The 72,089-nt window shown below is 45.5% G+C and overlaps 2 protein-coding genes across 2 annotated transcripts; both read right to left on the bottom strand.

Moving 5' to 3' along the window:
* Positions 1–49,094: 49,094 nt before the first annotated feature.
* LOC136610281 (transmembrane 4 L6 family member 5-like) lies at positions 49,095–50,659 on the bottom strand. Its single transcript, XM_066589514.1, has 4 exons — positions 50,477–50,659; positions 50,317–50,382; positions 49,672–49,841; positions 49,095–49,287 (listed from the first exon to the last, which is right to left on the bottom strand). The coding sequence occupies exons 1-4, from the start codon at positions 50,657–50,659 to the stop codon at positions 49,095–49,097; spliced, it is 612 nt and encodes a 203-aa protein (XP_066445611.1).
* An 11,315-nt stretch (positions 50,660–61,974) lies between these two features.
* LOC136612996 (transmembrane 4 L6 family member 5-like) lies at positions 61,975–66,874 on the bottom strand. The gene is made up of 5 exons (XM_066593777.1): positions 66,692–66,874; positions 64,964–65,029; positions 64,207–64,385; positions 63,314–63,509; positions 61,975–62,234 (listed from the first exon to the last, which is right to left on the bottom strand). The coding sequence occupies exons 1-4, from the start codon at positions 66,872–66,874 to the stop codon at positions 63,317–63,319; spliced, it is 621 nt and encodes a 206-aa protein (XP_066449874.1). The 3' UTR covers positions 61,975–62,234; positions 63,314–63,316.
* Between the last annotated feature and the right edge of the window lie 5,215 nt (positions 66,875–72,089).

Raw genomic sequence — 72,089 nt, 5'->3', positions numbered from 1 at the left:
GCTCAGTCCTTTGCCCCCTCCTTTTCTCTATCTACACAGCCCCTATTGGACAAACCATCAGGAGATTTGGCCTCCAATACCACCTGTATGATGACGACACCCAGCTATACACCTCTGCCCATGACATCTCTGCACCTTTACTCCAAAACATCACTAACTGTCTGTCCGCTGTCTCTAACACCATGTCCTCTCTACCTAAAACTAAACCTCTCTAAAACTGACTTACTGGTATTTCCGCCCTCCACTAACAGACCTCATCCTGACATCTCCATCTCAGTGTGTGGCGCCATCATAACTCCTAGACAACATGCCCGCTGCCTTGGGGTCATGTTCGACTCTGATCTCTCATTTACCCTCTACATCCAATCTCTGGCCCGAACAGGTCAGCTGCACCTCAGGAACATCGCAAGAATCCGCTCTTTTCTCACGGTGGATATGCTAAAAACGCTTACTATTGCACTCATCCACTCCCGGCTCGATTATTGCAACTGGCTGCTGATTGGCCTCCCCTGCACCAGACTCTACCCTCTCCAATCCATCCTGAATGCGGCAGCCAGGCTCATCTTCCTGTCCAGCCGCTACTCGGACGCCTCTGCCCTGCGCCGGTTACTGCACTGGCTGCCCGTTAAATACAGAATTCAATTTAAACTCGCTACCTTCATCCACAAAGCCCTCCACAGCGCAGCACCACCCTATATTGTATCCCTCATCCACAGTGCAGCGCCCCCCTATATCGCCTCCCTCATCTCAATCCATCACCCAGCCCGGGCTCTTCGCTCTGCTTACGAAATCAGACTAAGTCCCCGTTTAATTCGAACTTCTCATTCCCGCCTCCAGGACCTCTCCAGAGCAGCACCGATCCTCTGGAATGCACTACCAAAGGCTACCCGGGCAATCCAGGACTCACAGAACTTCAGGCGTGCTCTAAAAACGCACCTCTTCAGGGAGGCATACCGCATTCCCTAAACAAAGCCCTCTGTACTCCGCCTGATAACATGCTCCCTGACCTACTGACTGCAATCCCTGCTAGCCATCATAAACCGCTCCTGCAGTCATACCGTTTCTGCCGTCACACGGCTAAATGTCTGACCATTGTCTATGTGTATAACATCCCTCACTCTCCACCCCACCATACCTGCACACCTCCAGCCCTTTACCTTCTGTATCAGCCCACTATTCGTAGTATGTAAGCTCGTTGGAGCAGGACCCTCACCCCTACTGTATCAATCAACTGATTACTATGTAACCGTGGTTCTGTAATGTTTGTATTTTGTCTTTCTGTATCCCCCTGTCTATGTAAGCGCTGCGGAATATGTTGGCGCTATACAAATAAAGACTATTATTATTATTATTATTATTATTACAACCCCCTACTCTACTCTTACCCCTGCTACTACTGTAGTCCCCTATTACCAGACAGCATCAGGCTGTTACTACTTGTATCCAGTATGGAAAATAAAGAAAGCCATAAAATTGTAACAATTGTTTCATCTATTTGGAAGAGCAAACAAACAGATCCAGAGAGTTAAAAGATGATGTATCGAGTGTGTGCGCCACCTAGTGGTCAGAAAACGGGGATTTCCAATGATTGATTCTGAAATAGAGAATTCCAGCAGGATGTGAACCAGTGTTAGTCCATGTTGTGGGGATGTCTATACCTATATGGTTAATGACTGTAAGTCTTGCCATAAAATTGATAGAGTCCTATAGCAAAGACCAAAATGGGCCTGTTATTACAGTGCTGGACTTTGACATCGAGGACAGAAAGGTCTGGCATCTGTTTTCCCCTCCACTCTCCTTTGATGAACCTTAAAGTGAATTCCTGAGGTGTCCTCTGGGGGAGTCACTGCGCACACGGCCACTTTGTCTATTTTAGAAGGCTTTGCATGTATGTGCATTCCCATTAATCTCTATGAGAGTTTGTGGCCATCGCTGCATTCAATCTGATGTGACTGCGGGTGGGAGACGCATCCCCACAGTGACAGAAGAGGGGGATGTGGGACCCCTAGTTCTCCAGAATTGTGGTGGTCTCAGTGATGAGACCCCCATCGATCAGACTTCTATCACCTATCTTAAAGGGGTTGTCCCGCGGCAGCAAGTGGGTCTATACACTTCTGTATGGCCATATTAATGCACTTTGTAATGTACATTGTGCATTAATTATGAGCCATACAGAAGTTATAAGAAGTTTTTCACTTACCTGCTCCGTTGCTGGCGTCCTCGTTTCCATGGAGCCCGTCTAATTTTCGGCGTCTAATGGCCAAATTAGACGCGCTTGCGCAGTCCGGGTCTTCTTCTTTTCTCAATGGGGCCGCTGGTGCCGGATGCCGGCTCCGTGTAGCTCCGCCCCCGTCACTTGCCGATTCCAGCCAATCAGGAGGCTGGAATCGGCAATGGACCGCACAGAAGCCCTGCGGTCCACCGAGGGAGACGATCCCGGCGGCCATCTTCAGCAGGTAAGTAAGAAGTCACCGGAGCGCGGGGATTCAGGTAAGCGCTGTGCGGTGTTCTTTTTTAACCCCTGCATCGGGGTTGTCTCGCGCCGAACGGGGGGGGGGGGGTTGAAAAAAAAAAAAACCCGTTTCGGCACGGGACAACCCCTTTAATAGTCTCTCTTGGCACAATCCCTTTAATCTAACTAGATTCCAACTTTAAAGGGGTATTCTGGTCAGAAAACACTTTTCGCTGTGAGATATGTAGGTTTAAGCCAAACAACTTACTAAAATAGTCGCTTATTTAAGGATCTTTGTAAGACCTTTATCTCACTCACCCCTAGCCAAACGTCCTGCAGTTTCTCCTTTTCCGCAGGGTGTCATCCCAGTACTCCATCCTCCCTTTGGGGATACTACTTCATATTTCACTGTCATGTTTGTATTATTGCCCTCCAGATCTGCAGTCGTCTGATCGAGAACCACAATAACCAAGTGTTGTTATGTTCTGGAGACATTAAGACCAAACTCAATGCAAGAAACCAAAGTTTTCAGACTGAAATGGAAAAGAGGAAGCCGATGATCATAAGAGAAGCCTGAAGAGGTCACGGACAAAGCTGGTCCATCTCAGGGGCAAAGTTGGTGTAACCCCCAGGGCTTGGCTGGCGTCAGCACCTGGCTAACCCGGACAGGTGCTGGGACCCACTGACTCTGGGGAGCACTCAAGGGTGGGATTGATCCTGTCTTTATTCTTTTAAAGTAATTGTAGCCACGTCTTTAAGACACAGATACAATTCACTATGCAAGCAGCACTACAATAAGCCAAGCACTTCCTATTCTGCTGCTCGGTGTATTCTTCATCACACCGGGTTCGAAGATTTCATCATGCAGCCTGTGGCATTCCACCTCAGCTTGGACAAAAGAGGCCCAGGCAAATGATGGGGGATGCCGTAGGATAGTGATGGGGGTGCGTGGGCCTATAAATAACTTGGGGGGCACAATGACGCCTTATTAATGACTGAGAGGGTACAATGGGGCCTTATTATTGACTCAGGCTACAGAATGGGGTCTAAAAATTGCTAAGGTGGCCCACTGAGACTTTGTTGCCCACAGGCCCATGTAAACCTAGAGCAGGCCCTGACCAAGGGTCTGGTTCACTCCTTCCTTGTGCACTCATAGGGTCTGGTTCACTCCTTCCTTGTGCACTCATAGGGTCTGGTTCTCTCCTTCCTTGTGCACTCATAGGGTCTGGTTCTCTCCTTCCTTGTGCACTCATAGGGTCTTGTTCACTCCTTCCTTGTGCACTCATAGGGTCTGGTTCTCTTCTTCCTTGAGCACTCATAGGGACTGGTTCTCTCCTTCCTTGTGCACTCATAGGGTCTGGTTCTCTCCTTCCTTGAGCACTCATAGGGTCTGGTTCTCTCCTTCCTTGAGCACTCATAGGGTCTGGTTCACTCCTTCCTTGTGCACTCATAGGGTCTGGTTCTCTCCTTCCTTGTGCACTCATAGGGTCTGGTTCTCTCCTTCCTTGTGCACTCATAGGGTCTTGTTCACTCCTTCCTTGTGCACTCATAGGGTCTGGTTCTCTCCTTCCTTGTGCACTCATAGGGTCTTGTTCACTCCTTCCTTGTGCACTCATAGGGTCTGGTTCTCTCCTTCCTTGTGCACTCATAGGGTCTGGTTCACTCCTTCCTTGTGCACTCATAGGGTCTGGTTCTCTCCTTCCTTGTGCACTCATAGGGTCTGGTTCTCTCCTTCCTTGTGCACTCATAGGGTCTGGTTCTCTCCTTCCTTGAGCACTCATAGGGTCTGGTTCTCTCCTTCCTTGTGCACTCATATGGTCTGGTTCACTCCTTCCTTGTGCACTCATAGGGTCTTGTTCTCTCCTTCCTTGTGCACTCATATGGTCTGGTTCTCTCCTTCCTTGTGCACTCATAAGGTCTGGTTCTCTCCTTCCTTGTGCACTCATAGGGTCTGGTTCTCCCCTTCCTTGTGCACTCATAGGGTCTGGTTCTCTCCTTCCTTGTGCACTCATAGGGTCTGGTTCTCTCCTTCCTTGTGCACTCATAGGGTCTGGTTCACTCCTTCCTTGTGCACTCATAGGGTCTGGTTCACTCCTTCCTTGTGCACTCATAGGGTCTGGTTCTCTCCTTCCTTGTGCACTCATAGGGTCTGGTTCACTCCTTCCTTGTGCACTCATAGGGTCTGGTTCTCTCCTTCCTTGTGCACTCATAGGGTCTGGTTCTCTCCTTCCTTGTGCACTCATAGGGTCTGGTTCTCTCCTTCCTTGTGCACTCATAGGGTCTGGTTCTCTCCTTCCTTGAGCACTCATAGGGTCTGGTTCTCTCCTTCCTTGTGCACTCATGATGCAAGAGTCCAGTACAAGTCCATCCATTTTTTAAAATGTTTTTATTTAGTAGAGAGTTATGGGGGTAGGGGCCAGGAGGAAGATTGGGGAATGGAACCGGGCACTGCAATGAACGGACTAACATTTGTTTAATGTTGTTTGTCTGTCACGTCTGTCCCCTGCCTCTTAAATGTGATTTCTGATGAGGAAGGGTGGGGGGAGGGGGAGAGGTTTATGAAGGTGACAGAGGGGTGGGGGAGTGGAGGCGGTTAGGGAAGGAAAAAATATATTGGGTGAGGGAGGGGAGGGGAATAGGGGAGGCAAGATGTCTCAGCCAACATCAAATGTTTTGCCGGAGCAGCAGGAAAACAGTCGTCTGAAGGCTCTAAATAAAGAAGAAAACAAGTATGAGTCACTGTGGAATCCTGGGGGATGGAGGGTCAGGGGAGGGGTCTAATGGGGCAAAAGCCAGAAGTTCAGGGTCAGAGAAGTGGTGATATATATATATCTATATATACATATATATATGGTTTCAACTCCAAGTAATACAATACACCAATGTGAGGGTTAGGGGGTGCTTGCCCCCCATTATCCTTCTTTACATAGACTAGATGTACTTAGCATTGTGTCAGATGGTTGAGGTTTTATCTACTGAACATGAATCTGGTCATTATATGTCCATATACCGCGCAACATGTAACTCCCAGTATACAGCAGTATACACTGAGCACAATACAGGTGGCCAATGAAGACTTGGGCAGTAGAGAAGTGTGGCTACTGATGGCATTGAGGGTCCCCCTGTATTGGACGGATGGGAGAGAGATGTCAGGGGGGCACAAGCTGTGTGTTCTGGGCATTGTTCCCTGTACAGATGACTGGTAACAGTGGTTAATGGCTGGTAATCGTTGGATCACCATTACCTCTAATCTGTACATAGGGGGATGTGGGTGAGGAAATAAGGCTTTGCTGACATCAGTGCCATAGGTTCTGTCCTGAGCTCCCGGCCCAGATCATGCATGAAATGGACAAAAAAGTCCTACATGGAGAACATTTATGTTCAGTAAAGTACTAGACAGGATAACAGGAACCTGTAACGATTGTGTGGGCAAACTAAGCATGGGGCCCACACGATCGTGACCAAAGGGACTGGGTATGCACACGGGTTTCTGGCCAACTGTCCCTGTGCTACTTGGAGGTTGGCATGACCCTACCTAAGCAGGGACATTGCCCCAATAAGGGCAGCCCAGCGGTCTTCGGATCTGGGCCCTAGCTGATCCTAGGAGCCACGCACGAGAACAGGATGCATTCACATGCCACATGATAGGGACTGGACACACAGAGCCGGAATACACAGCATACAGCAGCCACAATGCAAACACTAATAACACATGATAAGCTGAATATAAATGCGAGGTGTTAGTTAGTACATTGGCCAATGAACTTAAGCTGCAAGCCCCAGCAAGGCCCCTCGTATCTTGCAGTCCCTACACTAGCAAGACACATTTAATACAGGGCCCTAGGGGCCAACCTAGCGCAGACATAGCAAACAAACTCAGTAGACCCAACTGACACAAAATAAACGTACAAACAGACATGAACCAGCATGACACAGATCACACAGCAAGCTGCAACAAAACACAGATAGCAGGTCACACAGCAAGCTTCAACAGCCAAGGATTCATGATTGCTCACCCTGAACACCATACAAAGACTAACCAGGAGCTGGGTTTATATCTGAGCACAGACCCAGGAGATTTGCCAGCAGGAAGAACCACACCCAGCCAGCTCAATCAATTAACCCTGTGAGGGCTGTGCTGCTAGGAAGCTTAGAACTACAGATCCCAGCAGCACAGAACAACAGACTCATTCTAGTCAATGGGGTCTGTTTAGTGCCATACAGTCCCATTATATGATGGAACCTTTTGGCCAGGAGATTCTGTCTTCCTGCCCCCATAATATAGAAGGAAAACAGAATCCACAACACAAATGTGAACAGAGCCAAAGAGGTGTCTTCCACGAACAACAGAAAAAACCTCTAAGACATAATGAATGAATGAATGAATGAATGAATGAATGAATGAATGAATGAATCTTGTATTTACCTGCTAAATCTCCCCCATCTGCCGGGTGTTTTACTGCTTTTGCTGTTGGAGAAAAATAGACATGATGAGAAACCAAATGTGCAAAAACAAAACTAAGCCATTATATTCGGTGGCGCCCATGACGGACCACGAACTACTGATGTCATGTGTTGTAATGATTGAATGATGGTATATTCTATATTCATAGAACCTGCTGTTTGGACCAATAAATAAGTCCATAAACAATATCTATTCTTTTTCTTTGGTATTGGATTTTAGACTAATATAATTAAAGATTCTGTTTTAAGTTGATAACATAACATATATTACAGTTATAAATATATATAATGCAGTATAATATATGGTGTACTTAAGCAATAAGCACATTGTAGGTGATTCTGTACTTACACTATGATCTCAGCAGATCTGGTTTCGGGGGACTCGCTGGTCTTGGTAGTCTCACTGCTGGGTTTGGTCTCAGTTGACTTTGGGCCAGGTCCAGTCTCAGTGGGCTCTGAGCCAGGTCCAGTCTTGGTGGACTCTGGGCCAGGTCCGATCTTGGTGGACTCTGGGCCAGGTCCGTTCTCGGTCAGCTCTGGGCCGAGTACAGTCTTGTTGGACTCTGGGCCGGGTCTGGTCTTGGTGGACTCTGGCCCAGGTCCGATTTTGGTGGACTCTGGGCGGGGTCCGGTCACAGTGTACTCTCGGCAGGGTCCGGTCTCATTGTACTCTGGGCCAGGTCCGGTCTTGGTGAACTCTGGCCCAGGTCCGCTCTTGGTGGACTCCCATCCGGGTCCGATCTCGGTGGACTCCCGTCTGGGGCTTTTCTCGGTGACAGCTTCAGTTGGTGCATCGCCACCATCATCTTTATCTTCCTCTCTGTGGAGCAACACATCACATATATAGAAATTTAGTTCTTGCAGCTAATGTGACCAAAGGATAATATGTTATATGGAAGTATAAAAATGGATACCTATAGGTGGTGGAGTTAACCCTTTAAGTACTCTGTGTTTTTTAGGCTTTAATCCCTTCCCGCTCCAGGGCGTAGGTTTACATCCTGGCAGCGGGGTACTTCCCGTAACAGGGCATAAACGTACGTCCTGGGGATAGCGCAAGATCATAAGACCACTATCTGGCAGCGGGAGACGGCTGTTAGTGATAGCCGGCCTCTTGCTGCAACAGCAGGGATGCATTGGAGATGCGCCCCCGCTATTAACCCTTTCCCTGCGGCGATTTATGTAGATCACGGCATGGGAAGGGTTCACAGAGGGTGCGAACTCGCTCTGTGAAGTTGCCAGGCTCTCGCGATATAATCGCAGAGAGCCCGGCTGGTTACCATGGCAACAGGACACCTTTCTGTATTACCAGTGCCTGTGATCACTGTAATAAGCGATAAGGCATTGCAAGACAGAAGTCCTGCCATGCCTTATCACAGCGATCATCAGTGCTGGTCTGTAAGTCCTCTACAGGGACACAAATGGTGTAAAAAAAGACAATAAAAAAGTACAAAAAGGAAAAATGTAAAAAAAAAAAACTTTTTTATGCTTTCTTTCATATTAGCATAAAAAAATGTGAAAAAAAAAAATAAAATCCCACATATTTGGTATCATTACATCTGTAACGATGTGTACAATAAGTTGTACATGCTATTTATTCTGCATGAAAAAAAACGCTAAAATGTTAGCATTTTGCCTCCCTAAAAACGCAATAAAAGTGATCAAAAAACCGTATGTACCCCAAAATGGTACCAAAAAAACGACAACTAGTCTCGCAAAAAATAAGCCCTCATAGAGCTTTGAATGCAGCAATTTTGAAAAAAAATATTTGCAAAAAGAGGTTTTTATTGTAGAAAAGTGGAAAAACCTAAAAAAATGCAAGAACTTTGGTATCATTGTAGCTGTACCAGCCCGCAGAAAAAATGGATTGTGTCATTTATGCTGCATGATTAAAGCTATAAAAAAACCACACAAAAACCTATGGCAGAATTAATGCGTTTTCTCTTCCTGTTATCATTAAAAAAAATACTAAAAGTTTTACAATATAGTCTATGTACCCAAAAATGGCACCGATAAACACTACAGTTCGCCACTTAAAAAACAAGTCCTCATACGGCCGGGGCGACAGAAAAGTAAACAATTTATGGCTTTTGAAAAATGGAGATGAAAATCCGCCAAAAATCATTGCGTCCTTAGGCCCAAAATAGGCCGTGTCCTTAAGGGGTTTAATTTTTTATATTTTTTAATCCTCACATTCTAATAACGATAATTTAATGATTTTTGCCATCAGCGGCACCAGATGAAGGTAGAGTTCTGTGGGATAATGTAATTATTTTTCTCTGCACCATTTTGGGGTTTATTTTTTTTAGGAGGAGAAATAACAAAAGAAACAACAATTGTAAAACCAGTAGAACAATCGGGTGATTATACTGGAGGGTACTTACTGGTAGCAGGAGCAGTCGCTCCAGTCCTTAGACTGACGCCACCTGCGGAGGAAGGGAAAGAAGAAAGGATTATAAATATGACATTTACAGCTTATAAAAAGGTCAGAAAAATGATATTTCTATACAAAAATCCAGAACAGACAAAAGAAAGAATTGAGAATGTCTGCTGATTATATGTAGGGTTACTTTGTACTAATTGCCAGTCGTGTCCGGACATGGCTATCAGAGTGCCTACAGTCAGATACTTACATACACGTCTGTTCATGATGATCCATAAACTGTAGGTCATCCTCACAGGTCCTAACAGACAGTAAAGAAGATGGTGACAATCTAGGACATTACCTCTCTATTATAAGATGTAGAATTCAGGAACACATCACATATTGCCAGGGATAGATGTCATATTTTGGGTGTTCTCTGATGACATCATTATTCAGGACTCGGTGGACTCTGGGCCAGGTCTGGTCTCAGTGGACTCTGGACTAGGTCTGGCCTCGGTGATGTCTCGGCCAGGTCCGGTCTTGGTGGACTCTGGGCCTGGTCCAGTCTCAGTGGACTCTGGGCCAGGTCCGGTCTCGGTGGACTCTCCATATTTTTTAATCTCCACATTCTAATAGCTATAACTTAGTGATTTTTGCCATCAGCGGCACCGTATGAAGGTAGAGTTTTGTGGGATAATTTAATTATTTTTCTGTGCACCATTTTGGGGTAGATCGGGGGTTGATTTTTTTAAGAGGAGAAATAACAAAAGAAACAACAATTGTAAAACCAGTAGAACAATCGGGTGATTATACTGGAGGATACTTACTGGTAACAGGTACAGTCGCTCCAGTCCTTAGACTGACGCCACCTGTGGAGGAAGGAAGAGAAGAAAGGATTATAAATATGACATTTACAGGTTATAAAAGGGTCAGAAAAATGATATTTCTATACAAAAATCAAGAACAGACAAAACAAGGAATTTCCTGCAATAACCAATCAGATTGCAGCTGAGAATGTCTGCTGATTATATGTAGGGTTACTTTGCATAATTTTTCTATCTTGGCCGGACACGGCTATCAGATTCTCTCCACCTCTAATAAGGTAATGCGGATGAGTCCCCTGATAATAGGGCCTGCTGGGGGGTCGGAACATTTGTATTATATTTTCTTCTACATTCCCACTATTACTATAGTGTTATATATGGCCCCTTGTCCCTGAGGTCTAGTCCCCTGATGAGTGTGGGCGTCATGTCTGCAAGGGCTAGCACCAGATATTGGGGTAACAGTCACTATAGTCAGATACTTACATGCACGTCTTTTCATGATGATCCATAGACTGCAGGTCGTCCTCCCAGGTCCTAACAAAGAGTAAAGAAGATGGTGACAATCTAGGACATTGTCTCTCTATTATAAAATGTAGAATTCAGGAACACATCACATATTCCCAGGGATAGATGTCATATTTTGGGTGTTCTGTGGTGACATCATTATTCACGATAATGTTTTTTTTTAAATGTCGGTTTGAGGGGTCATATAAAAGGATACTTACATCACAGCTGGGTATGGAAGCTCAAAAACCGCCATGGTAAAATGCTAATATTTCTTCTAATCACTCTTCACACTATTAAAGAGTAAATAGGTTAGTGAGACTCTAGGTGTCTGGGTCAGCCATTATATATATAGGACTGGACATTATACATGATACTATTATATACTCATTCATTATGGGCTCTTTTCATTTCTGTGTTGCCCCTTGCAGATATTGAGGACCTTTACAGCCCTCAAACTCACCACATAGTACCTACAGATAGTGCAAGTATTAACATACTTGACTTAACTTATTAACCTGATGCTTGATCTCAGTAAGGGAAATTATCACAATGCCATCACCCCTTTCCCCTCCCTTCCCCTCACAGGCCCACCTCTGCTCTCCTCCCCGCTAATTCTTTGCAATGGGAGGGGGTGGGAGCTTAGACCTGATGGCTATAGACAAGGGGTGGGGAGAGGGCATGAGCTTAGCTTCACCCCCATCCTGCCCCTTGTCTGCAGACAGCAATGAGGGAGGCGGAATGGGGCGGCACATAGCTCTGCCCCCTCCCATTGCAAAGAACAAGCAGGGAGGAGAGCAGAAGTGAGCCTGCACGGGGCAGGAGAGCAGAGGGAGGGAGTTTAGCAGCCACGCTGCTAAACACCCTTCACCTCCAGCCACTGGAATGGGCTCCCATAGGAGCCCATGCAGCAGCTAACATATTTGAGCCCAAAAGATAGTTCCAGGACTATCTTTTGGGCCCGATATAAAAACGCCCAGCGCTATATTGGGCTGGCCGGGCAGTTTACGTCTCAGGAATACGGCCATGTGATCTGATGCATTGGAATCCAATGCATCAGATCACAGCATATATCGGCCATGAAAACAGCCGGCTGATATGCGCTTGTGTGAAAGAAGCCGAAATCAGATGTTCATCCTACAGTCCAACTATAGATTACTGTCAACTTATACCTGGCCATCGTAACTCATCGGCCTGATGAGCCGTGTAATTACCCGCTGGGTAGTGAGCAGTAGAGATGCTGAAGACAGATGTTGCATTTTAATATGTGATATGTTAATAATTACAGAATTAAACCTGTTGCTTCCATTGAGGCTTCATTCAGTTCTATCAGCTAAAATGAAGCCATTATTTTGTCTGAAAGAGGTTTGAAGAAAATCAACATCACAGTCCACATCACAATCCACATCACAATCCGCATCACAATCCACATCACAATCCACATCACAATCCACATCACAATCCACATCACAATCCACATCACAATCCACATCACAGTCCACATCACAATCCGCATCACAATCCACATCACGATCCACATCACAATCTGCATCACAATCCACATCACAATCTGCATCACAATCCACATCACAATCCACATCACAATCCGCATCACAATCCCTATCACAGTTCGGCCTATTTAGTGCAGATCTCCGGTGCAATCCGCACCAAAGAATGGATTTTGACAGATTTTCATGCGGATTTTCCGTAGTGTAAAATGAGCACTAAATCTGCCGCGCTCTAATGCAACCGCAGGCCGCTCTCACACACACCGCTCTTTACCGCAAGGCTAGTCCTTCCTGCTGGTTACATTACTTTTAAATACGATCCCATTATATGCCTCGGAAACTGTCCGAATTAAAGAGAAGTAAACAGAAGGGATCTTGTTTTGAGAAATGCAGTGTGACAAACTAGAGCAGCCAAGTAACTCTGCAAATACATCGATTCGGTTTCGCTTATCCTTCCAATCTCTAAAGATGGACAGAATGTTTTTCCCCAACAAGGGGGATTAATGCTTTTTAATTAATTTAATTTTTGCGGGTTGTAGGACGCTTGAGGTCTGCTAAGGATGGTTATATGTCAGGGGATAGCGGTATGTTTTCCTTCAGTATAATGCCCATTTCCCTCTCTACCTCGGCCCAAAAAGTCTTGATCTTAGTACAGTTCCACCATATATGAAGGTATGATCCTGTGTGCTCTAGGCACCTCCAACATCTGTCCATCCCCGAAAGTCCAAATGCATGTAACAATTCCTGAGTTTTGTACAACTACTAGTTCTTAATGCACCCCATCACCCATCACAGAGGGGCAACAGGTAAGTATGAAAAGAGGCTCCTGGGACTCTGTGTCACCTAAACTAGAAGCCCCAGAACTGTGTTGACAGGTGACATGATAACACTTGTTACATCCCTACAACCATCTTGTACCGACACCCCATCACATCACATTACATTATACATTTATATCACATAGTACTGCAGGAGTAAAGAAGAGATCAGAACTGAAGAATAGAAGACATGATAGCAGATAGCGAAGGACAAAACAGCTAACTTACCTCTAACGCCAACAACAACTCTAAATGGAATGTTGGTGCTGCAGCTCCATATATAACCTGGGTGATGTCATAATGTGATAATAGAAGGGGAGGAGCCAACCTGGGTGATGTCATAATGTGATAATGGAAGGGGGAGGAGCCAACCTGGTGATGTCATCATGTTATAATGGAAGGAGGAGGAGTCAACCTCGGTGATGTCATAATGTGATAATGGAAGGGGGAGGAGCCAACAACTGCAACATTCTGTGACATCACACACTGTAGCCGTTAGACACCAGATGAGGCCAAGCAGCCAATTAAATTCCATATAGATAAAATGGTCTCTAAATTTACCTCCAGCCCCTAAAAACCTTGTACAATGCAGGATAATGTCATTATTTCCATGAAGTGTAATTTTGTAGTCATTTCTAGTGATTATAACACTGATAGATCCATGACCGTCACTCATATATGCCTGTAGTGTCCCAGTATATCATTTACCGGTCCCCTCTATAAATGTCATACATGTATGTCTTATGTGGATGCGCTATGCAAAGTGTCATTTTGTTCTACGTGTTGCACAGCTACAGTGAGTGAAGGGTTAAATGTTTACAGTGCTTGAAGACTGCCTGTAAATGTAACATGTTTGTCTTGTCATGTGGTATGACAGAGGGGATAAAAGGGAGTGTCTGACAGCGGTAGAGGAGTCCATGTTAGAGGTCCATGTCTTCAGCAGTTCCAGACATATGGGGGCACCTTCAGTCCCCTATGTTGAAGCATGGAGGTGGAGGAGAGGTATCCCGCAAAGACTGCAGCCTGGATGTGAGAGCAGTGAGCCCATTCAGCAGTGAGTTATAGACACTGTTCCGTAGCAAGGCCAGTGCAGAGGTACTACAATTGCTGCACGCCCAAGTGCTGCTAAGGCTGGGAGGAGGTACTCTGGAGTAAATACTTTATCTGGACACGCACGTTCCTCCGAGCAGTTAAGGAGCCGTGTGAAGGTACTACTATTCTACAGAGACTGTATATTCTTCTACTGCACTGTATGTGATTTGAATTGACTGTCTTGTTATATTGCACTCCAGTTAAAGTTAAAGCAGGGCCCTGGATAATGGAGTCGTCCGGGAGTACATTCTGGAGCTATTGTGGCCACTTGTATTAACTTATGGAGATGCCAATTTCAGCTTCTATTTTATGGGGGAGAGACAAGCCACACCGGGAATGTTTCTGCGGCCCCCTTTGAGGAGTCCTGCCACATCTCCTCTTCCATATGCCAATGTCAGAAGGAAGTACATTGTCAGCATCCCCATCTACAAGTCCCTCTTGGCATGAGGATGATGAGGAACCATCTACATCTGGCACGGATGGTGGGAGTAACCCATGGTATGAGGTGGGAAGGTTAGCGTTCCCCCATAATGACCCACTATCCCCAATAAAAAGAGACCCTCTATGCCAGAGACATTTACTGAACTGTTTTGTGTTTTCCCCGTTATCCCCAAAGACTCTAAAGTAATCCCCTTTCTCTTTTCATAAGGGCTAACGCCCACGGCCCGATTTCTGCCGCGTTTTATGTGGCGGAAATCCGTGATGTTACCCCGCAGCTATTAGGGTCTATTGAACCTAATAGCTCAATGCTCATGATGCGGAATTTCGCAGCGTGAGATAAACCGCCGCATGTTCTAAATGCTGCAGGAATACACGCAGCCGGCTTACATTGTAGTCAATGGAAACCGGCCCTCACGCTATACTTCTGCTGTAGCACAGCGGAGGTATAGCGTGAAAACGCTTCCCCATCCACCGCTGGCGTGTCGTATGACACGTCAGATTTGACAGCAGCATCTAAAGGGTTAACAGTCCCGATCGGCCGGGAGGCCGAATGGGGCTGTTGCCTGCAGGTGACACCTGAGATGTGTGGAAGGAGATAGCAGCGCTATCACCCTCCATACGCGTCCTGCAATGGCCAGACGTAAAAAGACTATAGCGTGGTCACTAAGGGGTTAAGGGCTAATGCCCGCGGACAGATCTCTGCTGCTTTCCTCGTGGCACAATAACACATCTATTATGTTCTATTGAACCCAATAGCTTTTCTGCTGTCAGTGCAGAAAATAATTAACAAAACTTTATTGTTCTTATTTTTACATTTCCTTTCAGTCCCCCTGGGGGACCACAACTAGCGATGCTTAGATCGCTTATGCAGTATGATGTAATGCCATAGGATTACATCTTACTGCATTCTGACAGGCAGCCTATCAAGCCGTCCCCACGGGGACGGCTTGATAGGAATTCTGCCATGACAGCCCTGGGGTCTTTCAGAAGGAGCCCGGCTGCCATGACACCCGCATGGCTCTCCCAATCTCACTGCGGGGGGGCCGATAGTGAAATCTCAGCAAGATACTGCAATCGAAATCGCAGTGTTTTGCCGTTGGTATGTGTGAGAGCGGCCTAAAAGTTTTAATGGAGCAAAAAGCAGTTGAATCTGTTGTAGCCTCCTATCAGCACATATGGACTTGCCACGTGCCTGTCTTCCCAATATCAGGCCTTCTTCCCAGCATGCCCTGGCTCTATATCTTTTCTATAGGTTCTTGTCTCCCAGATGGTCTTTCTTGTGTTTCATTTCTTGGTCCCCCATTAATATTCACAATAGTACAGCGTTTGGAAGAAAATGGGTTCCTATAGGTGACGACCCCAATTATCAAGGACATCACATATGGACAACCTCACATATAATGAGACGTAACACCAGATAAGTGCGGAGAAGACTCTTTATTACATGTGGTAACGTATAACCACAACATTCAGTTTGAGGCGCTTTGTGCTCTTTTTGTGGACATTTGCCTTTATTCCATGCGTTCACACACGTGCCGCCATATCATGTTCTACGGCACAGCTGTGGGAAGTGGCTCTCTTCTATGATGGCTTACTCCTTCTTGGCCCCTGATCCCTCTCCTCATTGTTGAGCCTTTCTTCAGCTACCAAGTCTGAACTTGTTAGTAAAGAGTCTTAAATAAACATGTAGGATCTGGAAACAAGGTGACATTACTGCGAACCAAACAAGTGCGCAAGGCAGGAAAGTTACTGTTTAACATCCGGGAAGTAAGAATTGTTGAACGGCCATCTGGAATCCCAGTTCTGTGAGCAGCTCCCTCAGAGAACCTCTAGGACATTTTGTTTTAGGTAGGCAACAATGTAGGCTTAGGGCTCATGTCCACGGGTGGGGTTGAATTCTGGAATCCGTGTGGTGTACCCGCTCAGATGATCGGGAGTTCAAGGTGCCCATAGAAAGTCATGGGTGTCCGCAGCTTAATTAAAACATGTGGATGTGTTTTGCGGACCTTCAGGTCCAGAAAGCAAATCACAGCATGCCCCATTTTGCCGCGGATTCCGCAGGGATGGTTTCCATTCAAAATCTGTGTGTTCCGCGGATCCTGTGGGAAAACAGGAAATGTAAAAAAAATCTCCACTGCGTATGTGCGAAGAAAATGCCGGCCGGCGGGCCTGCCCACCTGCCGGTGCGCCCACCCCCATGCACGGAGGAGAAGACAAACAACTCGCACACATCCAAACTTATAAGTAATGTCTTCATGCTGCGGTCAGGGTGGGATCCCACAGCGGGCCTGCCGCCCATGGAACGGGACCTGCATGTGGACAGGAGGCCTTCTTTCTTAGGAACTGTGTTCCGGGAATTATTAATTGAAGAAAAATTCTTCGTAGGTGAGTGAGGAGGATCTTCCTGTGGAATCCTGAGGGACCATTTGGCGAAAAAGTCATGTGAACCCTGTTGTGGCCTCAGTAGTAATAGTGACCCCTGTAGTGCTCCAAGTAGTAATTGTGACCACTGCAGTAACCCCTGCAGTAATAGTGACCCATGTAGTGCCCCAAATAGTAATTGTGACCCCTGTAGTAATGGTAAACCTCATTGTGGCCTCTGTGGTAATAGTGACTGCGGTAGTGACCCTAGTAGTAATAGTGACCCCTGTAGTGCCCCTAGTAGTAATTGTGACCCCTGCAGTAACCCCTGTAGTATTAGTGAACCCCGTTGTAGCCTCAGTAGTAATAGTGACTGCGGTAGTGACCCTAGTAGTAATAGTGACCCCTGTAGTGGCCCCAGTAGTATTAGTGAACTCTGTTGTGGCCCCAGTAGTAATATCGGTAGTGAACCCCATAGTGGCCCCAGTAGTAATAGTGAACCCCATAGTGGCCCCAGGAGTAATAGTTAACCCCATAGTGGCCCAGTAATAATAGTGTAGCCCATAGTGGCCCAGTTGTAATATTGAACCGTTCAGTGGCCGTAGTACTAATATGGAACCCCGTTGTGGCCCCACTAATAATAATGATCCCCATAGTCACCCTAGTATTATTAGTGACCCACATAGTGAGCTTCCAGGCAGACAGCATCCCAACAAGCATTGCACTCACTTGGTTTGTAGCTCCGGTCAGGTGAGGGAGAGTGTGACTCCACTTGGGAGAAGATGGAAAACTTGGTCAAACAGACAAAAGTGATGCAGCATCTTTACACTCCAAGAAAGTAGTGGCTTAGGGACCTTAGGTGGAAGAAATGGCCCTAAATAGAGCAAGGCCCATCCCGATTGGCTGGAGAGTAGTAAGCTGTCCGCCCATGTGCACGTGCCCTATGGAGACTGGTGCAGATGGCCTAGTCATAGATGTGGCGTCTGCTGCAGATGACAAGAGGAGGGAGGTTAGGAGAGTCAGCAGCTGTGGCCCTAATATGTGACCCAGTGATAGAAAGACACAATACAGCCATACTAAAATAAGTGTAGAGGCCGGGGTGGCTGAAAACAACCTTCTGCCATTTTCTGGTATGGACCACCTATGGATCTAGTACGTTATGTTATTATCAATTTTTGCCTTGTATTTCAGTACTAGTAATTATTAGGAAATTATAGTACAAGTGTTTCTGGTGGCGGTACACAGCTCTGCTACATGCACGTCACACAGACAGCTGTGGTACATGGGCATGTGACAGACACACACAGCTTTGCTACATGCATGTCACACACACAGCTGTGGTACATGGGCGTGTGACAGACACACACAGCTTTACTACACCCATGTCACACACACAGCTTTGGTACATGACATGTGCCTAACAGACATGACATGCGCATGGTACAAACACAGCTCTGCTACATTATATGCGTGTGACAGACACAGTTGTGCCACACTATGTGCGCGTGTTACAAACTCAGCTCTGCTACATGACATGCGCGTCATAAACACAGCTGTGCTACATGACATACATCCATACTGACTATACACATTACACGCACAGCACATTAGACAAACAGCCACTTGTAGCTCTACTACATTTATGCTGACTGCACTCATGACATACACAGCTCCTGGATATGAGCCACTGGTCATTTGATCCCTGACTCCACCCACACATGTGATCACATGACGGTGACATCATCACAGGTCCTGGTACTTTCCGTTGGCTTATCCAGTATACAGTACTTCCAAACTCCAGAATGGCTCCTCCCACAGCAGTGACATCACCACAGGTCCTTCAGCCCGCTGGATCTCTGTGGTGGCGGTAGGTCGGTGTCTGCTGTCAGGACGGCTGAGTTGTGTCTGACATTATAATAGCTTAGTTGTATTCTCAGTGTGTTAGAACCTGCCATGACGGCACCAGGGGGCGAGGCAATGACATCACCAGGGGCTGAGCATTGACACTGCCAGGGAGCCGAGCTATGAGATTCAGTCACTCACATACAAACAGACAAGTGGTCGTTAGTAATTTGATTTCATTCTTATTAAAGGATTATCTCTGAAACCTCATTAAACCAATTAGATTGTAGAGGATTGATTAGATGAGCAAGTGTTCATCTTATCATTACTTTTCTTTGAAAAAGACCCTCAAATGTGATAATCTGAGAGCAAGTATACTCTTTGATTCATAAGGGGGTTGATAACATGGTCAAAGTCCATGTTACATCCCCCACCCAGGGTCATCTGAAGTCATCCAGGGATCTAGGATTTTTCTCATCCTGATCCTTGTCTCATAATCTCCCCTGTTCCTCCCCTTTCCTCCTGCATACTGGCTGAACTTGGCAAGTTCAGTACATGCAGCTTCCACTTCATCCTACTTTATCTCTAGCTAGATCAGGATCAGAGTGTCAATCTTGGTCTTATATTAAAGCCAAGCTTCTTGGCTGCTGTAGCCCCATTCTAGCTGGAGATATAGTCTTTACAGTACTGCCTGACGTATGCTCAGGCTAAATTATAAGGTCTTCCAAGTCTGAGCACAGTTCAAGCAAAACTGTTAGTTACTTAAAGAAAATGCCCCTTAAAATAATATACAAATGTTTCCACCTGCAGGCATTTCTTTTACACTCCATACAATCCTCGTGCGCAGGAGAGTTTACACTAGGTTAACTCCATCTGTTCGCACGCTGTTGAAAGGTCTTGTTCTTTTCTTGGAAACAGGTAATGGTCCTATAGTCAGAGTTTTCCATGTTGCTGCACTGAGACAGATTAGAAATCACAACTGATCTAAAAATTATACCGAAAATTAAAGCTTCTGAGAGCTAACGAGCCGTAAAATGATTGTACTGCTATTAAAGCACTACCCGCCTTCTATGACAGAATCACCGACTGGGTTGATCAGGGAAATGTGGTGGATATAGTATATCTGGACTTTAGTAAAGCATTTGACAAAGTATCTCATACCATACTTATTGAAAAAAATGACCAAATCTGGGATTGACAAGGCAACCGTTGGGTGGATTCACAACTGGCTGAGTGATCGTACCCAAAGAGTGGTCATAAATGGCTGCACATCCAAGTGGAAGAATGTATCAAGTGGGGACCACAAGGCTCTGTCCTAGGCCCAGTGTTGTTAAACATTTTTATAAATGATCTGGAGGAGGGAATTGAGGGAAAACTCATCAAATTTACTGACAACATAAAGCGAGGAGGATAGCTAACACTAGAGAAGAGAGAGTATTCAAAAAGATCCAGAAAAGCTTGAACAGCGGACGGCGACTAACTGGAATACTGGGTCCAGTTCTGGGCACTCCAATTTAAAAAAGAGAGACAAACTGGAGCAAGTTCAGAGAAGAGTTACCAGGATGGTGAGCGGTCTGCACATCTTCAGACAGAGGCTGGACAGACATCTGTCTGGGATGACTTAGTGAGTCCTGCATTGAGCAAGGGACTGGACCCAAATGACCCTGGAGGTCTCTTCCGACTCTGCTAGTCTATGATTCTATGAAATATACACCGATCAACCATAACATTCAAAACGACAAAACAAATACCAGCAGCACAGTACACAGAATCCCAGCCTTCTTTGGGAGAGCCGTAGAGGTGCTCGCTCCAATGGATCCTGGACTTCACGGATCCTCTAGCAATATATCCAAAATGTGAAGAGCAGCACACAGTATTCTTATAGAACATATTACAGCACCATCAGGTGCCTCTTTTATTCAGATCTCCATAAAAAGCATGGTTAGCGACATTTCGGCCAACAGCAGGCCTTTTTCAAACTACTTTCTATAAGAACTCCTGTGTGCTGCTCTATCTTCACATTTTGGGTATACAACCATAACATTCAAACTACTTGTTTAATATTATGTAATTCCTCCTTGACCCATTTATGCATGGACTTCAGAAGACCTATGAAGGTGTCCTGTGGCATCTGGCACCAAGAGGTTCACAGCAGATCCTTCAAGTCCTGTGTGTTGGGAGATGGGGCATCCATGGATTGGACATCTATCAGTGAGCCCCGAACTCTGTTGTGAGTTCACTGGTTGACCCTCCTTGGACCACTTTGGTAGATCCTAATTACTACATCCTGGGAACAGCCTACAAGAGCCGTTGTTTTGGAAAAGCTGTGACCCAGTCGTCTACACATCCCAATCCGGCTTGTAATAGAGTGGCTCAGATCCTTACATTTCTGCATTTTTCTTGCTTTCAGCACATAAACATCATGAAATGACTGCTCTTACATGGGCCCATGATGCACTAACCCCGGGCAGGATGTCAGCCGTGTGCTTGTCATTGCATCGTAGGACTGTACCCTGAGAACAGTCTCACTTACAGAGCTGCCGATTATCAGATACATCAGTAGGTGTTGCACATTATTACATTTTACATTTCACTGTAAGATTAGATGACCATTATTGTGGCAATCATTGTATGAAGTATGTAAGGATGTGACAGTATGACAAGGTTCTGTGCATTATTACATGTCAGTCATTGTGACAAGTATATAACTGTAGGGATATGTAAAAGGGTATATACATTTTATCAGCAATGTATCTTTATTAGTTGTATTAACAGACAATAGCTATGAATTTATCTTCTAAGAGTGTAGGAGCCGGGCATTCCAAGAGAGTCTTGCCAAAAGGTTAGCAGACCCAATATACTGAAGAAACGCTGTCTCCATATAAGAATCCTGTTTATTAAAAAAATATATATAAAATCACAGAGACCGTGTAACACTATGTCCACTATGCCCACTATGGCCACTATGCCCACTATGCCCACTATGCCCACTATGGCCACTATGTCCACTATGGCCACTATGCTCACTATGTCCACTATGCCCACTATGTCCACTATGGCCACTATGTCCACTATGGCCATTATGTCCACTATGCCCACTATGGCCACTATGCCCACTATGCCCACTATGGCCACTATGCCCACTATGGCCACGCATTTCGAAATCCACTGTTTTCTCGATCACAGCTGCCATACCCACATGGTACTCCTCCATAAAACCAGCTACAGACCAATCATCTTTCATACAATGTGACAATTTGTTCATATAATTAAATACATTTTCACAGAATCCAATTCCCATATAATTCATATATTAATAAATGTTCAGTAAGTCCAACATGCCTCTCTACTGAAAACAAAATCATGACTAGAAGTAACCCCTGCCCCCTCCAGGACGTACATTTACATCCTGCAGCGTCTGTGTAAGTATAAAGAGAGATCGCGGGGCGACCTCTCTTCATACAGCGCAGACGTCAGATGAGATCAGGGGGAGCCGTGTGCATGTCATGGCAGCTGGGGGCCTTCTGACAGGCCACAGGGCTACCTTAGCAGACTGTCTATTAAAGGGGTTGTCCCGTGATATCAAGTGGGGTTATACACTTCTGTATGGCCATATTAATGCACTTTGTAATATACATCGTGCATTAAATATGAGCCATACAGAAGTTATTCACTTACCCACTCCGTTGCTGGCGTCCCCGTCTCCATGGCTCCGACTAATTCCTGCCTCTTCTGGCTTCTTTAGACGCGCTTGCGCTGTCCGGTCTTCTGCTCTGTTGAATGGGGCCGCTCCGGCGTGCTCGTGCCGGAGAGCTGATCTGCGCATGGTCATCGTAGCTCCGCCTCCGTCATGTGGTGCCGATCAGCCAATTAGGTGGCTGTATTCGGCAGTGGAACGCAAGACAGGAGAAGATAATCCACGGTGCACCATGGGAGAAGACCCGCGGTGCACCATGGGAGAAAACCGCGGTGCATCCTTGGTAAAGGCCCGGCGGCCATCTTTAAAAGAAGAAACTGCCCGAACGGGGATGCAGGTAAGCGATTTTTTTTTTTAAATAACAAAGGGATTGTTTTTAACGGGGCACAATGTGGGGGTATGTAGAAAAAAAAAATTTTTGATTTCGCCGCGGGACAACCCCTTTAAGCTATCTCTGTGAGGTGGCTCGATAGACTGCCTGTCAGATCGCAATATGATGTAATGCTGTAGCATCACATCATACTGCAGGAGCGATTAAAGCATCGCTAGTTGTGGTCCCCTATGGGGGCTAAATAAAAAAAGGTAAAAGAGATCAATAAAGTTTTACTAATTGTAAAAAAAAAAGTAATAAAAGTTTAAATCACCCCCCTTTTGCCATATTTATAATACAAAAAATCTAAATCATAAAACAAAAATACATATTTGGTATCGCTGCGTCCAAAAAAGTCCGATCTATCAAAGTAGCGTGTTATTTACCCCGCATGGTGAACGTCATCCAAAAAATAAAGAATGCCAGGAATGCCCTTTTTCAGTCACCCTGTCTTCCAGAAAAAATGCAATAAAAAGCGATCAAAAAGTTGTATGTTTTAAAAAAAAAAACCTATACAAGTTTGGTATCTTAGTAATCGCACCGACCCATAGAATAAAGTTATCAGGTCATTGTTGTTGCAGTTTGTGGGCCGTAGAAAAATGACGCACTGAAAGATGGTGGAATGTTTTTTTTTTTACATTTTACTCCACTTTTTAAAAAGTTTTTCAGTACATTATATGGTAAATGAAGTAGCTCCATTAAAAAATACAACTCGTCCCACAAAAAACAAGTCCTCATACAGCGACGGCGATGGATAAATAAAGGAGTTATGATTTTTTTAAAGAAGAGGGAGGGAAAAAAAGGGTTCTCTTCATTAAGGGGTTAAAGACCTCGTTCATCTCCAACTTCCTTTGAATACTTCCCTTTCCAATAGCATCCGTCATCTCCATGTAGCTTACAGTCTTTCATTCTGACATTTTCTCTCCTCTTCAGAGGCTTGCTTCCACCACAAGGTCCTTTCTTCATGATCTTGCACTGAGCCACTTTCTCCTTCAGTAGCCATCTCAGGTCAGCTTCACCTTCAGCCAAGCCTCTGAGGTCCTCATTCTTATCTAGCTTCTGCTTTAGGCCCCCTGTCCACGGCCGAGGCGGGATATCACTAGCGATATTCCGCCGCAGGGGATGAGGGGGGAGAGCTGACAGGTCTCTTCCATGAGCCCATCTGACAGATAGGCTCACCACGGAGAATCGCGGCAAATCCCGGCATGCCACGATTTAAATCCCGCAAGCGGTGAACCTCTATGATTCTCCGCTCGTGGACGTCAGCGCTGCGCTTTCCATAGCAACGCTATGGTTCCCTTGGTTACTATTAGCAACAACACCAGTTTCACCCCAAACTGTGCTAGCTAAATCACCCTTTGATTGGCCAGCCATCGCATTAATTACATCACATGTAATTTTTACATCATCACCCATTTCTGTTGCCCATTAACCTGACCACTAGGGGCGCATCTGAGCTATTCCCCACATATACTCACTACTTAGATGCCAATTCCCACCGTACAGATTGCGCTGCGCCATCCTGCAAGGATAACCTGTTACGCGCATCACATGACCTTGTAGAAATATTAGCCCATTTGTGTTCTGCGTCATTTCTAGCAGCTCCTTTTGCAGCAGACAGACCCGGCATCACAATAATAACACAGTCCATGCTGCACCCCGTTACCGGTCCCTGGGACGGTCCCACCACCCCGCAGACTTGTCTTGGGGTACTGCAGCTCCTCAGGACACACTGATGTAGGACCTTGGACACAGTTCACATTGTCAGATAGTGGAACTCCAACCACCATCTTTAGTGGCCTCCTGGCCAGAGGACATTCAGGAGCGTCTGCAGCAAAAGCCCTCTTACGTAATTGTGACAGCTACCTGCCGTCCGTGTTAATGAAGACTGGTAACTGGAAGAGTCCGTCTCAGCCCTCTTAGCTTTGTGGACCGCAGCACACTCCTTGCAACTGCATCACCAAATGAGCACAAGTGAAGGGACTTGTTATTTGTATAGCACCAACCTATTCCGCAGGGTGCTCCACCAAGCTGGGTGCTCATTTTACCGATCTCAGAAGGATGGAAGGCTGAGTCAACCTTGAGCCGGCTACCTGAACCAAGCGGGGATTAAATTCACAACCTTCAGGTTGTGAGTGAGAGTTTAGGACTGCATTCTGCTGCCTTTAAACTCTGTGCCACATGAGGCTCCTGCACACAACCCAAACATAGCTCCTGTCAATGTCACTGTTAGTGACTGCAGTCCGTTCCTCTTGCACTCCAGCGGGTCCAGTATCTTGGACTTTAGTAATAGAATCCTATGGTGAAGACGCCTCCAGTCGTGTCCTTATAGCCACAGGGTCAGCTTCCAACCACGCCCAGAATTTATTATCTGCTTTGAGTTTAGCATTAAAGGGGTTGTCCGGCCATAGAGAGTGCATGTATGTACTTCTGTACGGCCATTACAATGCACTTTGTAATATACATTGTGCATTGTAAATGAGCCATACAGAAGATATATACTTACCTAGAAGAGTGCCCCCCCCTATGCTTACCATTTCATTGTCCCTGGTTACTGACAAATTTGGGCGAGGGTGGGGCTGTCACCATAACTGGGAGAGGGGGGTGGCTGTGACACAATACTTGCGGTTGGGGGGTGGGGGATCCGCTTTAAAATAACACATGCTGGGAGGGGTTGGGGGTGATCCGCTGTCAACTGTCATAGCAGTTGGAGGAGTGCTGTCACATTAGACTTTGCAGTGGTGGGATCCGCTGTCATGTAACACTTGCTGGGGAGAGTTTGGGTGGTGGTACTGTCACATAGACTTGTCGCTGTGGACTACTGTTGCATAGATTTGTCGATGTGGGGTGCGATCACATAGACTTGTCGCTGGGGGGTGCTGTCACATAGACCTGTCGCCGGGGGGTGTGTGCTGTCACATAGACTTGTCGCCTGGGGGGTGGGGGTGGGGGGTGCTGTCACATAGACTTGTCGCCGAGGGGGTGTGTGCTGTCACATAGACTTGTCGTCTGGAGGGTGGGGATGCGGTCATATAGACTTGTCACCAGGAAGGGTTCTGTCACATAGACTTGTCACTATGGGGTGCTGTCACATAGACTTGTCGCTTGGGGGTGCTGTCACATAGATTTGTCGGTTGGGGGTGCTGTCACATAGACTCTTTGCTGTGGGATGCTATCACATAGACTTTTCACCCGACGGGGTAGGGGGGGTTGCTGTCACATAGACTTGTTCCTGAAGGGGTGCTGTCACATTGACTTGTCGCTTTGAGGTGCTGTCACATAGACTTATCGCTGTGGGGGGTTCTGTCACATAAACTTGTCGCCAGGGAAAGAGGGGGGGGGGGTGTTGTCACAGTAATTTGTCGTGTGGGGTGGCAGGGGGGCTGTGACAGTAATTTGTCGTGCTTAAGGGTGTGCGGGGGGGGGGGGATATCACAGTAATTTATCACACGTGGGGTAATCCCGCCTGTGCATGGAGGAGAGGAGGTGAGCTGTAAATATTGTGAATGGTGGGTTCTGTGTTATCTATGTATAGGTGTTACTGTACTTGTGGGGGTGGGGTGCTGTTAGTGCACTTGTGGGGGAAAGGAATGGGGGCTGCTGTCACTGTAACTGGGGGGGGAACGGGAGGGTGCTGTCACTGAACTTGTGTGGGGAAGGCGCGGGGGTGCGCTGTCACTGTACTTGTGTGCGGGAGGGGTGGGGGGTGGAGGCACTGTACTTGTGGGGGAGGGGCGGAGGGGTACAGGCACTGTACTTGTGTGGAGGAGGGCGGAGGGGTGCTGTCACTGTACTTGTGTTGGGGAGGAGCAGGGGTTGCTGTCACTGTACTTGTGGGGGGAGGGGTGTGGGGTGCTGTCACTGTACTTGTAGGGGGAGGGGCGGGGCGTGCTGTCACTGTACTTGTGTGGGGGAGGGGCGGAGGGATGCTGTCACTGTACTTGTGTGGGGGAGGGGCGGAGGGGTACTGTCACTGTACTTGTGTGGGGGAGGGGCATGGGGTGCTGTTACTAGAGTTGGAAGGGATCTCCAGGATCATCTTGTCCAAGCCCTTTTTTAAAGTGGGGTCCCCAGAACTGGACACAGTATTGCAGATGAGGTCTGACTAAGGAAGAGTAGAGGGGGTTAATTACCTCACATGATCTAGACTCTAGGCTTCTCTTAATACATCCCAGAATTGTGTTTGCCTTTTTGGCTGCTGCATCACATTGTTGACTCATGTTCAGTCTATGATCTATTAGTATACCCAAGTCCTTTTCACATGTGCTGCTGCTTAGCTCAAGTCCTCCCATTCTGTATGTGCTTTTTTCATTCTTCTTGCCCAGATGTAGGACTTTGCATTTCTCCTTCTTAAATACCATTCTGTTAGTCGCCGCCCACTGTGCAAGCTGGTCTAGATCTTTTTGAATACTCTCTCCTCCAGTGTTAGCTATTCCTCCTAACTTTGTGTCATCGGCAAATTTGATCCGTTTCCCATCAATTCCCTCCTCCAGATCATTTATAAAACTGTTGAATAACACTGGGCCCAGGACACTGGGTCGCCAGCCCCGTTGAAAACAATGAGCGTTATCGCAGATTCTTCTTAGCGCTGCGAGGTTTAGTGATAACATTGCAAATGAGAATGAAGCCATTGAAAATCATTGGTTTCCCAATCATACGTTTTCCCTCGCTCTCACATCACAAGAAAACATATCGTTAGTGGGTAGGCACCCGAAACTTGTGATCTCCTGACAGCTTAGTGTACATTTAGATTGCAAAAGAAAGCAGTAACACTGAATGACCACTAGAGGTCAGCCTTCATCCACAATTTAACACACATATCAACATACCATATCTGAAGATAAGAAAAGATAATAAAGTGGTGCATTCCTCCAGGATGACCGGGCAGGTGGTGGGGTAATAATAATAATCGTTATTTCTATAGCTCCAGCTTATTCCGCAGCGCTCTCAAGCACTGGAGAATACAAGCAATACAACAATTACATGTGATATACAATCAGTTTGCAACAAACGGGGTGGGGGTGGTAAAGGAGGTACAGGGGGGGGTGATGAGGAATGGGAGAACACAGTGGAAAACAATTATTAGGAAGCAATCTGGGTGGGATGGTAAGGAGGTGCAGGGGTAGAGGTCGTATGTGATAAGCAGGGTGGAAGGTGTGGGGAGCCATAAGGAGGGTCGAGGGACTAGGTCAGAGGATTTGGTATGCTTCCCTGAAGAGGTGCGTTTTTAAGGCACGTCTGAAGTTTCGTGCATCGGGAATTGTCCGGATGCCTTGGGGTAGAGCGTTCCAGAGGATGGGTGCTGCTCTGGTGAAGTCCTGTAGGCGAGCATGAGAGGTTCGTATTACAGGGGTGTTTAGTCTGAGTGTGTTAGCCGTTTGGAGTGAGCGCGCTGGGTGGTGTACTGACAGTAGGGAGGCGATGTATGGTGGCACAGCGCCATGCAGAGCTTTGTGGGTGAGGTAGAGGAGTTTAAATTTAGTTCTGCAGTGGATGGGCAGCCAATGCAGCGACTGGCACAGGGCAGAGGCGTCTGAATAACGACTGGATAGGAAAATGAGCCTAGCTGCTGCATTTAGTATGGATTGGAGAGGGGAGAGTCTGGTGTGGGGGGGGGGGGGGGGCAATGAACAGCAACATGCAGTAGTCGAGTCAGGAGTGGATGAGGGTGACAAAGAGTGTCTTTTAGCGTGTCCGTGGTGAGGAACGGCATCGGCGCTCGGGATCAGAGACTCCTGAGTGATTAAAGATAGCTGTACCACTGGACAGAGATTCGGGGCCACGGGGGGGGGGGGGGGGGGGCACTATAATTGGGGCAACATTACTAATTAGATCACAATGGGGGCACTATAACTAAGTAGGGCCACAGAGGGGGCACTATAGCTAATTGGGGCACTATTACCAATTGGGGCACCGACAGGGCAGTATTAGTACCTTTAACAGATAACCTTGGAGATGAAGCTTCTGTTAATAGACAAGTAAGATGCGGTTATTCCGAAATGTTGGACAACTTAACTGACTGTAAGAGTTTGCTGAACTCTAACCTGTGTGGGGGATGGGAACAATCTGTTAGAAATCAGAGATCAGCAAGATGATTCACTGTAGAACACGCAGGAGAACCAATGAACCCAGCAGTGGCGGTCGCCCACACAAAGTCCGAAAGTAACACAAGTGTCCAATAACTTGTCCACAACTGGTAGATGAACGTGTTCCTCTGGGCTCGGCTCGAGCTTGTGTGTTTTAGCTAGCAGGGCTACATATAAGTCACTACCCGTGTGCACATGTCAGGCCTTTTCCTGAGGACCTACCTCACTTACATATCTGCAGCGTGTTTAGTACTATAATGTAGGTGACGTGGCTTTGGACATCTGTTGGGGGCACCCCGATTCACAGAGCAGAGTACGATGTGAATCCTTTGTAGCAGTCTCTTGCGCTGTAGTCTCTGCAGGTTTGTTCTTTCAGTGACGACAGTTCTCATGCCTTATGGAGCATCGGCTAGCTCCTTTCTTGTGCCACGGTCCCTCTCTAACAGGCACAGATTCCCCCGGACACGTCTCACACGGCTCCCCAAGCTGACTCCTCACTGCTTTGGCAGCACTCTCTCCTGGCAAGGCAGTCTCTCTTAAGGCTCAGTATTGCTGGAATTGCTCTACCTTGCAGCTCTCTATGATCTCTAGTCCTGCAGATCTCCCACCTGACCTCTGCAGCCAATGGGAAGTCACATACAACACTCCATAGAGAAATACACAAACTGCAGTAATGTATGACGGCCAGTAGAGGTCACCCTTTTATCATCCAAATTGCCTAACTCTTCAGAGCCTGTCAGCACCTCCATGTAGTGAATGAGATCAATCTGCAGTACCACGCACAGCCATATCTGTATGTACGGCGTAGGTTTAAAGGGGTTGTCCCACTTCTAGCTGGTTTTCTGCAGGAAGCAGACAGGTCTGTACATTGCGAAGTGGCCTGGCTTGGTACTGCACACTGATTAATACTGAAGTGAATGAGACTCAGCCTGCACTACCAACCCGGGCCACTGCACAATGTATGGAGCTTTCTGCTTCCTGCAGAAAACCAGCTAGAAACTAAACAATATAGAAAAATATAAAAACTATAACATAACACATAACTAACACATATGCTGTATTACTATAACACATTATATGATGAGCCAGTCGGAGAAGGAATACCGGTCATTCTGTCTCTCCAGGTTCAGGTCACTGCTTCCTCCTGTCTTCAGTGATGAACAAAGGGTAATTATGTGCTCCAGCAGTGCAAAGTAGGAGCTATCAAAGGAACCTGCCTTTGATGTGGGGAGGGGATCATGGGGTTAATCTTCCTACAGAACAACGGGGGTTGTGATGAATCGGCCTATAAATGACATGAACATTCTTTTTATGAACACCTGATATGTATCAGGAATCAGCCAATCATAACAAACATTCTTGATCGGGATTTGAACCCCCGACCCCGGTGTAACAAGGCTGCTGTGCCGACCGCTGTATTCTAATCTCAGTAAGCAATTCGTATTATATATCTAATCAGTAAGGCCCTAAATGATATTGTCCAATACCCTCTGGCGTGTCAAGGACGGCACCATGATGGCCACCGTCCTACCGGAGTGCGAGTTCTGATCGGTGTAATCTAAATCTTTCTAAACATGCCAGTATTTAGTTTTAGCAAAACACTGAAGACCCAACAAGCTGTTTTTAGGCGGTTGCAAAATTATTAGCTCCCTTCTTAAAACAGTGGTCAGCTGAAGGCCTGCAGGTTGTAAAGCTGGCCATACAGAATACAAAGCTGCTGGTCGAACCTGACCATTTTGGTAGAACCAACTGACTATTCTGCATGTGGGTGTCCTGACTTCTCCCAATGGCAGATGTTGTGGGTAAGAACGGTCAAGGGTCTTGGATTTCTATATTCTCGCTGTTTTTGTCCTCTAGGGAGATAAGCCGCTGCCAGAAGATGTCCTCCTTCCCTATTGAGAACAGATGAATGATCCCCCAAGCTGAGGCTTCCTCATGGGTACGGCGGGTCGGAAGGAATAGTTGGATGATATTCAAAGTCTATTGCCAGCTTAATGGCTCACACGGGCGTATGGGGGTGCGTTTTATGTGCAGATGTTTAACGAGCGTAATACACAGTTCACAGGTAAATACGAATATAAGTGCATATTTACCGTGTATTATTAAACCCCCCATTGTCTATAACAGGCGTATTACCCACATAATATGCACCAAGATAGAACATGTGCGTAATATGCGTGCATATCTGAATGCCCCAATGTAAATCAGTGGGCCTTTAGGTGCGTAATACATCGCCCCCATACACCCATGTGAGCCCTGAGACATGTAAGACCCTTAGATGGAAACTCTCCACATAAGGTCTGTCTAAATACAAAGTGTCTCAAAAGTGTGGAAACACCCAATTAGTATGAACATGTTTTGGCAGACGGTGATGCAATTTTGCATACAAAGTTGCGGGATAAGGGGAAAACCTGTCAGGCCATGTCCCCAACATGACGGCCATTTTGAATGCCACCATCTTGGATTCGTTCTCATGTTCACACAGCAATGGGAATAATGGCGCCAGCAGAACGTGTTGAGATCATCCTTATATCAGCTGAATGTGGCACACATGTCATCGGCACAGATTTCAATTGATGCCCCCCAAACCAGACCTCCCACTTCTCACAGGGCAGTGGCCCAACTGTTTTCCGGATTATGAGATATAGGTTCTGTCTCTGATGAACCAAATACTACTGAACGAGCCTTGACAAGTGGTTGCTGATACTTCATCAGTAATGGTTTCTAGTCGTGCAGATTTTGGATACTATTTTAGCCCTTTCAGTCTTATGGGGGGTCCCTACATGCAAAGTAAGGACTGCAAAACTTCAAGTCAAATGGTCTTCCACAGATGAACAGTAAGCCATTAGCAATTGACAAATATCATCACTGAGGCCCTTTCACCATGCCCACCATAGATACCACAAAGACGTACAGAGATCCAGAAACTACAATAACTGCAAAGATGACTGACAGGAACATCTATAGGAGGGAGGGGGGGAATTTACTGAGATAGTTTCAAGCTTCATGTATAAAATAATGCATTCTGCTCACCTGAGGAAGATCTTTGACGCCATCGTTCATCTGAGGAAGATCTTTGACGCCATCGGTTATCTGAGGAAGATCTTTGACGCCATCGTTTATCTGAGGAAGGTCTTTGACGCCATAGAAGCAGCTCCTAGAAGTGCCATGAGCACCATTGAGAAGCTTGGCTCTTTCCCACTGCCCTTTGGGTCGTTATCTCCGGGGCTCAACCTACAAGTTCTACAAATTTAGGTCTGTTGCTCATCTTCCTACAAGATATGAGAAATCTAAGATTTGCTAACATAGAAAAAGAAAGACTTCCTGGGCCAAGCAGCACCTCCAGTGAACTACTGAAGAGTGGAAGGCGGTCTTATGGACTAATGCTTCACAGATTAGACTTATTAAAAGATCACTATTGATGCTCTTTATTAGAACCTACTAAAAACATACACACTAGGGCTAGACAGCTGGGGTGGGGTATCTGGATGTAGTAGGAAAACCGCAACACTCCAGCGACAAGACAGACAAAAAACAAAAGAACTCAGACTCACATAAAGGGGAGAGCGACAGCTCAGATGGAGAGGTGAGAACCCTGATAGACTCAACGTGTCTACTATGGAGACACCCAGAATATAGTGCTGTCCACTGAATGGTTCAGATAATTCCGATTACTAACGAGGCCAACTTGTTGCAGCTCCTCCAGCTCATAGTGTCGATTACTAACTCTGCCAACTAATTATGTTGCTCCTCTAGCTCGACGCGTTTCACCGCCAATATGGCGGATCTTGAGGAGAAACAGAAGCCTAAATGAGGCTGACAGACTGAATTAAATATCAGTCGAATATGTATTGTAAATTGAGAGGAAAAGTCGTGTGTTATTGAATACAGAACTGGTGACGAATAAATGACATCACCCTCCTATAGTATCAGTCCTTTAGAGTGCCAGATTGCACAGATGGGTTCACCAATGGGGGAGCCAAAGCAGCGTGGGGCTAGGAGGTATTAGTAGCTTTGTAGCTCTAACAAAAGCCTCAGGACGATCCCTAATGGACTGCACAACCGCCGTTGATGCCACTAGAAATCTGTGAAGGGCTATTAATTACCATTTAGACTTTCTGCACTCTGTGAATTCATCTTATGGACTAATGAAGCAAAATGTGCCATCTTTGGTACATGACGCAGGGTTTTTGTACACTGACGAGTAGGTGAAAATATAAGTTGGTACCATGTACGAGATTATGATGCTTATGACTAGTGGGATTATGTGTTGGTTTGTACTTTTGTTATTGCAATTGGTTTAAACATGTAGCCCCTGACTGTTGGGCAGGACAACCTGAGCCTGGAGCAATGTGCCTTCCTCTGGACTATCTGGGGTGATAGTCTTTTGGCCAGAATACGCTCACAAGCCCACCTCAAGGGTCCTCGTTGTCTTCTGAGTCCCTACTCTAACAAGACAACTAAAACCACAAGGGAGCCCTACCTACAACTGGGCGATCGTCCCAATAGGGACGACTCTATGCTGGAACATAAGGGGCCTGGTTCGCCCTAGATGGTAACAGCACATGTGTCAAACACAAGGCCCGCAGGCCGAATTCGGCCCGCTGCCCCATGTTATGTGGCTCGTAGCGTGCCGACGCCACTCACCACTGCAGCGATTACCAGCTGGGTTGCCGCAGCTCCCCGCTGGTAATCGCGTTGTTGCCACTGATCCCAGCGCACACTGACGTCAGTGTGCAGCCAGGATCCTCCTTCCCTGAGTCCCCTGTTCATCAGTTCCGCAGGAGAGGACTCGGGGAGGAAGGGTTCCAGGCTATACACTGACCTCAGTGCGAGCAGAGGGGGAGCGCCACTGACAGCTAGGAGGAGGTAAGTATATGAGTTTGTGGGGGGGGGGGTTATTATTACTGAGGGGGGCCTATTATTACTGAAGGGGGGACTTATTATTACTGGGGGGGGGGGCTTATTACCGAGGGGGAGCTTATTATTATTACTGAGGGGGGTTAATGTTGCTGTGGGGGTATTACTACTGAGGGGGTTAATATTACTAATTGGGCCACTGTGGGAGTCGTTATTTTTACTGGGACCACTATCAGGGTCACTATTAGGGCTCATTCACATAGGTTTAATTGTATTTCGGTCGCACAAATACGCTGCGTATTTGCGCAATCGAAAATCACTTATGCCTGTATATTTGGAAACGCAAAAAGGAACGCAGATGGGCCCACTGAGATGGTGCGCAAATATGCAGTGAATACATAGGTTTCCTGCTCATTCACCACGTATTTGTGCGGCCCATTCACTTCAGTGGCCTATTGGGGTGCGCAGTACGCAACAAAATATGTCATGCTGTGTGAAAATATACATCATGTGAATGAACTCATTGACATCAATGGCTTCTATTCACTGCATATTATGTACGCAAATCCGCTTGTGTGAACAGGCCCTTACTGTACTGTCTTAGGCCCCCTGCACACGGGCGGAAATTTCGCGCAGAATTTCCGCCCGTGGAAGCTGCCATAGGATCACATTAAAAAACGCAATCCTATGCAAACGGCTGCAATTTGTCTGCGCGAAATCTCACACGGAAAACGAATCGCGGCATGCTCTAGTCCTACACTTGTCCCTGCAGGGGCTCGGGTCGGGTCCCGACGTGGCCGTCTGCAGGCGGCCTTACAATCGTCCCTTTGAAGGTCACCATAAGCCTGATGTGGCCCTCGGTGAAAATGAATTTGACACCCCTGGTCTACAGGGAAGGTGGGGAAAGCAACTCAAACTAGCAGCATGCATGACACAAACCACTGAGTGAGAAAGGGATAAAGGACAGCACTATCTAGGGAGAGGGGCTGGTATATATGTGCAGCAGACCGATTCTGACTGGCTGGAGAACTCCACACCATCAGCCAGCCAAATCAACCACACCTGCAGCAGGGTACTCCTAGAAGCTCAACGTGACACAGAGTCTTTATATCAAGAGTGTAACTGGTGGATGTTTGATGTTTTAACCCTGGGACTCCCATCATTCTCCATCATTGGTGACCATGACCAACATTGGTTGATCTCAAGATCGGTGGAGGTCACACTAACCCAATCCCTCCTACAGGACAGTTTTGAGACAAAATTATGTTCTGCTTCTACATCCAGAAATGGAGCTCCTCTGATCAGCCGTACAGATGGGTTTGTGTATAGAGATTACGCAGACCGACACCTCTGAGGTGATATTTTTTATCTATGAGAGCCCGTATGTGCCTAGACACGCCTCAGCGATGGGATGCTACGTTGCTTCTTTTACCTTCCAAAGAGCCTGAAATCTAGAATCTGATTGGTTGCTATGGGCAACTGCTCCGCTTTTTCAAAAATTCCCAAAATATTTTCCATAATAAAAATTGACTAGGTGGCGCCATCTATTGCATTCTATGGCAATGGGCTGCTGTGCAGAGCTGGGTTTACAGTTAGGGTTGGCATTAAGATTAGGCCTCGGTTACACAGGCATTTTTTCCCGCGATTTGCGGATCGCATAACGGATGCGCATCCGCAAATCGCGTTTTAATAGCTGAGAGCTGCCTCTGATTGGTCCTTGCGCTGAGCCAATCAGAGGCAGCACTCACTCACTCATTCATGAATTCATGAATGGGTGAGTGAGAGCTGCCTCTGATTGGTGAGGCTGTGACCAATCAGAGGCAGCCCATTCAACAGGCAGGGATTTTAAATCCCCGCCTGCTGAATACTACACAGAGCAGTTCAGGAGAACTGCCGGCCGGCCGCGGCTGAACTCCGGCTGCAGGGAAAAGGTGAGTATACTTTTTTTTTTTTTTACACATTTTAGGATGTTTTTCAGGAAAGGGCTTATATTTTTAAGCCCTTCCCGAAAATTCATCCCGCGCTCGCTGGCAGCCCATTGCTTTCAATGGAGCCGGCTGTATTGCCGGCTACATTGAATTCAGTGGGTGAACATCGTTCTTCTCTGCCACAGCTGTTACAGTTGTGGCAGAGGAGAACGATCTTTAGTAAATGTTCTCAATGGGGTCGGCGCTGCTGCCGCCGGCCCCATTGAGCGCATATATAGAACACAACGATGCGCAGAATGCAGATAGGCATAAGTTGTATATAATCTGTTCGTCCTTTGTCCCTCAGGGTGTGATAGTCCGGGTCTGGCATAACATCTCACATCACTGCTAAGTATTTATTCTATTCATTTAACCCCTGAGTTACCACCCATACACCTTTTTATGGGCCTTATTCCGACACCTTTCTATAGCACTGCATAGGAAGCCTTGTACAGGTGTCCCGAGGGAGCAGGGATCAGGGGTCTGATGAGACAGCAGGGCTCCATCTCTAATGGTTAACCCTTTATATGCAGTGTGTGATGTGACCACAGCATATAAAAGCATGACGGAGCTATGCACCTCAGGGCTTGAAGGTGGCCCGTGGGTCTGCCATCTACGGTGGCCTACAACTTCATAGGCCAATATAATACACTTTTTAAAGAAATGATCAAATGTAGTGACATTCAAGTCCCCTAGGGGGTCTAAAAAAAAAGTGTAAAAAGTGGTAAAAAGTGGTAAAAATATAGTTTAAAAAAAGGTCAAGCGCCACCTTTCCTCACTTAGGGCGAGCACCCACTGGCGTTTTTTTACCTGCGTTTTGCGTTTTGCGTTTTGCGTTTTTCCTGCACAGGCATAGAGATAACATGTGTTCCTGTCCACTGGCGTTTTTTTTGCATTGCGTTTGCGTTTTTAACATAGGAACTGTCAGTTGCATATGTGTCCTTATTTTTCTCCATGGAAATTAATGGCAAAGCCGCGAAAACGCCGCGAAAACGCCGCGGAAAAAACGCGGGACACGCGGCGAAAACGCTGCGTTTTTTCCCGCGGGAAACGCAAACGCCAGTGGGTGCTCGCCCTTACTGTGTTAATAATAAATTGTAAATTGTGTATTGCCGCGTTCGCAATAACCCACGTAAAAAAGCTGATACATTTAACCCGTGTGGTGAACACCATGAAAAGAATATATTAAAAACCTAAATAGCTAATTCTGCATATCTCGGCTCGCAAAAAAACAAAATCGAAAGCGACCCAACAGCCTTATGAGCCATTGAATGGCATCATTAACAAATACAACTCATCCTGCCTGCAAACAAAACCTTCACGCAGCATCACTGAAAATAAGAATGCCAGGGGTCATCGAATGCCGCAATAGGGGAAAAAAATGTGCGAAAAAATAGCAAAATGTTTTTAAAAACAATGTAAATTTGGTGTTGACGTAAGAGTACTGATCCCCAGAGTTAAAGGGGTTGTCCCGCGAAACAAAGTTGGGGTATACACTTCTGTATGGCCATATTAATGCACTTTGTAATGTACATTGTGCATTAATTATGAGCCATACAGAAGTTATTCACTTACCTGTTCCGTTGCTGGCGTCCCCGTCTCCATGGTGCCGTCTAATCTTCAGCGTCTAATCGCCAGATTAGACGTGCTTGCGCAGTCCGGTCTTCTTCTTTTCTGAATCGGGCCGCTCGTGCCGGAGAGCGGCTCCTTGTAGCTCCGCCCCGTCACGTGCCGATTCCAGCCAATCAGGAGGCTGGAATCGGCAATGGACCGCACAGAAGCCCTGCGGTCCACCGAGGGAGAAGATCCCGGCGGCCATCTTCACCAGGTAAGTAAGAAGTCACCGGAGCGCGGGGATTCAGGTAAGTACTATCCGGTTTTCTTTTTTAACCCCTGCATCGGGTTTGTCTCGTGCCGAACAGGGGGGCTATTGAAAAAAAAAAAACCCGTTTCGGCACGGGACAACCCCTTTAATTTAACATGTGACTCATGGCACACGGTGAATGCTGTAAAAATAAAAAGCATCCCAGAACTGCAGATTTTGTTAATCTTATGTCTAGAAAAAATGGAATAAAAAGTGATCAAAATGTTAAATTTTTCTAAAAATTGGTTATGTAAAGAGTAGAGTTCATCCCGCAAAAAACAAGGCCTGTAAGGCCTCATGTCCACGGGCAAAAGAAGATTTTAAATCCGCAGCGGATCACCCGCGCGCGGATCCGCGCCCCATAGGGATGCATTGACCACCCGCGGGTAGATAAATACCCGCGGATCGTCAATAAAAGGGAATAAAAAAAATATGGAGCATGAAAAAAAATGGACATCAGAATATACTCACCTGCTCCGGATCTTCCCTTCTTCGCGGCTTCATCTTCTCTCCGTCGCGGCCGGATCTTTTTTCTTCAGGCCGGCGCATGCGCGCGGCACACAACCGGCGTGCCGTGCACATCCGCCGGGCCGAAGAAAGAAGATCCGGCCGCGACGGAGAGGAGATGTAGCCGCGAAGAAGGGAAGATCCGGAGCGCGCGAGAGGTGAGTAATTGTTATTTTCAGCCCTCGTGTCCGCGGGGCAGGAGGGACCCACTGCAGATTCTCCATGGAGAATCCGTAGCGGGCCTGATTTTCCCCGTGGACATGAGGCCTTAGAGCTACATCGAGTGAAAATAGAAATGTTCTTGTCCTTGGAATGCGATGAAACAAAAGTAAATCACTTTTGGGGACGATTAACCCCTTAGTGACGAAGCCTGTTTGCGCCTTAGTGACGGAGCCAAATTTTTGAAATCTGACGTGTGTCACTTAACATAGCATAACTCCATGAAGGTTTTGCATATCCCAGTGATTCTGACATTGTTTTTTCGCCACATATTGTACTTCATTTAGGTGGTAAAAATAGACCGATATAATTTGTGTATATTTATTAAAAGTGCCAATATTGGGAACATTTTGAAAAAATTGTCATTTTTTCACATTTTCAACTGTAATATATCAAATATGTGCAAACATAATATAGACATTTTTGCTCAGATATATATTCTCATCTGTTTACTTTATTCTGGATGCACGTTTGAAAAATTTTTGTTTTTTTTTAACCATTTAGGAGACGTACAAATTTAACTTTAATTATCAACATTTGGAGGAACACTTTATTTTCCGGCACCAAGCCAAGATTGTAAAGGCTCATAGGTGTCAGAATTATAGATAACCCCACAAATGACTCCATTTTAAAAACTACACCCCTTAGTGTATTCGGGAGTATTTTGACTCCTCAGTTTCTTTTCAGGAATTAATGCAATTTAGAGTAGAAAAAAATAAAATTTCATATTTTTGCAAATACATAATTTTAAACAGAGGGTTTTTTCCTATAGTGCCCATGAAAATGAGGATTTACACCTCAAAATGCATACCCCTGTTTGTCCTGTGTTCAGAAACATACCCATTGTGGCCCTAATCTTATGTCTGTATGCACAACGGGGCCAAAACTGAAAAAAGCAGCCGGTGGCTTTCAGATCAGACATTTTGCTTAAAGGCATTTTAGGCCCCATTGCCCACTTGTAGACCCCTTGAGCGACCAAAACGACAGAGAACCCCCACAAGTGACCCCATAATAAAAACTAGACCCCTTAACGCATTTATCTAGGGGTGTACTGTGTATTTTGACTCCACAGTTGTTAAATGAATTGAAGCAAAGCAGAAGAAAAAAAATACGATTTTTGTTTTTTTGGCAATTATGTCATTTTAAAAATAGTTTTTTTTGTACAGTGTACATAGGAATGAAGACGTTCACCCCAAAATGTATACCCCCATTTGTCCCGTGTTCAGAAACATACCCATTGTGGCCCTAATTTTCTGTCTAGATGCACAATGGAGCCCAAACTGAACGGAGCATCAAACTTAAACTGTCTTTTAACGTTTATGTGATTGCCATTATCCAATGGATAATGGCGATGACGTGACCGAAGACGCTCACTGCAGCCCCCCGTGACATTTCCAAGCTCTTGGCTACCTTTAGTAGCCAGGAGCAAGGAGATTTTAAATTTCCTCTTTCCCTTCCCAGCTTCTGCGCATGCGTCCGCCATTTTGGTGAAGGGCGCATGCGCCAAAACTGGGGAAAGGTCCGCGGATAAGGATCCCGTCAGGTGACCTCGCCGGTGGCCTTATTTAAGTAATTTCACCTCCCCTCACGGATCCGATCCGTGACGGGAGGTGAAAAATTGAGCTTTTTTTAACTTTTACGTGATCACTGTTATCCATTGGATAACGGCAATCACGTGACTGGGAAAAGCGTACCATGACACCCCATGAAATCTCCTGGCTCTTGCTCATGCGCAGAAGCCGGGCAAGGTCCGCGAATAAATATGGGGGCTTTAGGTACCTAATCTCATCTCCCCTCATGGATATGATTCATGAGGGGAGATAAAACAAACTATTTTTCTTTTTTTTTTCACTTTTTAAACTTTTTTTTAACTTTTACATGATCGCTGCTATCCATTGGATAGCAGCGATCATGTGACCGGGAATCGCATACAGCAGCTCCCGGTGACAGCTCCCTGCTCTCGGCTACTCATACTAGCTGGGAGCAGGGAGTTTTTGAATTTCACGGGCCTCCCGACTCTCTGCACATGCGCATGACGTAATGCAGGGCCGGGGAGAAGCCAGAAGATGCTGGACGGCGGGAGGGACGGGGGGTGAGTACTCTCAGCTCCCCTTACAGATCCGATCCGTAAGGGGACCTGAAACTTTAATTGTTTTACACTTCTCATTGACTTTAAAGCGATCGCGATCGCGTGACCGGGGGTGGGGTCCTGTGGCCCGGGATGACAGCTCCATGCTGTCGGCTACCTCCGGTAACCAGCAGCATGGAGCTGTCACGTCCTGAGCCTGCAGGGCTTACATTCCTAGAGGAGGCATATTTCTACGTCCTCTGGGAATAAAGCCCAGCAGGCCAAGACGTAGAATCCCGATGGGGCCGTCACTAAGGGGTTAAGGCCCATTTGGAGGTACAGATTATCGTTAAAAAATCGTTATAATGACCGAAAGTGCGTGATAATTGCTACGTCTAAACACAAATTATGTACAATCGCTCAGTTTCAGCCAGCATAAAAATCATCGGTAGTTCGCTGACTTCATCACGTTTAAGCGCTCCCGCTCGTGTCTTTCCCATATAATGTGAAGGGCTGAACAAGAAGTGAGTGATTCTCATCGATGATCTGCCTGTCTGAACAGAGAATGAGAATTGGCATTAGCCTACTTTGTGAAAGTTAACACCCCTGATAGTTGCAAGTGTAGATAACGCCTAGCGACACTCCAGGATGCTGAGATACGAGGAGCTGTTTGTTGTTCCTGGGTGTTTGGTGTGAAGGGATCACGGTGGTCCAGCTAATAAAATAGCACTTCTGCAAAAACCACATCACGGGACCCTTTGAGACCTCAATATGGGGCACAGAGCAGTACAGAGTGATATAACAGAGGAGCAATAATGAGATTCCCCAGAGAGTGAGGATTTTTTTTTACATACAACAAGTGCGGTGTCCGTGTGGAGGCCGGCCATTGTGGGTGAGACAATGGGGTTCTCAAGATGGTTGTCACAGGTGGCTCTGTGATCTCTCCCCAACAATGGCATAACGTGGCCCAGCTGAGTCGTGCAGAATGCAAAAAGTACAGGCAGATGTAAAGGATGGTAATCAGTCTTAATGGTATTGTCACGTGACGCCAGTGCCTCTTTCCCAGCAAAACAGTTACTCGTTGATATAAAAAAAAGAGTCCACAGACAAAGAGATAGTTTTCAAACTGGAGGTACACGGTTTACTTTACTCACATAGTCCAACTTTGATTTTCCAAGAATAACGCCAGATGACTCTCTCAGACACAACACATCTGGCAGGCTTCCTCTTGATCCAACTCTGTTACACACACACGTTCTTCTAGAAGACACTTTCCTTCCCATAATCTAGGTGTCCTCAGTCTAAATGATCTGTACGACGATCCCTGGGGTTATACTCCTGACATGGTTAACACAAGTCTTCCCTTTTCTTGCTTGCTAGTAACTCCTCCCGACTTGTCATAGCAGGAACCATTACTCTTAGCTTCAGACCCCCCTGGTGAGGGGAAAGCATCCCACGATAACTGAGATAGGCCCACGGCTCTGCACAGGCAGAAGCTAAAGTGGGCTTTAGCCTCCCACTGACAAACCAACTACGTCTCTCCACTCCCTCTATTCACTCCCCTCTAGGCTCCGCCTCCTAAATTCTCCTAGACTGCTACACTGCCACACACAACAAACAAGTTAGGTAGGACAGATTTGCCACAGCAAAGCTTGTTAATGCCTCCATAGAACATAAAGCAACACAAGTACACACAAGACAGGTTACACAAAACGGACATACATCTACTCCGAAGACACCCCAACTCTGGGCCACAGCACAAGCTTAACCATTAACCCTTTGAGGACGCGGCCATCTTCTGTTTTTTTCTTTTTTGCACTCAACTTCCAAAATCCCATAACTTTTTTACTTTTCCGTTGATGTTCCAGTTTAAAGGGATTTTTTTGTGTCACGTGTTATTTACTGTCCATTGTACTGAAAAACTTTAAAAAATTTCTGAGTGGACGGAAATGGAAAAAATACTTTTGCACCAGATTTGGAGGAGCCTTGTTTTTACGGTATACACATAGTGTCAAAATAGATGGGACAACTCTTTTTCTGCTCGTCAGTACGACTATGATACCGAATTTATAGAGGTTTTTTTTTTATTATTTGCATCTTTTGAACCCCAGACCTTTTTTTTATCTTTTCGACGATATAGCTGAGTGAGACAACCTAGCGTTTCCACTGGTATCATTTTTGGGTACACATGATTTTTTTTATCCCTTTTTCTTAGAGTTTTTTGGAAATGAAATGACCAAAAAGTACAATTTTGGCATTTTTTAAATTTTCTGACAGCGCTTATCAAGCAATGGTGTTCCCGATCTCCATATACACGTGAGAAAGTTGGACACTCAGGAAAGAAGAAAAACTGATGCTTTCCAACTCTGGTGCTGAAGAAGAATGCTGTGTATACCGCGGCCGGCAGTGGTCACCAACCAGATGGTCCTAGAGCAGAGGTGTAGCTTGAAGCTCCTGGGCCCCGATGCAAAACCTGTAACAGGGCCCCCAACTATAATGCTTTATTCACAGTACCATATGGAGAAGAGAGGCCTTATGGGCCCCCTAAGGGCTCATGTCCACGGGCAAAATAAGAATTAAAATCCGCAGCGGATTTTAACTCTTCTCCTGCCCGCGGATCCGCACCCCATAGGGATGCATTGACCACCCGCGGGGTAGATAAATACCCGCGGATGGTCAATAAAAAGGATTTAAAAAAAAATGGAGCATGAAAAAATCTGGACCATGCTCCATTTTCGTGCGGGTCTCCCGCGGGGACGGCTCCCGCGGGCTTCTATTGAAGCCTATGGAAGCCGTCCGGATCCGCGGGAGACAAAAATCGGAATTTACTCACCCGCTCCGGTTCTCTTCGCGCGGCGCCATCTTCTCTCCGTCGCGGCCGGATCTTTTTTCTTCGGGACGGCGCATGCGCGGGGCACGTCACCGACGTCATCATGCGCATCCGCCGAGGCGAAGAAAGAAGATCCGGCCGTGACGCAGAGAAGATGACGCCGCGCGAAGAGAAGAAACGGAGCGGATGGGAGGTGAGTTTATTCTCATTTATTCCTATTTTCAGCGCTCATGTCCGCGGGGCAGGAGGGACCCGCTGCAGATTCTACATGTAGAATCTGCAGCGGATCTGATTTTCCCCGTGGACATGAGGCCTAAGGCTCCTGGGCCCGGGTGCAATAGTTCCGCCAGTGTCCTAGAGTGTATCATTGATGCTCGGCTCATATAGTGGGTCGTAAAGAAGAGTACACCAAAGAAGATGCTGACTGGTCGCAATCATTGGGGATTCAAGCATGTACATGGAAGAACTCAAAGAAGCCGTCAAGGATGGGAAAGCACTGAAAGTTGGCCTCAGCTGATCGGATAATCATCATATTTATATTACAGTGCTGGTAAACCTCTTTAAGTGACTACAGACAGCCCCCCGCTGGCACTGTGATATCCCAATGGTTGGTATAGGGGCCAATGCATATGGTAACGCTTCCTTCCTCTGTTGGGCAGATAGCTATTCCCAGGGTAGCTGCTTCTCCCACCTACCCCTTACTCTCTACCCCACTGTAAAAAAAATATATAAAATTGCAATAAAATTGCAATAAAATACATTAAAATCTCAGTTTAATCACAAATTTACATCAATTATATAGAAAAATATAATAGCTATATACATGTCACATGATGAGACAGTTGGCGGAGGGCTGGGGGAACGCTTCATTCTGTCTCTCGGAGCTCAAGTCACTACTTCCTTCAGTCTTCAGTGATGACAAGGCATTAATTATGTGCTCCAGCGGTGCAACGGAGGAGCTATCAAAGGAACCAGCCTTTGTGGTGGAAGGGGATCACGGGGTTAATCTTCATATACAACAATGGGGGCTGTGAGGAGTCGGCCTATACAGGTAATGAAATAAATACCAAATTATACAAGACATCATGTAATAATAGCATACAACCTCAACCGGGATTTGAACCCGTGACCCTGGGGTAACAGGGTAGCAGTGCCAACACTAGGGGGAGTATTCATCATGAGAAGAATTTGAATTTTTGATGCCACTTTACTGTCAAACGTTTTTCCTTCTCCATTTTAAAGTGCGACAAATATCAAATATTGTACGAAGATGATGAATTTGCTGCACCTTTAACCCCTTCAAGACCAAGCTTGTTTATGCCCTAATGACCAGGACAAATTTTTTTAAATCTGGAATGTGTCAGTTTAAGGCTGGGTTCACACAGGACGGAAATCCTAGTCTGAGGCTTAAGATTGCAAGCGGAATTTCCGTACGTGCAGTCCGCATGGAAATTCCGCAGCGATTGCGCCCTGTGTGAACCCAGCCTTACTGAGAATAACCCTATAATGGTCTTTTTGGTCACATATTGTACATTATTTTGGTGGTAAAAGTAGAGCAATACGATTTGTGTATATTCATATATGTAGATTTTTAACATTTGTCATTTTTTTTTCCGACTCCCGTGTGTCAAATATCTCCATACATTCTGTACTCATTTTTATCAGATGTATATTTCCCCTTTACTTTATTTTGGAAGCACAATTGAAAAATTTAGCAAGTTTCTGAGCAATTAAAAATTCCTAATCTAACATTAATTTTAAAAATTTTGCCATAAATGTATTTCTATGAGGACGCCTTCACACGGGTGCATGTGTATTCTGGTCCATGAACACGCAGCCTATTCATTGGTTGAAATACGCTGTTGCTCTGTGATTTTCCGCTGTTCAGCAGCGTAAAGAAAGAATGCACAAAATCCCATTGATTTTGTGCGTAAACACGCAGCGTATACACAGGTTTTCTGTGCATTCCATGCATGTATACACAAGCCCATTGATTTCAATAATAGGCACCAAGACAGGACACGCAGCGTAATTGTAATGCGAACAAAAGTCAAATGTAAAGTACGCAGCTATGAATGCACCTATTGTAAGCAGACTGTAGTAGTAGCCTGTATCGAGTTTTTACCCGCTGGGGGGCAGCCACGATCGCTGGCGGAGTGGGTGATCTAAATTGAAGTCGCTGCTGCACAGAGCCCAGGCAGCAGCAATGTAAATTTACAGTTGGAGGTAGTGAAGGGGTTAAATAAGTCTAGAGTTGTAGAGTCACTGTGTTAGCCACTCATTTACTAGAGTGAATTTGAGAATCTGCCATTCTTAAGGGTATGTTCATACAGCAAGATATTTGCAAAGATTTGGTATGGAAGTCATACTGACTCAGCATCAGATCTGCAGCATCTGCGTCCCGTTACTTCCCATTTGGACTTGTCACGCAGATTCTATGTCATATCGAGAATTCCACATGTAGATATACATGTGCATCGCCGTGGATTTCTGCTGCGGTTTTCAGACACATCGGATTCCATCATGTGAACATACCCTTACTCTGTATAAGAACCTCCTTCCACTCAAACCCCGCCCCTTTTTCTAGGCTTAGCTATAGAAAAAAAGGAGAGTGGGTATTTGCATGAGCACATGGGTGTGCAAGAACAGTTAGGCCTCATGTCCACGGCAAAAAGACATTTAACCCTTTCCAATCCATTTATTTTTCTCATCCATTCTCCCCAGCTCCAAATAAATTGGGGCTGGGGAGAATGGATGAGAAAAAATACATTTTCGCTTCAGCCTCCTGAACTGACAGAGTTTAGGAGGGTGCAGGTGCTCACCGCACCGTGGGGGGAATGCAAAAGTAATACTTCCACATTCTCCCTTCTGCCTCCTGACACGGCGATCATGTAACCGCTGGGGTCAGGTGGCACCAGCGGTCACATGATCGCCAGCCGGAATCTCTCTGCATTACATAACGAGCGCTATGTGAAGTGTAAAGGAGAAGGCAGAAATGGTTAAAAACCCTTTCTGCCTTCTCCTCGGGGGTCCTTGATGAGGATCAGTGCAGGAGTGCATCTGCACCCGATGTGTCTGATGATCGGGTGCAGATGCACTCCTGCACTGCAGTGTCGGGCCTGTCCCGACATCGGAACTGTGGAGGGAAATAATGATGTCGGGGCAGGCCCGACATTGGATTGGAAAGGGCTAAAATCCGCAGCGTTTCTCCCGCTTGCGTGACCCGCGCCCCATAGGGATGCATTGGACACCCGCAGGTAGTTAAATACCTGCTAGTGTCATTTTCCCTTGAGGCGCGGATTGCGTGTGCAGGAAAACACCCGCAGCATGCTCCATTTAAGTGCGGGTCTCCCGTACGGACGGCTCCCGCAGGCTTCTATTGAAGTCTATGGAAGCCGTCCGGATCCGCGGCACACCCGCAGCTGAATTCCTGCTCTCTGGTGCGGGAGGGCAGGAGTTTAAAAAAAAATAGAGTGCACGGCGCATGCGCGCGGCACGCTGCCAGCGTGCCGAGCACATCCGCCAGGCCGAAGAAAGAAGATCCGGCCGCGACCAAGGGCAGATCTGCAGCATCCGGACAGGTAAGTAATTCTTCTTTTTAGGCCTCATGTCCGCGGGAAAGGAGGGACCCGCTGCGGGATTCTGCATGGAGAATCAGCGGGGGGCCTGATTTTCTCCGTGGACATGAGGCCTTAGACGTGGTAGTGCTGACGGCTTCGATACGCCGGTCAACTAAAGTTTCTGTTAACAGTCACAGACAATAGGTACAAAGAAGGTAAAAGTCTGGGGTCCGGTGCGACCTATCTAGAGATGCTAGTGGAGGAAATAGAAATGGACTGTGCTGTACCAGAAGGTAACGCGTTTCGAGGCATTATGCCTCTTCATCAGACAGCTGGAGGCCGGGTGGGGTCTTGGGGCCGTCAGTGTCTAGCGATTCACAGATACATCATGCCTGAAATGCTTTACCTACTGATGCAAATAAAGTCCTTTCATCCATGACTTGTGCCTGTGGTAGCACCTCTAGGCAGGCTGTGCTGCACTTGGTGCCTGTGTGTCTCATAAACTCTGCAAGCAATCTAATCACTAAGACACTAAATTCCCACTTGTGTGTCAAGGTCCACGCCATGAAGGCCAGCCTGTACCTTTCCAGAATATGATTATTGATTGGTGTTATCTACCTGTAGCTTTCTAGACATGCCAGCATTAGTATTTAACAAACAGGTAACACCTGCCAATTTTTATGGAGTTGCAAAAATATTAGCACCCTTCTTAAATTAGTGGTTTAGTGAAGGCCTGTTCAGATGCAAACATCAGTATTCGTGTACAAGTTCTAAGCTGGCCATACACAATAGAATTGCCAGTTAAACCCACCAATATTGGTGAGACCAGTCGGCCAACTAATGTATATGGGGGAACTTCCAGGTTTCTCCCAGTGGTGGTCGGGCATGTCTAGGAGCGGCTTATTCCACTACTCTACCTATAAAGAACACATGCATGCACGGCCAAACCAAGGGTGCATGAGGGGGTCAGGACGAATAGCAGTCGGCCAATAGGTATCTGGAGTGCATGGCCAGTTTATAGTAACCCTCTGAACCGGGGGCAAAATTTGCCCAAAGGCCATAGTAATTTTACCCACCACCCTGGTTTCTCCAGGTTTGGCTGCCGATCTGCTTCTTTATGCCCCTCTTCTTTTTTCCAATATGGCTGCGGTTGTTCTTATGCTACATTCAGGCGGCAGAATTCACGGCGGAATTTTGCATGTGAATTTCACCTCTGAGAACCTCGGCAAAATCGGTGGCTTTTTGTTGCAAAATCCGCATGTGAAATTGCGGTGCATTTCCATTCGTTTCTATGTCAAGAAGTGACTCATTTACACATCTGAGTTCCATACGTAGATTTTGCCCATTGACAGGGCTAAGTCCGTGTCAGAAACTGCGGCAAAAAGCCTAAGGCCTCATGTCCACGGGCAAAATAGGATTTTAAATCTGCAGCGGATCACCCGCATGCGGATCCGCACCCCATAGAGATGCATTGACCACCCGCGGGTAGATAAATACCCGCGGATGGTCAATAAAAGGGAATAAAAAAAATGGAGCATGAAAAAAAAACGTGACATGCTCCATTTTCGTGCGGGTCTCCCGCGGGGACGGCTCCCACAGGCTTCTATTGAAGCTTATGGAAGCCGTCCGGATCCGCGGGAGACCTAAAATAAGAATAACTTACCCGCAGCGGATCGGGAAGGTCTTCTCTTCTTCACGGCCGGATCTTCTTGCTTCGGCCCGGCGGATGTGCCTGGCGCATGCGTGCGGCACGCTGCTGGCGTGCCGAGTACATCTGCCGGCCGAGGAAAGAAGATCCGGCTGTGAAGAAGAGAAGACCTTCCCGGTCCGCTGCGGGTAAGTTTATTCTTCTTTATTCTTCTTTTCAGCGCTTATGTCCGCGGGGCAGGAGGGACCCGCTACGGATTCTCCATGGAGAATCCGTAGCGGGCCTGATTTTCCCCGTGGACATGAGGCCTAAAACTTTGATGTGGTTTTTAGAGGCGGAATTCATGCCAAAAATTCAGCATCGAATTTCAACATGTGAACGTACCCTTAGACCAATCGATGCACACGGAGCACTGGTGGTGCATCAGTAGTCTAAGGCATTACACACTGCCCTGGTTGGCCACTGCTGCTCACATGAGCAGCGCTGGCCAATCAGAAAATAGAATGCAATGTCTGACTACCAATGCACAGTGTACATCAAGTAGTGGCAGGAGCCATAATGAAAGAATGAAGGGGAGCCCCAGGAAGAAGCACATTGTGGCTGAATCAAGAGAAATGAAGGCAGCAGGTAATATAACTCCCCGCTCCGTCTCTAGGCAAATTTTGTCCCCAGGAGTGGGGAGGGTCACTTGAAGACTTACCCAGCCCCCAGCCCAGTGAGGCACTCTCTATGCGAATGTATACACACCTTTTATTCTTTATTTCGGCAGGTTCCACAGAGGCAGCCAAACAGGCCATTGAGCATCTGGATGGTGCACAGGATCAGAGAGATACCGGTTGAGGCAATGACCATAGAGAAGAGGATGACATTGAACTCCACCACATCCTTGGGATATATGCAATATTTCCACATCTCTCTTTTGAACAAGTAGTTGTCTTCCTTGCTGGAAACAATGGAGAGAAAACGGTAATTAGTAAAGTACTGCAGGTGCCGGTCAGATGAGTTGGTCCAAGACCATCATATAGTTGATAAAGTATCATAAGGCAACAGCAAATGGACCCCAGAAACAGAAGCAAAGATTCAATGCACTTGGTGGACAGTGGTCCCAGCTGGACAGTAAGGACTGGGCTACAGTCCGGAGTTCAAAAGTTACCAATTTTAAATAGGAAGGAATTCAAAGCCGCTGATACTGTTTTAGCCCCTTCAACCCCTACTTGAACAGAACATGCAAAGTAATAGCCCCCTACCAAATGGTTTGCATTTTCAAAAAGTTCTAAGTATGTGAAGAGAAGGTGTATAGGGAGGGTTTAAGGAGTGCGGTCCTCACCTGAAATCTTCAATTTCCGAATCAAATGGTCTTACCCATTTGGAATCTGAAATACTCAAATTTAAACTATATAGGCACTGAGGTCCTTTCACCATGCCCACTGTAGATACCGCAAAACCATACAGAGATCCAACAGCTCCAATAGCAGCGAAGATGATTGACAGGAACATCTATGAGAGGGAAGGGGAGAATTTACTGAGATTGTTTTGAGCCTTATGTACAAATGAATGTATCTTGTACCATTCAAGGAAAGACTTTGGCAACATAGAAGTAGCTCCTAGAACCGCCATAAGCACCATTGAAAGGATTGGCTCCACCCCGTTTCCCCATGGGTTTTGTACGCATATACATGGCCCACCTATAAGTTCCACAATAGGTCTCCTGACCCAGGTTGAGTGGTTGATGAGCCCTAGGAAGAAGGCACTATTTTCCTCTCTTTTCCACAGCAAAAGAAACCCCTAATTGGACTTTATTAATATAGGATTTTAAGAACCCCTTAAACTGGAAAAACTCTCCCACCGATGTCAAGGAATACCTTGGTGGCATTTCGGAGTTGCCTCCACATGACCTACAGTACATGCACCTATGAAAGTTGCCTTTTCTACCTCTCTTTTGGTGCCAGCCATGTACTGCATGGCCACTTACCCCACATCGGTTGTTGCAGCAGCCCTCTCGACCAGTGGCTTGGATATGGATTGCCGGAATGAGCACCTGGGATCCAAAAAAATTGTTATAGGTTTGGGTGGAAGTCAAAGAGAGAACCCTACCAACCCCTCCTCTCCAAAAATCAACCTCATATTCTTACCATTAAGCCTCCTCCAATGAGCCCTCCAAGGTAAATAACCTCTGGTGTCATCTGTTCTCCTGGGTTCTTCACTGGTTCAGTCTCCCATCCTGGAAAGAACTGGATCACATTGCAGACAATGGAAATGAGACACAACGGATACAAGGAGACCCCAATAAATTTAGCACATTTCCCAGTACACATGGTGATGAGAGATGGACGAGCTGGAGCCTGAGAGCAGATGGAGGAGACTGGGGCTGTGGTGATGACGGTGACTTTAGTCCCTTATATCTCTTGACCAAGCCCTAAAGATATCACATAACGGCGGAGTTTGAACTTCATGTGACACAAGGAGATAGTCGGACAAAGACGTCATTTCTTTCCGATCCTGAATTATTTCTACGGCCAACAAGGGCGCACCTCTGATCAGCTCTATGGAGTATTGTGCAGGGAGAGATTGCATAGACATGTCACCTCTAAGGTGGTGTTTCTTATCTATAAGTGCCCATGTGCACCTAAATTTGCCTCAGTGGTGCTACCTCAGCTTGCTTTTGTTATTTTCCACTGAGCCTGACTTCTAGATTCTGATTGGTTGCTATGGGCAATGGCTCTACTTTCTCAAAAATTCCCAAAAAGTTTTCCATTAAAAAATGTCCTCTAGGTGGCTCTATTATGTTGCATGCTATGGCAATACGCTCCTTCATTATATCCCTTGTACAAATTATTATACATACTGTATGGCCATTTGCATGTTATAAAGGAAGGGTTAACTGGACTGTAATAAATAAGGCTCTCATTAATGTTATCTGTATCAGTGTCAGCTGTTTGCAATGACGACAACGAGGATACTATTAATTTTTAACTGCCATGGACATTGGAGTGCCGGTTTTAGACTGGAGACTTGAGCAACTTGGGTAATACTGAGACCCTTCGTCTTTTCCTATCAGGTGGGTTATAGTGCCGCAATGTTGAGGGGTCTGTTAGGTGGATGTGCAGCTAACTGGTCTGTATCTTCATCCAAGAACACAGCCCCTGTATCTGTCAACCACTTGTCTAGAGCTCTACAGTCCAGTGGATAGGTGCCCTAGTCTATGGTCTGGTACACCAGTCTCTGCTGTCTAGTGCTTTGGTGCCATCAGTTTCTGGCATTATGTAGTCTATGCCCCATGCCCCCTTTCCTGGGTCAGTGCCATTGTTTTTGGCGTCCATTAAAGGGTTTTTCCGAGGTGATAAACATTTTGAAAGAACATGCCATGTGGCAGTAGACTGCTATAATAAGTATGCCCGGTATGTTCTACTTGCCCCTTCTGCCACTCTATGGTGATTGTTTGCTTCCAGTGACGTAGTACAGCCCACATGGAAGGGACAAGTACTATCCGGAATTGTGCTGGCATCTCAGCCAGCATCACTGCAGCCCTATGTGCAGCCTTTGAATAGCATCACCCATTCCCATCCTCACAGCCGAGAACCTCAGCAAGCATGCGCAGTAGCAATTTTGGAAGACGTGATTGTGCATGCTCCAGCCCAGCTGAGGCTTCCGTTCCAGTTTGCTCCCCACCCGCCCATCGGATCTCAATATAAGCCGGATGTCAGATCAGACGGACAGGACCGCTAACCGCATACTGAATTCAGACATTACGTCAACAGAAGTGGGGCAACTCATGGGACCCAAATTACATAATGGACCTGCGGAAAAGGCTATTAGAGGCATATTAAGTGTTTTCATGCTCGGCTGATATACGCTGTCCCTTTCTGCAGGGGGAGGAGGTAGGCCGGCAGCAGTGCACTTAGCTCCCGCCCCCTCTCCGCCCCTCACCACTGTTTGCAATGGGAGGGAGGGAACAGGGGTGGAGCTAAGTCACATCCTGTCCCATTGCAAACAGTGGCGAGAGGCGGAGTGGGGGCAGGAGCTTAGTGCACTGCTCCCATCCCGTCCCGCCTCCTCCGCTTGCAGAGAGGGACAGCGCATATCGGCCGGACGTGAAAACCCAGCCGATATACGATCTGAATAAGCCCTTATGCAATGCATTACATGTACTGAAAAATGGTACCAATAAGCATTACAGCTCGCCACACAAAGACGCCCTCAAAGAGCAATATTAAAAAGCGGTTGTTTTTGAAAAGTGGAGGCAAAAATCCCCAAAAATCATAGGGTTCTTATGGCCAAAACAGGCAGTGTCACTAACGGGTTAATATCAGGCTTGGGTTTGGGATTAACTATAACTAATGCACAATTTGTTAGTACGCATTCCTTCTGTGATGTACAGTGAGGCGGCGACAGTGACACATACAGGTACTGCTATCTCATCACTGGTGGCTACTAGAATGATTGCGTTATTATCTCGTTATCCTTCAGCGCCTGCAATAAAATCCTAAATCACTCCTGAATTACATCATGACGATTGGTAACCTTAGGGCTTATTTACACGGTCGTCCGATATACGCTACTATCTGAGCAGTTACCCGCTTCCCTCCCGCTCAACAGCTCTCCGCCTCTCTCCTCCAAACTGGCTCTTTGCAATGGGAGTGCATGGGATGGGACGGAGCTAAGCTCCGACACCCTTTCTGCAGCCAGCAATGGGAGTGGGCAGGACAGATCGGAGCTTAGCTCCACCCCCTTCCCACCCCTCCCATTTCAAATGCCAGATTGGAGGAAAGAGCTAGAGAGCTGGTGAGCGGGATGCTCAGATGGTAGCGTATATCGGATGACCGTGAAAACGCCGGCCAATATTCGCCCTTGTAAATAAGCTCTTAGAGAAACATTATAGTAGTTATATTCTTTTACTTAGGGGGCAGTATTATAGTAGTTATATTCTTGTACATAGGGGAGCAGTATTATAGTAGTTATATTCTTGTACATAGGAGGCAGTATTATAGTAGTTATATTCTTGTACATAGGGTGCAGTATTATAGTAGTTATATTCTTGTACATAGGGTGCAGTATTATAGTAGTTATATTCTTGTACATAGGGGACAGTATTATAGTAGTTATATTCTTGTACATAGGGGGCAGTATTATAGTAGTTATATTCTTGCACATAGGAGGCAGTATTATAGTAGTTATATTCTTGTACATAGGAGGCAGTATTATAGTAGTTATATTCTTGTACATAGGGCGCAGTATTATAGTAGTTCTATTCTTGTACATAGGGGGCAGTATTGTAGTAGTTATGTTCTTGTACATAGGAGCAGTATTATAGTAGTTATATTCTTGTACATAGGGGGCAGTATTATAGTAGTTATATTCTTGTACATAGGGGGCAGTATTATAGTAGTTATATTCTTGTACATAGGGGGCAGTATTATAGTAGTTATACTCTTGTACATAGGGGGAGGTATTATAGTAGTTATATTCTTGTACATAGGGGGAGGTATTATAGTAGTTATATTCTTGTACATAGGGGGAGGTATTATAGTAGTTATATTCTTGTACATAGGGGGCAGAATTACAGCAGGTATATTCTTGTACATAGGGGGCAGTATTATAGTAGTTATATTCTTGTACATAGGGGATAGTATTATAGTAGTTATATTTTTGTACATAGGAGCAGTATTATAGTAGTTATATTCCTGTACATAGGAGGCAGTATTATAGTAGTTATATTCTTGTACATAGGGAGCAGTATTATAGTAGTTATATTCTTGTACATAGGGGGCAGTATTATAGTAGTTATATTCTTGTACATAGGAGCAGTATTATAGTAGTTATATTCTTGTACATAGGGGCAGTATTATAGTAGTTATATCTTTGTACATAGGGGCAGTATTATAGTAGTTATATTCTTGTACATAGGAGGCAGTATTATAGTAGTTATATTCTTGTACATAGGGGGCAGTATTATAGTAGTTATATTCTTGTACATAGGGGATAGTATTACAGTAGTTATATTTTTGTACATAGGGGGCAGTATTATAGTAGTTATATTTTTGTACATAGGGGGCAGTATTATAGTAGTTATATTCTTGTACATAGGAGCAGTATTATAGTAGTTATATTCTTGTACATAGGGGCAGTATTATAGTAGTTATATCTTTGTACATAGGGGCAGTATTATAGTAGTTATATTCTTGTACATAGGAGGCAGTATTATAGTAGTTATATTCTTGTACATAGGGGGCAGTATTATAGTAGTTATATTCTTGTACATAGGGGATAGTATTACAGTAGTTATATTTTTGTACATAGGGGGCAGTATTATAGTAGTTATATTTTTGTACATAGGGGGCAGTATTATAGTAGTTATATTTTTGTACATAGGGGGCAGTATTATAGTAGTTATATTCTTGTACATAGGGGCAGTATTATAGTAGTTATATTCTTGTACAGAGGAGTACTATTATAGTAGTTATATTCTTGTACATAGGAGGCAGTATTATAGTAGTTATATTCTTGTACATAGGGAGCAGTATTATAATAGTTATATTCTTGTACATAGGGGGTAGTATTATAGTAGTTATATTCTTGTACATAGGAGGCAGTATTATAGTAGTTATATTCTTGTACATAGGAGCAGTATTATAGTAGTTATATTCTTGTACATAGGAGCAGTATTATAGTAGTTATATTCTTGTACATAGGAGGCAGTATTATAATAGTTATATTCTTGTACATAGGGGGCAGTATTATAATAGTTATATTCTTGTACATAGGGGGCAGTATTATAATAGTTATATTCTTGTACATAGGGGGCAGTATTATAATAGTTATATTCTTGTACATAGGGAGCAGTATTATAGTAGTTATATTCTTGTACATAGGAGCAGTATTATAGTAGTTATATTCTTGTACATAGGAGGCAGTATTATAGTAATTATATTCGTGTACATAGGGGCAGTATTATAGTAGTTATATTCTTGTACATAGGAGCAGTATTATAGTAGTTATATTCTTGTACATAGGAGGCAGTATTATAGTAGTTATATTCGTGTACATAGGGGGCAGTATTATAGTAGTTATATTCGTGTACATAGGGGCAGTATTATAGTAGTTATATTCTTGTACATAGGAGCAGTATTATAGTAGTTATATTCTTGTACATACCGGGCAGTATTACAGTAGTTATATTCTTGTACATAGGGGGCAGTATTATAGTAGTTATATTCTTGTACATAGGGGGCAGAATTACAGCAGTTATATTCTTGTACATAGGAGCAGTATTATAGTAGTTATATTCTTGTACATAGGGGCAGTATTATAGTAGTTATATTCTTGTACATAGGGGGCAGTATTATAGTAGTTATATTCTTGTACATAGGAGCAGTATTAGAGTAGTTATATTCTTGTACATAGGGGGCAGTATTATAGTAGTTATACTCTTCTACATAGGAGGCAGTATTATAGTAGTTATATTTTTGTACATAGGGGAAAGTATTATAGTACTTATATTCTTGTACATAGGAGGCAGTATTATAGTAGTTATATTCTTGTACATAGGGCAGTATTTTAGTAGTTATATTCTTATACATAGGGGGCAGTATTATAGTAGTTATATTCTTGTACATATGGGCAGTATATAGTAGTTATATTCTTGTACATAGGAGGCAGTATTATAGTAGTTATATTCTTATACATAGGGGGCAGTATTATAGTAGTTATATTCTTGTACATAGGGGGCAGTATTATAGTAGTTATATTCTTGTACATAGGAGGCAGTATTATAGTAGTTGTATTCTTGTACATAGGGGCAGTATTATAGTCTTTATATAATTATAGGCGCAGAAAGAGTGGCATTATTTAATACGGGAGCAGAAGAGGGGCAGAAATGGCAACATTACTATCAATGGGGGCAGAAGTGGCAGCCTTTTCTATTATGATTTGAAGAAAAATGGCATTAATATGATAGGAGAAGAGGGGCAGTATTAACAACATGGGCAGAAAAGGTGGCATTATTATTCATAATGGAGGCAGAAGAGGTGGCATTATTAAATATTGGGGGCAAAACAGGCAACATTATTACCTATGGGGAGCAGAAAACGTGGCATTATTAACAATGGGGACAGTGATGGTCACATTTTTACTCTCAGAGGCAGAAGTGGTGGCCTTATCTATTATGGGGACAAAAAGCGTGACATTATTTATTGCAGAATCAGAAGACGGGCAGTATTAATTATGGGGGCAGAAAAGGCAGCATTATTTCCTTCAGGGGCAGAAGTAGTGGCCTTATGTATTACGGGCACAGAAAGAGTGGCATTATTTGTTATAGGGGAAGAAATGGTGACATTAATATTTATAGGGGCAGAAGTGGTGGCCTTGAGTTTAGGAAGAATGGCATTAATATTGGAGGAGAAGAGGGGCAGCATCAATACTGAGGGCAGAAAAGGTAGTATTATTAATTATTGGCACAAAAAGTGGACATTATTACTTAAGGGGAAGAATAGTTAGCATTATTACTGAGGGGACAGAAATGGGGACACTTTTACTGTGTGTAGGGCACTATAAGCAGCATTTACTGTGTGAGATGTAGTTATTATCTGGGGCACTATGGATTATGTTGATGTTTGGAAAATGTAAGAAGGGTGATGGAAAAGCAAAAAGCGAAAAATTTCTGTGTGACACATTGTACAGACAACTTCCTGCCAGGAGGAGGCATTGTGGTGGTCTGGTTGCGGATAGAGAAGAAAATGGGGAGAGAAGGACACCAATCAGAGATGACGCCACCTATGGCCACTGGAGTCATTGTAATCAATGTCACTATGTACAGCTGGTAAGTGACTTATTTAAAGATATACTATTACTAGGAAGGGGTCACTACTAGCAATCACTATTATTGTGAGGGGACACAAAGGTCGTGGTTTAGTGTAATAAGAGTATGGCTAAGTATTTGGCACGGCGTGCAGTACATGCCACAGAATTCCATTAGTAGTTGACTTTAACAAGGGAAGGGGGCATCATAATCAACTACTCCATACTGTGGGTAGTTTTACTCTGACCCTGCTGACAACCATTTCCATTTGCAAATAAACGAAGGTTGTCGCAGCCCCGCCCTTGATATTACTGAATAGTAATCCTATAACACTGGGGAACATTTTTTTTCCATTTTCTGCTGCATGAGGTTTTAGAACTTTTTCTATATATTTCTGCATCGCTGATTCCAAATCTGAAATCCGTTTTTTTGTGCAAGCTCTAGTTTTCATGCAATTTTAATTTCTTTTTGTTACAGTCAATGACACTCATTGGTTTTTAAATTGGCGTTAAAGGGCAACGGCGCTTAGATTGACCATAACTACAAGGTAATTCATGTTTTACGAACATCACTTTTACAGAATTGTAGTGGTTTTTAATGTAAAAAATTATCATCTGATAAAAACACCCTGTTATTTAGTTTTTTTTAGATTGAATCATGGCTTCTTCGAGTAGGCATAAATGTAAGAATAGTCCTGACACCTTCTGTTATATATGTGGCTGCTGCACATTTCACCATCAAAGGCGCAATATTTCATCATTTGTGACATGTGCATATATTGCCTATTTTTAAGTTCCCCTTGGTGATCGAAACAAGAATTGGGCTCCTCATCTTGTGTGCCGTAATTGTGAGGAAAACTCAATGGCATGCTTTTTGGTATTCCCATGGTGTGGCGTGAACCCAAGGACCACAGCAGTGACTGTTATTTCTGCCTGACCAATACAAAGGGCATCGGCAAGAAAAAATGGCATCTGATCACATATCCTAATATTCCTTCAGCAATACGACCTATCCCACACTCTGACACTCCCCGTTCCAGTTTTCAATGGTTTTGTCTCTTCTATGGACGAAGAAAGGGAACATGGTGATCAAGGGGATTTAGATAAGATTCATGCGGAAATGGTTGTAGAATCTGAAGGATCTTCTTCTGATGCCAAGCAGTCATTAACCCCTCAGCAGTTTAGCCAACCGGAATTGAATGACCTAATAAGGGATTTGGGTCTATCAAAAAAAGCAGCTGTTATTAGCCTCCAGGCTTCAAGAAAAGAATGTACTTCACCGGTCAGCTGAAGTATCCCATTTCAGGAAGCATGAACAAATTTTTGTGGACTTCTTTTCAGAAGACAAACACTTTGTTTTCTGTCATGATATCAGTAGTCTTCTCAGCCAGGTAGGTGTTACCACTTATAGTCCAACAGAATGTCGGCTATTTCTTGATGGCTCTAAACGGAGTCTAAAATGTGTTCTCTTACACAACGGGAATGTTTATGCAGCGGTTCCAATTGGTCATTCAGTTCATCTGCTAGAAGATTATAATGACATAAAAACTGTCCTTGACTTACTGGAGTATCAGGAGCAGAACTGGATCATTTGTGTGGATCTTAAAATGGTAAATTTCCTCCTTGGACAACAGAGAGGTTTCACGAAGTATCCTTGCTTTCTGTGTTTGTGGGATAGCCGAGCTCTGGAGAAACAGTGGACACAGAAGGAGTGGCCGAAACCTGAAGCTCTAGAACAGTGATGGTGAACATTTTAGAGACAGAGTGCCCAAACTGCAACCCAAAACCCACTGATTTATCGCAAAGTGCCAGCACATCAGGGGGCGGGGCTTATCGCAACGTATGATTTTACTCCCATCGTTCTATATAGGAAAGGGCTGCTTCGAAATAGACAGCGTGCAGATTTTGACTGCTTTTTGGATGCGGAAATACTGCAGAATGGCTTCAGCGGAAATGTCTGTGGAGCATTCTACAGCATTTCCGCATTCAAAAAGTAGTCAAAATCTGCACCCTGTCTATTTTGAAACAGCTCTGCCCATTTCCGCCACATGTAAACATACCCCAACGGTAATAGTGACCCCCCCAATGGTAATAGTGACCCCCCCCAAGCGCTAATATTGACAAACCCACCCTCCCCACCAGCATCCCCATCGATAATAATGACCCCCCTCCATCAGCCCCAGTAATAATAGTGACCCCCTAGCGGTAATAGTGACCCCCCTGACAGCGACCCACGCGGTAATGGTGACATCCCAGAGCGTTCGCCAGTGTCATAAAGACATCCCACAGCGGCCGCTAGTGTCATAGAGACATCCCACAGCGGCCGCCAGTGTCATAGAGACATCCCACAGCGGCCCTCAGTGTCATAGAGACATCCTACAGCGGCCACCAGTGTCATAGAGACATCCCACAGCGGCCCCTAGTGTCATAGAGACATCCCACAGCGGCCCCTAGTGTCATAGAGACATCCCACAGCGGCCCCTACTGTCATAGAGACATCCCACAGCGGCCACCAGTGTCATAGAGACATCCCACAGCGGCCCCCAGTGTCATAAAGACATCCCACAGCGGCCCCCAGTGTCATAGAGACATCCCACAGCGGCCCACAGTGTCATAGAGACATCCCACAGCGGCCCCCAATATAATAGTGTCATCCCACAGCGGCCGCTAGTGTCATAGAGACATCCCACAGCGGCCGCCAGTGTCATAGAGACATCCCACAGCGGCCCTCAGTGTCATAGAGACATCCTACAGCGGCCACCAGTGTCACAGAGACATCCCACAGCGGCCCCTAGTGTCATAAAGACATCCCACAGCGGCCACCAGTGTCATAGAGACATCCCACAGCAGCCCCCAGTGTCATAGAGACATCCCACAGCAGCCCCCAGTGTCATAGAGACATCCCACAGCGGCCCTCAGTGTCATAGAGACATCCCACAGCGGCCCCTAGTGTCATAGAGACATCCCACAGCAGCCCCCAGTGTCATAGAGACATCCCACAGCGGCCACCAGTGTCATAGAGACATCCCACAGCAGCCCCCAGTGTCATAGAGACATCCCACAGTGGCCCCCAGTGTCATAGAGACATCCCACAGCGGTCCCCAGTGTCATAGAGACATCCCACAGTGGCCCACAGTGTCATAGAGACATCCCACAGCGGCCCCCAATATAATAGTGTCATCCCACAGCGGCCCCCAATATAATAGTGTCATCCCACAGCGGCCCAAAATATAATAGTGACATCCCACAGCAGCCCCCAGTATAATAGTGACATCCCACAGCAGCCCGAGTGTAATAGTGACATGCCACAGCGGCCCCTTGTGTAATAGTGACATCCCACAGCGGCCCCTGGTGTAATAGGGACATCAAACAGCGGCCCCTTGTGTAATAGTGACATCCCACAGCGGCCCCTGGTGTAATAGTGACATCCCACAGCGGCCTGTGGAAGCTCGGCTCCTCCTCTGCTCGGCGTTGCTGTTGGCACTGATCCCGGTGCACACTGTGACGTCAGTGTGCTGCTGGACACCTCCTCTCCTGCTCTCACTGAGCCAAGTAGAAGACATCAGGGGAGGAGGAGGATGCCGGCTGCACACTAACCTCACAGTGTGGCCAGGATCAGCGCCGATAGCAGCGCAATGAGTGAATACCAGCAGGGAGCCGCGGCACCCCTGCCAGTATTCACTAACATGGTGAGCAGCTGACTGTAACGTGTGCCAGCAGGGAGGGCTCTGTGTGCCACCTCTGGCACATGTGCCATAGGTTCGCCACCACTGCTCTAGAAGTAGGGATGCCAAATATTGTGAATGAACCTATAGTTCATTTCCCCCCTGCTTCACATTAAACTTGGCTTAATATAGCAGTTTGTTAAGGGTTTGAATAGAGAAAGTGAGTGCTTATTGTTTCTGCTTTTCCTGCCTTGTCTTTCTGGAAGATAAAAGCAGGTGTGTTCAATGGACCTCAAATTCGAACCCTCATACGTGACGAAGAATTTGCCAGGAAGACGAATAAGGAGGAGAAAGCAGCATGGCTGTCTATTGTGGCAGTTACAAAGAACTTCCTTGGCAACAAAAAAGCAGAAAACTATGAACTTCTGGTTCAAAGAATACTGTTGGCTCTCTGCAACATTGGATGTAACCTGAGCATTAAGATTCACTTCCTGAACAGTCACCTTGATAAGTTTCCTGAAAACCCTGGAGCTGTTACTGATCAGCAGGGAGAACGCTTCCATCAAGATCTGAAGATGATGGAAGAGCGTTATCATGGGCGATGGGCCAGGAATTTGATGGCAGACTACTGCTGGAGCATCAAATGAGATTGTCCTCAGCAGATACACAAATGCAAGAGCTAAAAACACAAATTCTTGCCTGAATAGAATCTAAATGAGTTTTCCACAAATTTTATGCCTAAAATAAGTGTTTTTAATTTGTTCTATTTCAAATTTGTAGCCAAATTCTGATGCAATCGTATGTTTTAGTGTATTTACTGTATGATATAAATTATTATATTCTCACCAGGATGACAACCAAGAAGACCTTCTACTTCATTATGTTAAACTAAATGTTGAAACTTTTACATTAAGATGAAAACCTAAAAACTTGAAATGCATAAAAACTGTAGCTTACAGAGAAAAACTAATTTCAGATTTGAGATCAGCACACTCAAATTAAGGAAGAACACGTGTTTTTATAGATGCAAAATTGACAATCTTCGAGAGACTTAAAGGGTAACTCCACCCACAGGAATCCTTTAGTACAATTGTCTTAGCAAATTGCCAAGGAAAATATGGCTAAAGAGACACAAATGGATATCCAAATCCGAGTTTATTCACATACTGACATAAGTCATAAATAAAATAGGACTATAATATATACATTTGAGGAGACTCCCAGAATTCTCAGAGAAAAAATGAGTCTGTCTGGAGTATTGGGGCCCCTTCATTCTGACGCTCTGGGATCCTCAATCGTGCTTGGTTGGGCTATGGCTTCAAGCAAGCAGGTTTGAGCTTTCAAAGGATCCAGCCTTTGATAGACGCATAAGAAAAGGAAGAGCGGGGTGTAAGTCGTTGTGGTTACCGGATGGGTTTTATCGAGGGTCCATCTGTAAGCCAAAAATATTAATTAATGTAACAATGCAGAAAATCCTCATGTACAGTACAATACAGGATGTAGGGAGAAGCCTGAATCCAGTGTAATCAACTGCAATTGATTACTGAAGGTGGTAATATTTTGCTGGGATTTCCTGCTGTGAGAGGGGAAAAGAGATGCTTCATCCACTGTCAGGACACAGTACACTTTCCTTACTTCAGTCCTAGCAGCAGTCCCACAGGACTTAGAGAGAAGCAAAAAAGCGGATTTCTGCTTCTCACATGCTACTCTTTAAAGGGGTTGTCTCGCGAAAGCAAGTGGGGTTAAGTACTTCTGTATGGCCATATTAATGCACTTTGTAATATACATCGTGCATTAATTATGAGCCATACAGAAGTTATTCACTTACCTGCTCCGTTGCTGGCATCCCCGTCTCCATGGCTCCGTCTAATTTCGGTGTCTTCTTGCTTTTTTAGACGCGCTTGCGCAGATGGGTCTTCTCTCTTCGGCTCGGCACCATCAGCGTTTTGGCTCCGCCCCCTTGTATGTGTCATCACGTAGCTCCGCCCCCGTCACATGTGCCGATTCCAGCCTCCTGATTGGCTGGAATTGGCACATGTGACGGGGGCGGAGCTACGCGATGACGCGTACAAGGAGCAGACCCAAAACGCCGATGGTGCCGAGCCGAGCCGAAGGGAGAAGACCCATCTGCGCAAGCGCGTCTAAAAAAGCAAGAAGACACCGAAATTAGACGGAGCCATGGAGACGGGGACGCCAGCAACGGAGCAGGTAAGTGAATAACTTCTGTATAGCTCATAATTAATGCACGATGTATATTACAAAGTGCATTAATATGGCCATACAGAAGTACTTAACCCCACTTGCTTTCGCGAGACAACCCCTTTAAGTCTGCAATTGGCTTTTACTCCTTCCCTCTCACAGCAGGAAATCCCAGCAAAATGATATCATCTTCAGTAATTAATTCCAGTTGATTACAGTGCACTCACTTACTATATACCCTTAAGCAGCCCCTGTTGCCCTCCCACTTGTGCAGCTCATCAGCTATATATAGGAGGTATATACAGTACTCACTATCTAATCCTTGTTTTTCAGGCAGGTTCCACAGAGGCATCCAAAGAGTCCATTCACCATCTGGATAATGCACAGGATCATAGACATGGCGCAGGAAGTCAGGAGCATAGAAAACAGGATTATGTTAAACTCCACCACACCCTTGGGCTTGGTGCATATATCCCATACGTCTTTGTGGAACAGGTAACTCTCATCACTGCAAGAACAAAGACAATCAAAGACTTAACCAGGTCCAGAAGGAGCGCCATTGTTGAAGACTATTTAATGCATAGCTCTTGAATTTAACCTTATACGCCAATCACCTCCAGAGCTGCATTCATAGTGCCACTGGTTTCTTGTAAGGACTTGGATTTCAGGGCCTTTCATCTCACTGCTGCCCTCTGCTGGTATAGTGTGTACACTGCATACTTATAATATGAAGTCTAGTGATTGTAATTATGAATGCAGCTCTGGTTGTGACTGGAGGGTAGTAAAGTAAATCAAAGTAGATTTAACCCCTTCGATGATGTTCACAGGTTGAGCAGTGCTTAATATTTACTTAAAATATCGAAGAAGATGCTTAAAGGGTAACTCCACCCGAAAAATAGAACTCCCCTAATACTTTTTTTTTTACCCCTAAACAGGTGCAACTATTTGAAGATTTTCTTTATGACTTCATGGTAGTCACACATTCCAGTAACACTTATTTCCTTTACTGGTGGTACCAACCAGCCTCCATGTAAGTGAATGGTTGTCACAGCTCCGCCCCCCGGCTCCGAATACTTATATAGACGTACAACAATATAGGTATAATCTCCAGGACTGCAGGTGGGGGGACAAGGTAAAGGAAAGCGCAGTGTCAGCAGTTCTCAGCGGAGAAGCCCCTTAGGGCCAGGATTTCCAGTGAGCCTTACTTGAAATCTTTGATGTCTGTAAGGCCTGTGATGTTTTCGTTAAATGGGCGCCCCCATACCAGGGTGGTTCCATTATTGAACAAGCACTGAGGTCCTCTCACCATCCCAAGCACGGACGCCACAAAACCGTACAGCGATCCAACAGCACCAACGGCGGCAAACAGGATAGACAGGAACATCTGCAGGAGAGAAGGGGTTAAATATTGTGTTCAGGCTATAATGACGGCGCTAGCTCAATGAATGCTATCATGATAGGCTTAGATACAGCAGATGGTATCACACACAACATACTTAGATACAGCAGATGGTATTACATACAATAGGAATGAATATAGTGGGTGGTATCAAACTTGATAGGCTTAGATACAGCAGGTGGTATCCCATATTATAGACTGTGATGCAACAAGTAGTATCACATATTATAGGCTTAGATACAGCAGATAGTATCCCGTATTATGCACTTTGATGCAACGGGTGGTATCACATATTATAGGCTTAGATACAGCAGATGGTATCCCATATTATAGACTGTGATGCAACACGTAGTATCACATATTATAGGCTTAGATACAGCAGGTGGTATCCCATATTATAGACTGTGATGCAACAAGTAGTATCACATATTATAGGCTTAGATACAGCAGATAGTATCCCATATTATGCACTTTGATGCAACGGGTGGTATCCCACAAGATAAGCTTAGATACAACAGATAGCGATTCCATAGTGACCCTGCATTATGTCTGGGTGTACTTACCCCGCAGCGGTTGTTACAGCAGCCTTCTCGCCCGGTGGCCTGGATGTGAATGGCCGGAATAAGCACCTGGGGCGAGAGAAGAGTTCAGAGTTACGACCGGTGACGGAAAGTATCCGCTGCGAATCCGTGTAAAATCTGCCCGTGTGCCCCGAGGAGTCACTGCCCGCTTCATCCCTCTACATTAAATGGGCTCAAATCTGCATTAACCCTTTCCAATCCACTGTCTGACGTCTGAAGACATTCTGACTGAAGGCTGTACAGCTTCGATGTCTGAAGACGTCCGGCAGGGTATTCTTACTGTATATTACTGGCCGCTCTGTTGTCGGGGGCCTCTCCAGCATGTCCCACACCGCAGTACTGGCTCTAGCCAGCAGATGGCGCCATTGTATAATGGCAGAAAGAGAGAGCCCCCTAGGAAACCCTGAATCCAAAATTGGATTACAAAGGGTTAAAAAGCTGCGCCACAGTTTTTCTCGACATGCGGGTGAGACTTGTTACATCTCCGTAGATGCGCATTGAGCATCCTCTGACAACCCTTACGGGCAGACGGACCTGCACAGAGTACAGACAGCCGAGTGACTGCAGTACGTAGTATGACTTTACAGTATGTTCACGGGGCGGATCTGACAGAGAATCCACATGGAACCTGCAGCAAATTTGCGCCAATTTGGTGCCTCTTTCGCTTAAGGTGAGCCCACGCAATAGTCGCAGGTTTAAAGGAAGTCTGTTACGTTACATTTGCACCATAAATGTCATATATCCATGCATGTGCGCCTGAAGCAGGAATGCAGGGACGCCTTTATTTTTTTCAGTTGCGGCTTCCATCTTCAGATATGGCCGCCGGAGTTGTTTCTGCGCTACGTGTAAATTAGCGGTGGACCGCCCGATAAGCGGCCAGGCTCTCTCCTTGCCTCCATCTTAAACACGATCCCTTCTTTGCTGAATAATGCCTCCAAACGTGAGGCGGAAAAAGTATCATACGGAAGATGGAACAATACCTCTGCAGCGCCCCCAGTGGAAGGCAGCATTCCTGCAAGTCAATGTCAGACTTCTTAGACAAGCCTTATAACAATAACTGGGAATTGTCTAAAAAGTCTGACAGTGACTTGCAGTTATACTGCCTTCCTCTTGGTGGCGCTGCAGAAGTATTGTTCCATCTTCTGCGGATTCCGTAATTCAAACCCGGCCGTGTGCAGCCGGCCCGAGTCTCCTCACACCTTCTAGGCGCTCTCCTTAAGGAGAAACAATATCCTTCCTGACCCACGGAAAAAGCAGCGACCTGTCACTTCTTGATGCTGATTCTGCGCCAAATCTGCACTGACATCACATTAGAAGAGCTGCAGAATTTGCCTATTGGCTGGACTAAATCCGCGTGCCCAAACACATGAAAATCCGTGTCAGAAATCGGCGCAGCCACTTCCATTTCTGAGGCGGATTTCCATTGGAATTTGCGCTGGAGGGATCCAACACGGATATGGCCTGCGTGAGCATAACTTATAATGAAGGTGACGTCACACTAAGGGTTATGCCACCGATGGGAAGCAGATTCTGCACAAAATCAGTGGCGAATCCGAAAATTCCATGCGATATCCGTGTCGTTTTCTAATGAGGCCAATCTGCGCGTGGATCGGCAGGAGCTAATACGTAAATCTGCAGCAACAATCCATGCAATGAAATGATAGGAAATAAAGGCTTGTGGCCCCGGTATTATACAGCTGAACATCTTACCAGCAAGCCGCCTCCTACGACGCCCCCCAGATACACAACTTCTATAGTCAGCTGCTCCGACGCATGCTGGACCGGCTCAGTATCCCATCCCGGAAAGAGCAAGATCACGTTGACGACGATGGAGACGAGGCAAAAAGGGAACAGGGAGATCCCTATACATTTTGCACATTTCCCAGTACACATGGTGATGCGAGATGGACGCGGCTGAGACTGCGGTGAGAACGCAGATCCTCTTCCCTTATACCTCCAGACCCAACCCAACTGATTTGTAGATAACAGGATTTGACTGCCCGTGGAATTTGGACCTCCATCGACATACTGGAGAGAAGGAGGAGGAGGCGGAAGTCTCACAAATGGTCATGTCCTGATAACACTTGTAATAAACAATATAATATGAGACTCGTAAGTTCTGACTGTCCCTGGAGCTGTGGCCTCCTAGCTCAGTAAAGGTCCTTTTACACACGACGATTATCGCTCAAAATTCACTCAAAAGCCATCTTTTGAGCGATAATGCGTCACGTGTAAATGTGCCCATCTTTCACTTTTTTGTTGAAGGATGATTGCATGTTTGGCATAAAATCCATTGTTCGGCAGAAGAGCTGATAGCAGGGACTTCACGCTGATAACATTGTCTCAGCTGCAGAACAAAGGAAATGTGTTCAGAGAGCAGACCACCCGCTGTTCTCTGAATACAGCTCCCAATGGCTCACATGCATTAATAAGCTACTAATTAGCATTAGTACCAATTAGTAGTTTATGCAGGATGGCTTTTGAGCGATCATTTTTCTTAGGTAAAAGGGCTTTAACAGCGGTCTGCCAATGTGATGGCGATAGAAAGTATCTGGCCACCATGGCTCTAAAGAACTGTGGGGTCTAGGAAGACCTAGGTAAAGATTGCAGCCAATATGCTAATTAATGCCGCTCCTTGTGATCCAAAATGGATAAACTTAGTTAGAGCGTTTAAAAGTTTGCCCCCACCGCTAACATACTGCTATGGTTGTGACTAGAGATGAGCGAGCACACTCGGATACAGCAGTTACTCGAGCAAGCATCGCTCTTCACGAGTAACTGCTTACTGATCTCCCTCTCCCTCTCTCTCTCCCCCTCTCTCCCTCTCTCCCTCTCTCCCCCTCTCTCTCTCCCTCTCTCCCTCTCCCTCTCCCCCTCCCCCTCTCTCTCCCTCTCTCCCTCTCTCCCTCTCTCCCTCCCCCTCTCCCTCTCCCTCTCCCTCTCTCCCTCTCTCTCCCTCTCTCTCTCCCTCCCTCCTTAGAAGGAGTATATATGTTGTGGAGAGGTAAATGGGAGGGTGCTGGACGGGGTGTATATCTCACCCAGACACGTATCCTAGGTGAGGTAGGTATCCAGTCCAGGGATTTCTTGTGGGTCTCAGTGAGCTCAACTGAAAACACTGAGCTCATTAGTGGGACATAAAAGGCTGCAAGGTCATGCATGCCTCATGGTCAGAGCCTGGAAGGGAGTGCAACTACTGTGGGTTCCTGATCAACATTAGCTGCAAGCTGAGGGTGAGGAGAATCTAATGTATAGCTGGCGCCTTGCTACGTTACGGCTTATTTTGTGTTCTGGTTTGCACTAAGCTCATGTACTGCCGGGGGAGGCTGCTTCTTTGCGTCATCTTGTTATTGTTGGAAGTAAGAAAAAATAAAAGCAACTTGAAGTGTTACCTGGACTAAGTGAGCCTCTGTGACTTCACCCGCTCCGGCCCCAGACGCAGAAATTGCTACATAGGATATACCATGAATGTCTCAGAAGAGAATACCCTTGCGGTCTTTAGAAGTGTTTCAGTATAGCAATGTGGCCCTAAGACCAGAAAAAGTTGAGCACCCCTGCTCTAGAACAACAGGAATGAACATCCAACTACTGGATGATCAACAATGTGACTCTAGATGAACAGTGATCATCAAACCACTAGATTATCAATAATTACATTCAGAACAGGAATTTACATCACATCAAGAGATCACCAAGAATGGACTCTAGAACAACAAGAAGGATCATCAAACTATTGGATCACCAAGAATGGAATTCAGAGCAACAGGAATGATCATCAAACCACTGCTTAACCAAGAATGGACTCTAGAACAACAAGAAGGATCATCAAACTATTGGATCACCAAGAATGGAATTCAGAGCAACAGGAATGATCATCAAACCACTGCTTAACCAAGAATGGACTCTAGAACAACAAGAAGGATCATCAAACTATTGGATCACCAAGAATGGAATTCAGAGCAACAGGAATGATCATCAAACCACTGCTTAACCAAGAATGGACTCTAGAACCGTGGGAATAGACATCAAACCACTGGATGACTAAGAATGGATTTCACAACAACAAAAATGATCATCAAAGCACTGGATCACAAGAATGAAATCTAGAAGAAGAATGCACATCAAATCAACTGATCACCAAAGGATGGACTCTAGACCAACAGGGACAGTAATTATAATCAAAACACTGGATCACCAAGGATGGAATCCTCAACAGGAATAAGCATCAAATCACTATGGAATTTAGAACCACAGGAATGAACAGCAAACCACTGGATAACCAAGGGTGGATTCCAGAACAACAAGAATGAAAATTAAACCATTGGATCACCAAGGATGGAATCCGGAACAAAAATCAAACCAGTGGTTCAACAATAATGGAATCTAGAACTACTGGATCACTCTTGTTGTTCCAACCATGGGATCAACAAGGATGTACAAGAAGAGGTGTGAAGCTCAAACTACTGGATAAATAAAGATGGGCTCTGTAAAAAGAAGAATGAACATCAAACCATTGGATCACCAAAGTGGAATCTAGTACTATAGGATGGAACAGCAAAGCACTAGATCACCAAAGGTTGATAATGGATAACCAGAATGTGCACTCCATTATTGTACTACCAGTGTAGGACATTAAAACATTGGACCACCACGTATGTGCATTTAACAAATGGACAGCTTTGTATAGATACAAAACCACTGGATCATCAAAGATTGATAAAGAATCAAACAGAACATGGACTTAATGAATACTCAACTATATATGGACACAAAAACACTGGATCACCAAAGAGTAGATTCAGGAAGAAGAAATGTATACTCTACTGATGGATCCTACCTCATAACAATAAACCACTGGATGACTGAGAAAGAAAAGCACTTGATCGCCATAGAGGACCAGATTACTAGAAGCTGAGCACTGTACCTCAGAGATATGGGTATCTTACTACTAGATCACAAAGTAGTGGGTACTGTGCTAAGGGAACTATGTGTTACTGTATATTACTGGTTGTTCAAGCACTGGGCACAATGTTGTTGGCTTGCTAGGTACTTGACGCTACACAGCTAAGTCACCAGGTACTTTCTCACCGTTGGTACTGGGCTTGGGTCATATATCCTGTGGATCCAAGTATTACCAACCCACCACTGGCACCACTGTTTAGAGACAACAGCCTCACCGAATCGGGCATAAAAGATGGTCTTTACAGGACCCAACAGCGCCCAATGTTCAGTGTTGATACCTCTCTGTTTTATAAATTGGTATCACTCTTCTTGATAGCAGAACTTTGAGGAAGTAGATAAATAATATTGCTTCAAAAAGTCTACCGATGTTATCTGTCTCCTTCATCGTGTTCTGCTCCTTATCTGGCTGCCCCATTGCTCCGTTCTTCAAGGTCGGGGAATTTTATGACTGCTCCTTGCTGCTGCTGACAACCTTTATATACAGTAGGTAATGGTTTCCATGTCACCTGACGTAAGGAGAGCGAGATAATCGTCAACAGATACCCAAGGGTCTTTTCGAGAGAGCAGGAAGCGATTGTTATGGGGGTTTTCCATGACATTAAAATCAATGGTCTAAATTCAGTATACACCATCAACGAGTGATTGGTAGGGGTCCGACCTTCACGAGAATGGGACCAGTACCAGGAACAACTCTTGCCTTACAGCGCCGGGTTCCAATCCAACCAAGGGCAATATCAGCATGGAGTTTATATACTTCCCCGTGTTTGTGTGGGTTTGCTCCAGGTTCTCTCACCCCTCCATATACATACTGCTAGGTTGATTTGGAATTTATATTGTGAACCCCAGTGGGGACGGGCATGATGGCGGTCTCTGGATAGCACTGTGCTGTATGCAGTATATACAGAAATAAATGTGGAGAGGTCCTAATAATCGCTGGGTCTGAAGAGGAATATAACTCGGAGATATTATCCAGTGTTTACTGCCTTTGTTATGCGACATACATCATATGATGTTGGTGCCAGTCACAGACTGCGGCCGCTCCCGCTTATCTAAGCCATAAACAAATCACACAAGTAATAAAGTCCAGGACTCCATGACACCACAGGTATTAATAACACTACACCAGCGGATATGCCTTGCCATATCCACACTACTATATGATTTAACGCGCCGTATGTATGTGTATATATATATATGAAGTTTCAGTACATACCAAAGAAAGCAATAATTAATTTGATATGGTTTTGGGTCCCCCATTACCAAAACTATATACAAGAAATACTGTATACTGACCGTTTCGGTGGTCTTCCCCTGCAGCATATGACAGGTGACTTGACAGCACAGAAGGCCTGCTGACGTCCCTGATGTCTTTCTATTGGCTGTAGCAGTCATATTGGTAAACAACGTACATCACCGCTGCAGACCAAGAAAACTGTGGACAGGAGTGGCGACGGGGGAGCAGCGTGAGGTGAGTAGGTGTGTTTTTTATTTTCACATGGTCTTCGACCCCCACTGCCACCAATGATTATTAATTGGAAGACCACTTTAATATGACTACATTAGTGACAGACTGGTACAAGGGAGAGAGGACCCTTCCCTTGAGAGATACAATAGTGAAGACAATAGTGAAGGTAGAAGGTGCTCCTGTGGTGGTTGCAGCTGGGTGACTGTAGGCTTTTTTGAAGAAGTGGGTTTTCAGGTTGATTTTGAAAGGATTGGAAAAAGAGAGTCTGTTTTCAAGAAGTGAGTTGCAGAGTATGGGTGAAGCACGGGAGAAAACCTTCAGATGGTTGGTTGAGGAGCAGATAAGGAGGTCTTGTGGAGATTAGAGATTACATGTGGTGGTATGAGGATATTAGGTCAGACATGTATGGAGGGGATAGGTTATATAATAATTACATGTGGGGGGTATTAGGATATTAGGTCAGACATGTATGGAGGGGACAGGTTGTATATAGATTACATGTGGGGGTATCAGGATATTAGGTCAGAGATGTATGGAGGGGACAGGTTGAATATAGATTACATGTGGGGAGGTATCAGAATATTAGGTCAGAGATGTATGGAGGGGACAGGTTGAATATAGATTACATGTGGGGAGGTATCAGGATATTAGGTCAGAGATGTATGGAGGAGACAGGTTGTA

The sequence above is a fragment of the Eleutherodactylus coqui genome, chromosome 2 (genome assembly GCF_035609145.1).
Source record: "Eleutherodactylus coqui strain aEleCoq1 chromosome 2, aEleCoq1.hap1, whole genome shotgun sequence".
Classification (NCBI taxonomy): domain Eukaryota; kingdom Metazoa; phylum Chordata; class Amphibia; order Anura; family Eleutherodactylidae; genus Eleutherodactylus; species Eleutherodactylus coqui.
This window is presented reverse-complemented; position numbering and strand designations above follow the sequence as displayed.

Excerpts from the sequence above, each read along its gene's own strand:
- LOC136610281 (XM_066589514.1), bottom strand. The coding sequence starts at position 50,659 with ATGTGTACTGGGAAATGTGCTAAATTTATTGGGGTCTCCTTGTATCCG. Across the intron at positions 49,842-50,316 it reads GCTGCAACAACCGATGTGGG|ATGTTCCTGTCAATCATCTT; the intron begins GTAAGTGGCCAT and ends TCCCTCTCATAG. Across the intron at positions 49,288-49,671 it reads TCGGAAATTGAAGATTTCAG|CAAGGAAGACAACTACTTGT; the intron begins GTGAGGACCGCA and ends CATTGTTTCCAG.
- LOC136612996 (XM_066593777.1), bottom strand. The coding sequence starts at position 66,874 with ATGTGTACTGGGAAATGTGCAAAATGTATAGGGATCTCCCTGTTCCCT. Across the intron at positions 64,386-64,963 it reads GCTGTAACAACCGCTGCGGG|ATGTTCCTGTCTATCCTGTT; the intron begins GTAAGTACACCC and ends TCTCTCCTGCAG. Across the intron at positions 63,510-64,206 it reads ACAGACATCAAAGATTTCAA|TGATGAGAGTTACCTGTTCC; the intron begins GTAAGGCTCACT and ends TTGTTCTTGCAG.